Here is a 72,089-nt window from a genome sequence, read left to right as displayed (position 1 = left end):
GCGTCTGAGGCAGAGAGAACTGGTGGGAGGCAGCTGCCTAGGCCTGTGTTTAGAGCGAAATGTTTGTCTCTGAGCCCCTGTTCAGCGTTCTTCCCTCTACACGGTGTTGAATCTGCTCATCTAACATTGTAAAGTGAGTGACACAGAAAAGCAGCAATGAGGGAAAGAATTTTAAACAAGTAATATATTTAACACAACCTGGTTTACTTTAAATGTGCAGATATGATGTTCTGGTGGTTCTGAATGACAGTAAACTAACTTCTAAGTATCATTGCTTTCAAGAGTTCCAATATTTTTCTGCAAGGCATCCACAGCTTTGTTGAATTCAACCTTAACTCTTGACAGGAAATAAAATTAGGCTCGATTTCTAAGAAAAAGAAAACGCAGAACACATTAAAAATAGTGCGATCTAAACTCCAAGGGCAGGGTTTTTAGGTCCCCTAAAGGTCAACTTTTCTAAAAGAAATATTTTTGTTCTTCTCTCCATCCTGAACACTAACACTCTAGAGGGATAAACAAGAACTGAACTTTTGAGTTTAAAATTTTCCAGGAACCTAAATCTCACAAACACCGTGATGAGCAAAAGAAGCCAGACACTAATGCAGCACTTAGGATTTCATGTCTATAAAGTAGGGAAAACCAGGCAAAACTAAACAGTGCCATCAGAAGCCAGGCTTGTGGTTATCCTCGATGGAAAGGGGTGGCCAGAGAGCCCCTGGACGTGGTGATGTTCCATTTCTCCATCAGGGTGCCATGTACACAGGTCTATTCATTCTAGAAAAGCTCATCCTACTCCCACATACATAGCTTGTACCTTTTTCCTTACATCTATCATACCTTGATTTTTTAAAAGTACTTAAATATTTCCTGGATCCTTAAACAGGATAGAGGCAGAATTGCAATACTTTGAGAGACAAAGACTGTTTGATGCAGGAAACATACTCGATGATAAGAGAGTGAAGTATTAGAGGTCTGGCTCCAGCAGATGTTGAGGGTGGAGCCATCTTAGGAGGTGTGATGGGATGAAGGCCACGGACACAGGAACACTGGTCCAGTCCGGCCCTCCAGACGGGTGCCAGAGTAGAGCTTAGGGAAACTCAAGAGAATCAGATGCAGTAGGCAGCCCAGGAAGGCATATAATAGATACTCTTATAATACAGTACGTAATATCAGCATCTGGCTCACTCTTGGGTCCACTTTCTCATAATTCAGCTCATTGGGTGCCCTTCAAGATCTTAATTCAGAGGAAAACATTTTAGATAAAGATGGCAAAAGCCATGCTCATACAGACAAAGTGAAATGTTTGCCCTTTAGTCACTCAACAATTAAAGTGAAAGTGGGGACTTCCCTGGTGGTCCAGTGGCTAAGGCTCCATGCTCCCAGTGCAGGGGGCCTGGGTTCGATCCCTGGTCAGGGAACTAGATCCCACATGCCGTAACCAAGACTTGGCACAGCCAAATACATTTAAAAAAAAAAAAAGCAAAAGTGTTAGTTGCTCAGTCATGTTCTACTCTTTTCGATCCCATGGACTGTAGCCCACCAGGCTCCTCAGTCCATGGAATCCTCCAGGATACAATTTAAAAGGTGGGGCATAGGGCCTTGAATTTCACTCACTGTTTACTGTTCATAACCTTAGCAAATATTCAGAATCAAAGGATTTTTTAGCAGAAAGAGGTGTGTAATTTAAGTAACATGCTATCTTATCTTCCTTTTAGGTTTTCTAAAGCTTATACTTATATCAAGTTAGATCATCAGAAAACTCTGGGTCATGTTAGATTTGTCTCTTACCTCCTTGAGGCAGGAGTCGGATCTTTTACCATGCTTCAGAGCCCACTGGTGGTCTGAAGAAGCCCACAGGACACTTTTCAGAGTAACTACTTCAATGCATAAAGAAAATACAGGGACTTAAAAAAAAGCACTTATATTAAAATTCAGTTATCAAATATTTCAGTATAGCAACATACATGCTTCTTAACTAAAGCAGTACAAACAAGACCTGCCTGGGGTTTACTGCAACTGTAATTTCAAAGTAGCAAGGAGATGGGTTGAAATTTTGAGACATCTGCAACAACTCGATCATGATAACAAACATCTGTGATTTCTATCAATGACAGAGAGTTACAGCTAACGCTGTGCCAGCTTCATGCACAGTGAGAGAAAGTGCTGAAAAATCTCAGAAGTTGATGAAAGTAAGGATGTAGTTCTCTTCCTTCCAAGCCTGTGGGTCCCATGAATCCTCCACACAGACTTGGGATTAAATCCCAAGTTAGCAATCTCCAACTGTTGACCTATATTTGGGCTTACTTAAGCCATTTGACCGTAACATTCTTGATTTCTAAATCTTGATAAAATGGTTTAAATCCCTGTGTAATGGTGTAGTTCAAGGTCTCCTGAATAAAGGATTTAGATTTTAGCATTAAGAGAAACCACCTCTATACACTCAGAAGGGTATTTATATGTAACTGTCTCGCTTACATTTTTGCCTACATTAAGTTTTCCATTTATTGACAGTGACTATAGTAACCTTTTGGAGAAGGCAATGGCACCCCACTCCAGTACTCTTGCCTGGAAAATCCCATGGACGGAGGAGCCTGGTAGGCTGCAGTCCATGGGGTTGCTAAGAGTCGGACACGACTGAGCGACTTCACTTTCACTTTTCGCTTTCATGCATTGGAGAAGGAAATGGCATCCCACTCCAGTGTTCTTGCCTGGAGAATCCCAGGGACGGTGGAGCCTCGTGGGCTGCCATCTATGGGGTCGCACAGAGTTGGACACGACTGAAGCGACTTAGCAGCAGCAGCATACTAACCTTTGTGGCTTCCTTATCAGGCTTTCTGCCTTTTCACAAGTTTCATTTTCTATGGCTGTCGCGTGAACCCAGTTTTATGTGTGTTTGTATTCTAAGCCATCTTGTGTGTGTGTGTGTGTATGTGTGTGTGTGAAGCAGTGTGGTAGAAATACATAAGAGCCATCATCCCATCACACCTGGGACTGCAGAACCCCCAGCAGGACCTGGGGGTCCAGGTCTGCAGACTCTGAGATCTTTCTTAGAACCCAGTACTGGCTTCCTGTTTCATTGTTTGTTAGCAAAACTAATCAATCAATTTGATAGTTAAGCCTGGAAAAGCAAGTGTAAAAGGTCTTATTTCTGGAAACAAGTGAAAATGACATACTTTCCGGAAGTTCAGAGCTAAAAATCCATAGGAGCAGGCAGGTCGAAGGACGAGAATCTGCTAAGGATAACTTGTTCGCCAAACCTCATATCACTCAGGTGTGCATGTGGAGGGGGTATTTCATTTATGCCCTCCATGCTAAAGAGAGGGCAGAATGCTGAGAGACTATACCAGCTTGGCTTTTATGTCATCCGTCCATCACATGAAGGTTCCCAGGTGTCTGGTGAAAATTCTGAAGTATTAGAACAGCAGCTAGTCTAGAATAAACTATCTATCATGCTCAAGAGAGCATCAGTGAGTTTCTCTATTCTTTCTGGAACCTTCTTGAGATTGGAAATTACATGTGGATAATCCCATCCCTAACTGCGGTTCATTTTACTCCTCCAGTTTGACCCCCTTCGAATAAACACACAGGCACATAGTACAAGTTGGTTTATTCCAGGTCTGAACATTTTGAAAGAAATTCATGATCAGGAATAAGAGTTTACCTTGGGATTGGAGGAAGGAAAAAGAAACCAGGGTGAGCTCTTCATGAATGTCATATTTCCAAATACTTGAAAACTCTGGCAAGTATTAATAACAAGCATAAGATTTAGAACCAGCTTGTACTGGAATTGAGTATGGATTTATAGTCACGTGGGAGAGACTGGTCTCCAGCAGACAGGAATTGCCTTTGTAAAACAGTCAGATGCAGACTAACATTTGGTATGTGGAGTAATCCACGCCCATGACCTGTCACGGAAGGGCACTTTGGAGGGTCAGCCAGGACTCATCTCTAGGCACCAGCAAATTTCCTCTTATGTTCTAATCTTCCCATCCCCCACCATCACCCCCATTTAAATGTGATTCTTTTTCTTATATTGACTTCAATTTTAAAACTCTAAGGCTTAGGGAGAAAAATTAGAAGAGTAATACATTCATTATTTTTAAAGACATTGGAGGAACAGAAAAAATCTTATTCTGATTGATTAAATTCATTGTACTGCTGCAATAATGTATAACAAATCTATTTGCTGGATTGGAAAAGGGCCTCACATGGCAGCTGAGAGAGGAGATAGATGAATTGCGTGATAATTTTCTTTGCCCTTACTTAGCAAATGCTGTGGGTATGATTTTCTTCACTATTCAGCTTGAGAGTGACCGTGACAATAAATGATGCCAGTTTAGAGGCACAACGATCTTTAAATACATTCTTCATCCTTCTGCCTCTATGAAAGTGACAGTGGCAGTACCTGACTCCTCCTTAGAGGCAAAACCATCTCTAATTGTTCTCTCCATTCTTCTGCCTCTACATTTGATGCAGGAGCTACACGGATCATTTATAATAAGGGGTAATCGGGCTTCCATGGTGGCTCAGATAGTAAAGAATCTGCCTACAATGCAGGAGACCTGGGTTGGATCCCTGGGTTGGGAAGATCCCCTGGAGAAGGGAATGGCTACCCACTGCAATATTCTTACCTGGAGAATTTCATGGACAGAGGAGCCTGGCAGACTACTGTTCATGGAGTCACAAAGAATTGAAGACGACTGAGTGACTAACACTTTTTTCAGTACACTTTGGGGTAATCATCAAAGTCAGGTCCGTAGAACTTTTGGATCTGAATGGCTACCCTAGCCAGCCAAGAAAGGCACAAGAAGACCTTCACATTCTTTAAAATGGTCCCCCCTTGGGCCAAGGATTAAAAAACATTTTAGAGTTCCCTTGAGAAGTTCATGACTCCAGGGTGGGCGTTTAAACAGTTTTTTCAAAGAACGGAAGTTTTCTACCACTTTCCCCACCTGTTGTATTTAAGCCTACACTCCATATATTCTACAAACCTCTGGTATCTCATGAGACTTGTGCCCATATAATTGGCACATTTGAAACCAGAAGAGCTTTAATACTGAAACAAACTCACTCTGCTGTCCTTCATTTCTGTACAAGACACAGTTTTTAAAGAGTAGTAACTTTCTTCAAAATGTGTCTGTCATTGATGAATTCTTTAGAATATAACTCCAGGGAATAGCAAAAACTGCTTAATCCACATCTTTTCAAACCACCTCAGATCACTTTCAGAGAAGGAAGGGGACTTTCCTTCCAAAATAGCATTTTTTAAATGTGGTTCGATGTATCTTACTCATTTATCACAATCAAAAAATACACATAAAAATAAATAAAATTTGCAAGTTCCCTTCAGAATCAGTCATCATGTGCATTGGGGAAAAGGGTATAACCCAGTAGAGTCTCTGATCCATGCTGTTTGCTCAGTAATGGTGGCTGACATTATGGCTTCCTCTTCCTAGAAAGGCTGCCTTATTAACTCACCTCACACAAAGGTATTTGGAAATGACACTAGAAGAAGAAATAAGATGACTTTCCAAATGCTTCCTTTCATTAATGTACAGCCCATGAGATTTCCTGACCTCATTCATTATAAACAGAGAGGCGGTTGCAGCTTTAGAAATTCAATGGATAAACTCCCCATGACATAGGCCTAAAAAGACCCAGTTCCATTCCACCTTTTCTCATTCCTTTTGGTTACTGTTGTGTAAGGTCTGCTTTCCTAGACCCTTCTTTTTTTCCCTCAAAACACTGGCTCTGCATTTACCCAGAAAGCCTTCAGACTGTTCCAGGACTAGCCTGGTACTTCTTAGGTTTAATCACACAGCTTCACTCCCACACAGGCCCTTCTCTCCTCTGGCTTTTGATTGCCCCCTTACCCCGCCCCCACCCCCAGCTGAGTCATTCAGTCACAATCACATTCTTGCCTCCACCTGAGTGACTTTCTTTGGGCAGGGTGCCTTTGTCAAGCTTTAAGTGGCAACATTTATTTATGCCACAGCATTTCTTAGTATCCAAGATACAAATCAACCCTGCAGGCTTTGCAGGCATGAATTAAAGTGACAGTTCTCCATGTTAACAATGACAGCAAAATTTGAGTTAGCTGCAAGGCTCAATAAACAAGTGTGTTTTTATTTAATTTTTATCCAGCTCAGGATGAACTTTAAAAAATCATTCTGTTTTCATCCCTGGTTTCGAGCTTTAGTAAGTGCCATGCATTAATTCAATAAGGTTTTTCTTTTGACAATTAAGTCTTTTGTAGTGTGGGTTCATAATGATGACCATAATTTTTCACCAACTAGGCCTTCAGGAATTGATAAACGACACACAAAAGACCAGACCTTCTTGGCATAGACTAGCTAGTTGTTGAAAAACTGTCCTTTTTCTCTTGGGCACCCACATTTCCAAGCTGCCCTTGTGGTTAGGTATGGCCATGTGATTGCATCCTGGCCAGTGAAATGCAGACGGAAGTAACGTGGGTAAATTCCAGGCCTGGCCCATTAAAACTCTCCAAGCACCATCTTTCTCATCATCTCACGACCTTGGAGGTCATATGTTGAAAATGGCAGAGCCACATGGTGGAAAAAGCCTCAGTTCATTTCAGTCGCTGAGCTGGGTCCAACTCTTTGCGACCCCATGGACTGCAGCACGCCAGGCTTCCCTGCCCATCACCAACTCCCAGAGCTTGCTCAAACTTGTGTCCATTGAGTCAGTGATGCCATCCGGCCATCTCATCCTCTGTCATCCCCTTCTCCTCTCACCTTCGATCTTTCCCAGCATCAGAATCTTTTCAAATGAGTCAGTTCTTTGCATCAGGTGGCCAAAAGATTGGAGTTTCAGCTTTAGCATCAGTCCTTCCAATGAATATTCAGGACTGATTTCCTTTAGGATTGACTGGTTGGATCTCCTTGCAGTCCAAGGGACTCTCAAGAGTCTTCTCCAACACCACGGGTTCAAAAGCATAAATTCTTTGGTGCTCAGCTTTCTTTACAGTCCAACTGTCACATCCATACATGCTTACTGGAAAAATCATAGCTTTGACTAGACAGACCTTTGTTGGCAAAGTAACGTCTCTTCTTTTTAATATGCTGTCTAGATTGGTCATAGCTTTTCTTCTATACATGCTATACATTTGAAATAATTTCAACATAAAATCTTTTAAAATAGTTTTTTTAAATGTACAATCAGGTGTCATTAATATTCTGATGAGAAATATTTCCATGCAGTGGTTGATGCCAAAGCCAGTTTGGGTGGACTTATGGAGCAAGACTCTTAAGAGAAGACTCTTGAGAGTCCTTTGGACTGCAAGGAGATCCAATCAGTCCATCCTAAAGGAGATCAGTCCTGAATATTCGTTGGAAGGACTGATGGTAAAGCTGAAACTCTAATACTTTGGCCACCTGATGCGAAGAACTGACTCATTTAAAAAGACCCTGATGCTGGGAAAGATTGAAGGCAGGAGGAGAAGGGGACAACAGAGGATGAGATGGTTGGATGGCATCACCAACTCGATGGACATGAGTTTGAGCAAGCTCTGGGAGTTCGTGATGGACAGGGAAGCCTGGCATGCTGCAGTCCATGGGGTCGCAAAGAGTCAGCCATGACTGAGTGACTGAAATGACTAATGGCGCAAGAGATGGAAAAAGTAGAGAAAATAAGAGGTGACTCTTGACACTAAGATACAAATATTGGTACCTGTTTGAGTTTTGGATGTTCATAGTTTCAGTTTTCATAGAGAGAACCCATATTTAGGTGATTGATGTGCCAAAGCCTTTGACTGTGTGGATCACAGTAAAGTGTGGAAAATTCTTAAACAGATGGGAATACCAGACCACCTGACTTGCCTCTTAAGAAATCTGTATGCAGGTCAGGAAGCAACAGTTAGAACTGGACATGGAACAACAGACTGGTTCCAAATAGGAAAAGGAGTACGTCGAGGCTGTATATTGTCACCCTACTTATTTAACTTATATGCAGAGTACATCATTGCCGGAATCCAGCTCCAGCAGGTCCAGGGGTTCCCTCAGGATGGACGGCGTTGGCGATACGAATGAGAAGACACAGCGAGTCTCGGTGTTTCCAAGTGTCTCCCAAGTGTCTTCCAACTTTATTATTTTTAAGACAGCTTTTATATTTTTTGTGGTACATAGAAACAAATGTAAAGTATAGAGTCATACCAATTCAGCTTAGTGGGCATACCAATTTAACTTAATGGGCATATGAATTCAGCTTAATGGGCCTATCAATTCAGCTTAATAGGCCAGCAGTTTTGACCTTCATCGAAACCGTTTGCATGTTTTTAGTTACCAAAAGCCTCATTTTGTTTACATCATCTTCTGGCCTGGTGGCCTGCTAACACCTTGTGACTCTCTATTGATAAAGGTTGCTCAATCAGAATGCTTTTGTATAGGGCACATCAGGAAAGAATTCATCAACAGGAAGTTTCAAGGTAAAACCTGTTTTTGGTAATTTACTCTATGCCTTGAGCTTAACAGAAAAGAATGTAGTTCCATAAAGTCAAAGAACAGCAAGCTGAAGGTCAGCTCTAAGTAAGAATCATCAGTTAAATCTACAATTGTCTTATTATTTGTATTAAAGCTAAACTTTTATTTATATAAATTTTTAACTATTATGCTTTTATTATATAGGCTGTTAAGAGTAAAAACATAGTGAGCAAATATAGACTAAGTAACAGTTTCATAAAGCAATATTTCTTGTATTTCCTAACAAGCCTTTTTTCCTGAGAAGGGTTTTGTGCCCATAGGGGCTTTCTGTGTGGAGGCTCTCAATGCTGTTTTATTATTAAGGAGCAGTTATGCACATTAGCTCCAAAGGCACAGGTACATTTATTAAACAAACCAATATGTTAGCAAAAGGAATCTAGATCAGCATATTCTATATCCAAGATAATTTTATTTAGGGTGCTACCGGTCAGGGGCCTTGTTGATTTGAGGTTTCAGATTGATCTATTTTACAAGAGAATCAGGAAAGGCCTTTTGCCTAAGTCATAGAAAATAAGAAGAGGTTTATTATAGTAAACATCAGAAAGACAGATATCTTTAAGGTGAGCGCTGAGGCAGCCTTCCGAGAATCCCTGAGGTCTGAGAAGCCGTGCTCAATCATTCCTCTTTCTCATGACTCTGTCATGGGTGGGATCTCGTGAGCTGGCTCCCGGCACATCACGAGAAACGCTGGGCTGGAGGAAACACAAGCTGGAATCAGAATTGCCAGGAGAAACGTCAATAACCTCAGATATGCAGATGACACCACCCTTATGGCAGAAAGTGAAGAAGAACTAAAAAGCTTCTTGATGAAAGTGAAAGAGGAGAGTGGAAAAGTTGGCTTAAAGCTCAACATTCAGAAAACTAAGATCATGGCATCTGGTCCCATCACTTCATGGCAAATAGATGGGGAAACAGTGGAAACAGTGGCTGACTTTCCTTTTTTGGGCTCCAAAATCACTGCAGATGGTGATTGCAGCCATGAAATTAAAAGACGCTTACTCCTTGGAAGGAACGTTATGACCAACCTAGACAGCATATTAAAAAGCAGAGACATTACTTTGCCAACAAAGGTCCATCTAGTCAAGGCTATGGTTTTTCCAGTAGTCATGTATGGATGTGAGAGTTGGACTATAAAGAAACTTGAGCACCGAAGAATTGATGCTTTTGAACCGTGGTGTTGGAAAAGACTCTTGAGAGTCCCTTGGACTGCAAGGAGACCCAACCATTCCATCTTAAAGGAGATCAGTCCTGGGTGTTCATTGGAAGGACCAATGATGAAGCTGAAACTCCAATACTTTGGCCACCTGATGTGAAGAGCTGACTCATTTGAAAAGACCCTGATGCTGGGCAAGATTGAAGGTGGGAGGAGAAGGTGATGACAGAGGATGAGATGGTTGGATGGCATCACTGACTCAATGGACATGGGTTTGGGTGGACTTTGGGAGTTGGTGATGGACAGGGAGGCCTGGCGTGCTGCAATTCATGGGGTTGCAAAGAGTCGGACACGACTGAGCGACTGAACTGAACTGAACTGATGTACCCAGATATATTTATTTCATGCTATAATGTAACACGACATAAATTCTTCAGGGCTGTCATTATTGTAAACAGGAAATTCCAATTAATTCCCACGCAAAATTAGAATTTTGGCCAAGGTACGGTACCAGGCAAGGAAAGAGAAATACCAGCATCTCAGAGATGCTGAGGTTTGTTACCAGTGACCAGGTTGCCGCATTCTTACAAGCCCCTCTCTTCCTTGGAAAATCTTTAGTTCCTGCAAGTCTGGGCAAGATTCTTGAGTACAGACGAGTGATTGGTTTGTTAGCTCTGGCCCTCAGTGGCTACATAATTATACTCTTTACTCATGAAACAAAACGGAAGTGATTGTGTAAACACATTGTATGTCATTAGCAAAAATCACAGCATGGCTTCTTCTTGGCTGCCCAGCTAAATATCTAAATACCCACTCTGCCAAGGAGAGTAGAAAACTGGATTGCTTCTAAGTTCATCAAACTATACATATATATTATATATTTATAAGTTTTATACATTATGTAACATTATTTTAGAAACACTTTCCCTTGATTTTATACTTTGATCATAAATTTTTGATAACCATGTTACATTCCATTGCACTTATGCATAATATATATACTTATTTAGTCATTTCCTTATTATTGGATGAAAATCCTGTTTCTTTAATTATGAATAACTGCTGTAAATATCTTCATACATATGAATTTTTCTCCTTTTGAATTTTCATATTTCCTCAATTCCAGGAGACACAGTTTTCTTCCTTTATTATATATCAGGGTATATTTTGGTAAGGTGCTCAGGCTCTCAGTCGTGTCCGACTCTGTGCAACCCCATGGGCTGTAGCCCACCAGGTTCTCTGTCCATGGAATTTTCCAGGCAAGACTCCTGGAGTGGGTTGCCATTTCCTCCTCCAGGGGATCTTCCCAACCCAGGGATCCAACCTGCGTCTCCTGCGTCTCCTACATTACAGGCAGATGTTTTACCACTGAGCTACCAGGGAAGCAGCAGTACTAGTTCTTCCCAGGTAGCTTTTTCTCTTAAGAAGTTATTATTAAAGATGTTGCATCTTAAAATTGATAGTCTTAGAATTGGAGAAATATAGTAATTCTATAATATGAATTCAGAATGGGGTTTTACTGCGTCAGAACAGGTTTATGATACTTGATATGTGTGTTAAAATGTTCTTTACCAATAACAACATCAGGAATGTATAGGTGTTACTGTTCTCCTACATCTTGGCCAGCATATGAGATGGAACTTTTCTCTTGATTTTTAAATAATCTTAATAGATGCAAATTGTTTTTTTTTTAATTTTAGTATATTTAACTGTTCTACTTTTTGTATGTGAAGGAGCTATGGGTATAAAGAGAGCTAAAAGCAAAACTTGATGACATCTCAGAAACCATTCAGTAAAAAGGCCTTGATGTTTAGTTGGGAATTTAGAAAGGAAAATGTAAGAAGCACCATTCTTCTCCTTGGCTCTCCCCCTCCCATGCTGTCACATGTGTGCTGTGCTGCCATATGCAAAAGAGGGCAGCAATTTCCTTATAGATTCATAGGGTTTTTGAGTTAGATGAACCCTTAGGAATCATCTGGTCAGAGCCCTCATTTTACAAATGATAAAATGAAAACCCAACGAGATTCAGGTTGCTCAAGATTTCACAGCTAGGAAGTGGCAGGGCTGAAATTTGAGACCAGCTTCTGGACCTTTCCACCAGGCACACTGCCCCTCTGGTGCAAATTTCATTCAAAGGTTAATGACACGTCTACCAGTTCTTGACGTTTAAGCTGGGCAGCATAAAATTTAGGCTTAGGATATTACTAATTCTTACTAAATAAATTAGTCAAGAAGGAGAATTCTTATGATCTCAGATTTAAGATTACAGAGCCAGACATGAAAAAATGTGTCTATATTCAAATATGTTGCACACAACTAGAAGCACATATCACGCACTTCCTATAACTGGCTTATGTAATGAATTCTGAGTAAGGTGTCTTAAGCCTCCAAATTCAGATTTGTAGGTGATTAAGCCCTCTGGGAAACTGAATCACCATGCTGTTGAATTTTTCTCACAATAGAGTCAGTCTCATTGCTATTAAATATTGATGCTATGCTTACCTTTTCCAAACCAAATCAGCACTCAAATTTTATTTATCAATAATGGCATATTTTTATCCCCTCATCTTTATCATTTTTATTTCCAATCGTTCATGATTTTATAAAACATTCTAACAACAGTTAACCCAGGTCTCAGGCTTTATCGTCTGTGACAACAATATATCAAGTCACCCTTATTAGTATCTCTAACCTAGACTGCTCTGTCTGACCTACATTGGAATTCAAGTCCCATTGCCTCCCTCCCACCCCAATTTAGAGAAAGAAGAAATTCTCCAGACTTTCTCAAGCCCTAGCCTGGCTTTATTTTCCTGCCCTGGAATTGTCCTCTTCTGGACTTCATAGCTAAACAAGATAATTGCAATATTAATAGCAGGCAGTATACTTTCCAAAGCCTGGTTTATATAGTCTTAAAATTACCACATTGTGAGGAAATATTGTGCTTCAGTGGGAAACTGAATTTTCTAGAGTATAGGGCACCTCCCTGGGTCATCCAGTTCTAAGAGAACTATCTTACAACCCTGTAAATTGACAACTGATCGATGCAAAATACTTGTTTGTAGACGTCAAGTTATATCCTGTCTAGTAGTGGGTAGAGCATCAAATGACTTCTCTCCTACTGTGGAAGAAAACAATTTTGTCTCAGTTTGCATATTCATTTCACTTTTTTCTCATCTCTAACATCTTGCACTGATTCCACTTCTGATCACCAACTAATGACTGTGATTCCCTTTCTGAGATGCCTTTGGTGGTAGGAAGTAGAGGGAGAGGATTCCCCTACACAACCAAGCAATTTTCTGACACCAGCTAGGTGTCCTGCAATTCAACTCACTTCTGAAACTCTTTACTGAGAGATAGCATCAGATCCCCCAGGCTCAGGGCTGAGTTCTGTAAGATTGCCCCCACCCCATTTCAGACATCAAGTTCAGGGTATCACCTTTACTTCTGATGGACTGGCTATAAATCAGAGGTTTCACAGATCCCCCTCCTTGAATTCAAATAATTTTCTTTAGTGGCTCACAGACCTCAGAGAAACATCTTACTTATTAGACCACTGAAAGAGTGAAAGTGAAAGTCACTCAGTCATGTCCGACTCTTTGCGACCCTGTGGACTATACAGTCCATGGAATTCTCCAGGCCAGAATTCTGGAGTGTGTAGCCTTTCCCTTCTCCAGGGGATCTTCCCAACCCAGGGATTGAACCGGGGTCTCTTGCATTGCAGGCGGATTCTTTACCAACTGAGCTATGAGGGAAGCCCCATTAGATCACTCAGTTCAGTTCAGTTCAGTCGCTCAGTCATGTCCGACTCTTTGCGACCCCATGGATCGCAGCACGCCAGGTCTCCCTGTCCATCACCAACTCCCGGAGTTTACCCAAACCCATGTCCATCGAGTCGGTGATGCCATCCAACCATCTCATCCTCTGTCATCCCCTTCTCCTCCTGCCCCCAATCCTTCCCAGCATTAGGGTCTTTTCCAATGAGTCAACTCTTTGCATGAGGTGGCCAAAGTACTGGAGTTTCAGCTTCAACATCAGTCCTTCTAATGGACACTCGGGACTGATCTCCTTTAGGATGGACTGGTTGGATCTCCTTGCAGTCCAAGGGACTGTCAAGAGTCTTCTCCAACACCACAGTTCAAAAGCATCAATTCTTCGGGGCTCAGCTTTCTTTATAGTCCAACTCTCACATCCATGCATGACTACTGGAAAAACCATAGCCTTGACTAGATGGACCTTTGTTGGCAAAGTAATGTCTCTGCTTTTTAATATGCTGTCTAGGTTGGTCATAACCTTCCTTCCAAGGAGTAAGCGTCTTTTAATTTCATGGCTGCAATCACCATCTGCAGTGATTTTGGAGCCCAAAAAAAGAAAGTCAGCCACTGTTTCCACTGTTTCCCCATCTATTTGCCATGAAGTGATGGGACCAGATGCCATGATCTTAGTTTTCTGAATGTTGAGCTTTAAGCCAACTTTTTCACTCTCCTCTTTCAAGAGGCTCTTTAGTTCTTCTTCACTTTCTGCCATAAGGGTGGTGTCATCTGCATATCTGAGGTTATTGATATTTCACTGGTTCACTATAAAAAGATTTAAGTTAGTAATAGCCAGAGGTAAAGGGAAGGGCAAAGGGCATGGAGCTTCCATGCTTTCTCCAAGTGCAACATTCTCCCTGAGTTGCCCAGTGTTCACCAACCCAAAAGCTCTCTGAATCCTGTCCTCCTGGGTTTTTATGGAGGCTTCATTACAGTCATGATTGATGACATCATTGGCTATAAGCAATCATTCAGGCTCCAGCCCCTCTGCCCTCCCTAGAAGTCAGGAGGGATGGAACTAAAAGTTCCAGCCATCCAATCACATGGTTGGTTCCCCTGACAGCCAGCTCCCTTCTATAGGTGCTTTCCCAAACTGATCTCATTAATATAAACTTAGGTGTGGTTGAAAGAAGTTTGTTATGAATATCAAGGCACTTTTATAAGCTTTGATTGAGACTCTGTAACTCAGATTAGTATTTGAGTCCCCATGCTGTAATTCAAACCCAGCTGAAACCCAGACTGGGACTTGAACTCACAGTCTTTTAACTGAGATCACACACCTGATCTGAGGACTTAAAATGAAGCACAGGTTCTTACCTGTCTCATCATAGAAAGAATTCAGTGAGAGACAAAGTGATGGGTAAGAAGTGAATTTATTTAGAGAGAAACACACTCCACAGAGTGTGGGCCATCTCAGAAGGCAACTGTGTGGTAGTTTGAACATTCTTTGGCATTGCCCATCTTTGGGATAGGAATGAAAACTGACCTTTTTCAGTCCTGTGACCATTGCTGAGTTTTCCAAATTTGCTGGCATATTAAGTGCAACACCAAGACAGCATCATCATTTAGGATTTTAAATAACTCAGCCCCATCACATCCACTAGCTTTGTTCACAGTAATGCTTCCTAAGGTCCTCTTGACTTCACACTCTAGGATGATGTCTGACTCTAGGTGAGCAACCACACCATTGTGATTATCTGGATCATTAAGACCTTTTTAGTATTGTTCTTCTGTGTATTCTTACCACCTCTTCTCAATCACTTCTGCTTCTGTTAGGTCTTTACTGTTTCTATCCTTTATCATGCCCACCATTGCATGAAATGTTCCCTTGATATTTCCAATTAAAGAGACCTCTGTGTGCTGTGCTTAGTCACTCAGTCGTGTCCCACACTTTGCGACCCCATGGACTGTCAGGCTCCTCTGTCCATGGGAATTCTCCAGGCAAGAATACTGGAGTGCATTGCTATTCCCTCCTCCAGGGGATCTTCCCAACCCAGGGATCGAACCCAGAATCCACCGCATTGCAGGTGGATTCTTTACCATCTGAACCACCAGGGAAGAGATCTCTAGTCTTTCCCATTCTGTTGTTTTCCTTTAAGTAAGTGTACATGTATATTCATGAAGTCCTGGGTGTTCGTTGGTAGGACTGATGTTGAAGCTGAAACTCCAATACTTTGGCCACCTGATGCGAAGAGCTGACTCATTGGAAAAGACCCTGATGCTGGGAAAGATTGAGGGCAGGAGAAGGGGACGACAGAGGATGAGATGATTGGATGGCATCACCAACTCAATGGACATGGGTTTGGGTAAACTCCAGGAGTTGGTGATGGACAGGGAGGCCTGGCGTGCTACAGCTCATTGGGTTGCAAAGAGTCGGACACGACTAAGTGACTGAACTGACTGAACAGATATTCATGAAAAGATTTGAGCAGAGGATAATTCAGCATAGAGTTGGAGCAAAGGTTGACAGAGTCGATTTTAGTCTATTGAAGTCATGAGAGTCCGAAGAGTTCAACATCACCATTCCTTAGGTGATCTGGTGGTTGAGCACTTGAGGGGAATTTGAATTCTGCAGAAGAGCTCAAGGAAGTGCTTCAGTCTAATCTTTACCGTTGAAACAGAACTGGTAGTCTTTACAGCTAATTTATTATCTTTGCTGTTGTTACTTCTCTTGCTAAATAACAGTCCTTTGTTCCTGAATTCATTTTTCCCCAAGATCATTAATTACTGAGACCTGTTCAAGGGCAAGCATTGTGACCAAATGCTTGGTCACATTTGGTCCAAAATGGCTTAGGTCAAAAATGGCTTCTCTTATGTCAAGGAAGCCATGCTTGCTTCTCTTTCTCCAGGGACACTCTACCCTATCTGTTTACAATTAGTTTTCATTAAATCAAATATAATTCAGTTCCTTGTTATATTTTTCTATCAGCATGAGTGATAGAGATCAAATGTGTGGGCCTCACCACCCAGCATAGTGTACAGACACACACATAATACATAGGCATGTGCACACAACTCCCCAAAATAAGCAATAATTTTTAGCCATAAAGCAGTCTAAAATCCACACTCAAGAATAAAATACTTTAATGCAATAGAGACACAGTTCTGATGATCCAACAGGCAGAACATGTGCTGTCTCAGCCTGAAAGGTCAAAATTTGGATTTTTCTCCCATATCCAGAAATTCTTCAAGAATGTAGAACACTTGGCTGTCATCTGTATCAGGGTTTGTCAGCCTCAGCACTCTTGTCATTTTAGACCAGATAATTCTTTGCTTTGGGGACTCTCCTGTGCATTGCAGGAGGTTTAACAGCATCCCTGCTCTGTAACACCCCTACCTCCACTCATGACAACCTAAAGTATTTCCAGACATTGACAAATTTCACAGGGGTGGAAGTAGAGTGGCAAAATCATCCCTAATTGAGAACCACTGGTCTATTTTATTAAAAAGTATCCCACAGTGCTTCCTTCAGAGTAAAGGGAGGATGGTTCCAAAGATAAGTCAATGTAGTCAACGAATATGTATCAACATGGATGGGTCTCAGTAATAGTGTTGCATGAACACAGGAAGTTGCAGAATGCTTTGCATAGGGAGACACTATTTATGAATCTTAAAATCACAAAACCTTGTAATATGCATTGTTTATAGAAACAGGCTATGGAGTAAAAGTATAAAACCATTGTCACAAGAAAAAAACTTTACCCTTCTAGGTTCCTCTGGCAGATCTAATAATTAAATTGACATGAAACATATTAACAGGGGAAAAATCATTTAATAACACATATTTAATAATATTGTTTAAAATATGTGTTAATATATGACATAGTCTGGATGAAGCACAAGCTGGAATCAAGATTGCTGGGAGAAATATCAATAACCTCAGGTATGCAGATGACACCATCCTTATGGAGAAAGCGAAGAACTAAAGAGCCTCTTGAAAGTGAAAGAGGAGAGTGAAAAAGTTGGTTAAAGCTCAACATTCAGAAAACTAAGATCATGGCAACTGGTTCCATTGCTTCATGGCAAACAGTGGAAACAGTGGCAGATTTTATTTTTTGGGGCTCCAAAATCACTGCAGATGGTGACTGCAGCCATGAAATTAAAAGAAGCTTGCTCCTTGGAAGAAAAGCTATGACCAGCCTAGACAGCATATTAAAAAGCAGAGACATTACTTTGCCAACAAAGGCCCGTCTAGTCAAGGCTATGGTTTTTCCAGTGGTCATGTATGGATGTGAGAGTTGGACTATCAAGTGAGTGCCGGAGAATTGATGCTTTTGAACTGTGGTGTTGGAGAAGACTCTTGAGAGTCCCTTGGACTACAAGGAGATGCAGCCAGTCCATCCTAAAGGAAATTAGATCTGAATATTCATTGGAAGGACTGATGTTGAAGCTGAAACTCCAATACTTCGGCTACCTCGGGGCGAAGAACTGACTCATTTGAAAAGACCCTGATGCTGGGCAAGGTTGAAGGCGGGAGGAGAAGGGGACGACAGAGGATGAGATGGTTGGATGGCATCACTGACTCAATGGACCTGAGTTTGAGTAAACTCTGGGACTTGGTGATGGACAGGGAGGCCTGGCGTGCTGCAGTCCATGGGGTCGCAAAGAGTCGGACATGACTGAGTGACTGAAATGAACTGAGCTATTATTTAATAACACATATACATGGGAGTTCGGGAAGATGCCTAAGGAAATGACAACCCACTCCAATATTCTTATCTGGGAAATCCCATGGGCAGGCTGTAGTCCATGGGGTCTCAAAAGTCAGACACAACTACACATGCGCACACACACACACACACACACACACATACATGGAACGGACCCAGGAAAACTGAGTAACTTGCCAAATGGCCAGAGCCCTCACCCTAAATACCAGCTTCAGCTAAAGACCAAGGAGAATGTTGAGGGTGGAGAGTCAGTTGTGCGATGTTAGCAGGAAAAGCATAGTAAACAGAGGTGATTGTGATCGAGATTAATTCGTTGCCTTCTCCTTTGATAAGAGTTTCTTTTTTTTTTTTTTTTTAATAAATTTATTTATTTTAGTTGGGGGCTAATTACTTTACAATATTGTAATAGTTTTTGCCATACATTGACATGAATCAGCCATGGGTTTACATGTGTTCCCCTTCCCGGACCCCCCACCCACCTCCCTCCCCATCCCATCCTTCTGGATCATCCCATTGTCCCGGCCCTGAGCCCTTGTCACATGCATCGAACATGGAATGGTGCTCTGTTTCACATATGACAATACACATGTCTCAATGCCATTCTCCCAGAACGTCCCACCCTCACCTTCTCCCTCAGAGTCCATAAAATTGTTCCATGCGTCTGTGTCTCTTATTCTGTCTCGCATATAGGGTTATCGTTACCATCTTTCAAATTCCATATATATGCATTAGTATACTGTATTGTTGTTTTTCTTTCTGGCTTACTTCACTCTGTATAATGGGCTCCAGTTTCATCCATCTCAGTAGAACCGATTCAAATGTATTTTTTTTAATGGCTGAGTAATATTCCATTGTGTATATGTACTCCACTCACGCATATGGATAGATCAACTAAACAGAAAATTAACAAGGAAACACAAACTTTAAATGATACAATAGACAAATTAGATTTAATTGATATTTACAGGAGTTTCCACCCCAAAACAATCAATTTTACCTTTTTCTCAAGTGCACATGGAACTTTCTCCAGGATAGATCACATCCTGGGCCATAAATCTAGCCTTGGTAAATTCAAAAAAATTGAAATCATCCCAGCCATCTTCTCTGACCACAATGCAGTAAGATTAGACCTCAATTACAGGAAAAAAACTATTAAAAGTTCCAACATATGGAGGCTAAACAACACGCTTCTGAATAACCAACAAATCACAGAAGAAATCAATAAAGAAATAAAATTATGCATAGAAACGAATGAAAATGAAAACACAACAACCCAAAACCTATGGGACACTGTAAAAGCAATACTAAGGGGAAGGTTCATAGCAATACAGGCGTACCTCAAGAAACAAGAAAAAAATCAAATAAATCAACTAACTCTACACCTAAAGCAACTAGAGAAGGAAGAAATGAAAAACCCCAGGGTCAGTAGAAGGAAAGAAATCTTAAAAATTAGGGCAGAAATAAATGCAAAAGAAACAAAAGAGACCATAGCAAAAATCAACAAAACTAAAAGCTGGTTTTTCGAGAAGATAAACAAAATTGATAAGCCATTAGCCAGACTCATCAAGAAACAAAGGGAGAAGAATCAGATCAACAAAATTAGAAATGAAAATGGAGAGATCACAACAGACTCCACAGAAATACAAAGGATCATAAGAGACTACTACCAACAGCTATATGCCAATAAAATGGACAACTTGGAAGAAATGGACAAATTCTTAGAAAAGTATAACTTTCCAAAACTGAACCAGGAAGAAATAGAAGATCTTAACAGACCCATCACAAGCACGGAAATCGAAACTGTAATCAGAAATCTTCCAGCAAACAAAAGCCCAGGACCAGACGGCTTCACAGCGGAATTCTACCAAAAATTTAGAGAAGTGATAAGAGTTTCTAAAGGTTTGGTCATCTACCCCTTGCAGTTACAGAGAAAGAGACACCCTTACAAATGGAGATTTCCTTTACAAATGACGATGTTTCTACCAAATAACAGCTCTTAACTGGGCTTTCTGTACCCTTCCAGTGTATGCTGTTTCTCAGCAAATAAGCGGCTTACAACAATGAGTATACCAGAGACATATTTCAGGGTAGCAAATTCTGCTCCCCTATACCACAAACATGAAGAGTACACACCAATTTAATGAGTATGGTTGTCACTGGGAAAAGAAAGAGGCAATTGGGACAGCTAGGACTATAAAAGAAAATCCAACTGTATCTGTAATGTTTTGCTTATTTTTAGAAAGAGATCTAGAATGAATACTGCAAAATGTTATAATTTTTTCCATTCTACTAGTGCATTTTATGGTTATTATGTTACTCTACAAACATTATTTTTGGAAAAAATCATAGTAAAATATGAAAACTACTGCTTAAATTTCACATAATGTTCTTTGAAGCCATGCGTTATTAATTTTTCAGTCATCTACTGTTTTGTATTATTCATATTGCTGCTTACTTCCACCATCATAGGTGAGCTGGCAGTGTTTTATAGTGAGCTTTCCCAGTTCAGACTCTAATGACAACCAAAATACTAATGTTCTCACCTTGCATTTGTGGAGTGCTTTATCTTTTCGCAGTACTCTTACATGCATCTTTTCATTTCATATTCACAACTTCTATCACCATCAATCACAGTCTTGACTGTATTCACTATGGCGATGTGTTAAAAAGGCTTCCGTGAAAGTCTTTTCTTTGGCAACTACCTTAGCTTGGGTTACCCTAGAAACTAACTCTGAGACAAGGATCCTATTTGGGAGGTGACACCTGGAGGCTTGCATAGAAGTGACAGGGGAGAGCAGGAAGCTAATAAATGACACATCATAGAGCAGGTAACAGTCGAGGGCAATGAAGGCTGACTCCTGCTGGGGACCTTCGAGAGACAGCTCAGAGATCTCAGAGATCTCCCTACTGAGAAGCTAGACATAGGCGTCATTTTGCCTCTAACTCTCATCTCTTATTGCCTGAGGGCTGCTCCCAGAGATGAGATATTTCCCTCCCTTCCGGGGTCAAGCAGAAGCCCTCAGATGTAAATACCTGTAACAAGATACCTGTGACATATAGGTAGTGCTAGGAGGGTAAGGGCAGAGCCCCCAGAATATCTGCTGCAACCCTTTCTATAGATGTGTCCTTAAGACGTCTTACATTTACAGCCTTCATAGCATTTTCACAAATATTCATTTCCCACAACCCCTTCAGTTTTAATGATGATTTCACCTTGATGCGGGTGAAAGAGGAAAGTGAAAAAGCTGGTTTAAAACTCAACTTTCAAAAAATGAAGATCATGGCATCTGGTCCCATCACTTCATGGCAAATAGATGGGGAAACAATGGAAACAGTCAGAGACTTTATTTTGGGGGAGCTCCACAATCACTGCAGATGGTGACTGCAGTCATGAAATCAAAAGAAGCTTGCTCCTTAGAAGAAAAGCTTTGGCCAACCTAGACAGCATATCAAAACTCAGAGACATTACTTTGCCGACAAAGGTCTGTCTAGTCAAATGTATGGTTTTTCCAGTAGTCATGTGTGGATGTGAGAGTTGGACTATAAAGAAAGCTGAGCGCTGAGGAATTGATGCTTTTGAACTGTGGTGTTGGAGAAGACTTTTGAGAGTCCCTTGGACTGCAAGGAGATCAAACCAGTCAATCCTAAAAGAAATCAGTCCTGAATATTCATTGGAAGGACTGATGCTGAAGCTGAAACTCCAATAATTTGGCCACCTGATGCAAATAACTGACTCATTGGAAAAGACCCTGATTCTTGGAAAGGTTGAAGGCAGGAGGAGAAGGGGATGACAGAGGACGAGATGGCTGCATGGCATCACTGACTCTATGAATGTGAGTTTGAGCAAGCTCCAGGAGATAGTGAAGAACAGGGAACCCTGGCATACTGCAGTCCATGGGGTCACAGAGAGCAGGACATGACTTAGTGGCTTAACAACCTTCAGTTTTAATAACTTTTTAGAGTAACTCACTGAAATCCCTGAAACTGCTATACTTAGAAGTATGTTTTATTATACAAGACACACAAAAGACAAGATCCAGTAGGGCCCTGGATGAAGAGCTTACATGCTTTTCCCGTGTAGTCAGGATATTTCACTCTCCCGGTACATTCGTGTGTTCATCAACCAGCAAACTTTATGGAGCTTCAATGTTCAGAGTTTTTATGTAGAATACCATTATATGGGCATGATTGAATAAATGATGGTCACATGATTGAGCGCAATCTCCAGCTCCCTTCCTGTCTCCGGAGGTCAGACTGGTCTAGAGTTCCAGCCTTATAATCAAATGGTTGGTCTTTTCTGCTGACCAGTTCCCATCCTGAAGCTAACAAAGGGCGTACCACAGATGCCTCATTAAAGTAACAGACATTCCTATCACTCCAGAAATTCCAAGGATTTTTGAAGCTCTTTGCCAGAGACCAGGGAGGAAGACTAGATAAATTCTTTATTATACTACAGAGCCCTTGATATACTAATCATGATTGTTTTAAAATTTCTTATATGATAATTTCAAAATCTCTGTCATATCTGAGTCTGGTACTGATGGTTGCTTTGTGTTTTCAAGATGTATTTTTTTCTTGTCCTTTAACATACCTCACAATTTTTTGTTAAAATTGGTCATCGTGTATCTGATAATAGGAACTAAGGTAATCAGCCTTTCATTGTGAATCTTTACGTAAATCTGGATAGAGCTGAGCTATATTTAATGCTTATTAGGACTGTATATGCCATTGGATTTCTCTAGTTTCTTTTTTATTTTTCTGCTTGTGTATTATCTTTAGGTTTCCCTCAGAACACCTTCTTAAGTAGAGTCTGTATCTCAGTTGAAATCACTATTATTATCCTGGAGGGCTGCCAATGTGGTGCTAAAATAATAAGGTAGGGAAGCATTCTATTATAATTAAAATCTCAGGGTTTTTTTTGAGCAGGCCTAGATTATTGAGCTGTGACCTACAGAAGCACTTCTTTTCCCCTTTTCGGTTCAGTTCAGTTCAGTCTCTCAGTCATGTCCTACTCTTTGCGACCCCATGGACTGTAGCCCACCAGGCTCCTCCATCCATGGAATTTTCCAGGCAAGAATAGTGGAGTGGGTTGCCATTTCCTTCTCCATCACCAACTCCTGGAGTTTACCCAAACTCATCTCCATCGCGGCAGTGATGCCATCCAACCATCTCATTCTCTGTTGTCCTCTTCTCCTCCCACCTTCAATATTTCCCAGCATCAGGGTCTTTTCCAATGAGTCAGTTCTTCACATCAGGTGGCCAAAGTATTAGAGTTTCAGCTTCAGCATTAGTCCTTCCAATGAATATTCAGGACTGATCTCCTTTAGGATGGACTGGTTGGATCTCCTTGCAGTCCAAGGGACTCTCAAGAGTCTTCACCAACACCAGTTCAAAAGCATCAATTCTTTTTTACCCCTTTTACCCCTCTCATATTATATGAAGCAGAAAGGCTAAAGGGGACTTGCTGTTGTTGTTCAGTCGCCCAGTCATGTCTGACTCTTTGCAACCCCATGGACTGCAGCATGTCAGTTGACTACAGTTGTGTAATTGCCCTTCCCCTTGGTTGTGTAAGGTTCTAGTAGTGTTTATTTTTTTTTTTAAGAAAAATATTTATTTATTTATGGCTATCCCAGGTCTTAGTCGCAGTGCACAGGCTCTCAAGTTTTGGCACATGGGCTCAGTTGCCCTGCGGCATGCAAAATCTTAATTCCTGACCAAGAATGGAACCTGCATCCCCTACATTGGCAGACAGACTCCCAACCATTGGACCACCAGGGAACTCAATAGTAGTTTTTATTGAAGGCAACTCTTTGTTTCAGAGAACAGAAAGAACACTCTGGGCTTATTTTCAAATGATTACTTTCCCCTCCCACTGCCCAAAGCAGAGGAGATTTTTCTTCCATGTTGTTGCCGAAACTCAGCCTCTGTTCACCAGTGCCGAATAGAAACTCAGAGACAGAGTTTTGGGTGAAGTAGAAAAGAGTAGCTTTTATTGCTTTACCAGGCAAAGGGGCCACCGTGGGCTCATGCCCTGAAGACCATCTGACCCACCCAGAAGGGAGCAGTGAGGAATTTTATAGCATTCAGAGAGCAGGTTGTGATCATCTCAGTGACAATTCTTGGGTTGTTGGCATCAAGGTGAAGTTTTCAGCATCATCAACCTTCTGTTTTCAACCAGTCTAGATTCTATGTTCTTGTGGTCAACAGTTTTCATCTGAAGGAGGGTCAGTTTCCTGTAAAAACAACTTGGGAATGTGTATCAGGCCTTTATGTCTTTCAGGGAACTAGGAACTCAATAATTTTGTTATGTGGCAGAATTATCATCTACATTTTTACCAGCTCCTCAGCCCAATAGCTATTCTTTGTTTCTACATCTTTATATATCCAAATCATTAACACAAGTCAGCATTTTACTTCAAAAGACAAGGACACAGAGGCTTGTACACGATTTCAATACGATATTTACTCCTGGTTGCACTCCTGGAGGTAAAACCCACAAAAGTGCAGGACCTTCCCTAAAACTGGGCAACCAACTTTATGGCTAAAATTGCATTCTACAAACAGTATTTTTCTGATTAATTGGTCCAATTAAATGTACTTTTCAAAAGCTGGATCTTTTAGTGATATGTGGTTTTGTGGTTTGAGCCAGACTTCACTTTCACTGTATCAAATCCCAGTGGCCTCTTTAGTGACAGAATGGGTTTCTAGCAAATTCTGTGCATTGCAGTTGTTAATTCTTAAGTCAAGTTTGCTCCAGAATATACTTTTTCTGACTTATAAGCAGACCTTCACTCCGGCCTATAGGTTACCAGCTTGATTTTTCCTTGAATCTGAAACATGTTGGTAGGTTTCAGCCCAAGAGACCTACTGCTTGATAAGGCACTCTTATTGGGACAGACAGGCAGTGGACTAAAAGAAAAGAATTACACCTTTTTGTTCAGGTGGTTAAATCCACAACTGCATCTTTCTAAGTTAAGTCTGGTTTGTTATGACCTGTCTATAGACTTCCATTAGCAGTTTTGTGAGTCACAAGATTTAGAGGAAATAAAAGAACATCACATTTTTTATTTTTCTTCATCCTATAACCCAGTGGTTCTCAACTGGGGACAATTTCATCCCCAAAGGCACATTTGGTATTATCTGGAGACATTTCTAGCTGTCAAAACTGAGGAAAGGTGGTGCTACTGGTGTCTTGTGGGTCAAGGATGCTGTTAAACATCCTACAATGCACAGGAAACTTTCCCACAACAAAGAATTATCCACACATTCTCTGGTCCAAGGTATTAATAGTGCTGAGATGCAGAAACCCTGCTGTAACCTGAGAAATTAACCACCATGGCCTGTCTCCTCAGCTAAACCAGAGTCCTGATGATCTCATTTTTCTTACCTCTTTATTGATTTTTATAAGAATACTGCTTCTCTTTGAATTAGTTTTTCATAAGGTCCAGGAAGTAAGCCTGCAGGTCAATAATTTATAGTATCATTTTCTTACTGGAGGTCTGCTAAGTGCTGGAGTCCTAAGACTCCTAAGACCTAAGATCTAAGTCCTAAGACCTAAGTCCTTAGACCTAAGTCCTTAGTTCTAAGACCTAAGAATTAAATACTCTTGCAAAAGTTATGGTCTGATTAAGCATGCAAGTTATAGAAATTAAAATTTATAATAACACAAAGTAACTGCAAATTAGAGATACAGAAAAAAACTGTGGAAATAGTCTTGGTGAAGGGATGAGAACCAGAATCTTTGAGCTCCTGAGCTGCACATGCCGTTTAGACATGATCTCCTACTTAATCCTCATAACAGTCTTACCAGACAATCTTGTTCTCATCTAATAAAGCAGTCAAGAAGAGAACAGAGTGATTCCTTGAGGAGTTTTCCTCTTTCCTGTTAATAACTCAAATATATGCCTGGTATAAATTTAAAAGCTACAAAAATCACCCGTTACTCCACTCTCAGAGTTAACTGTTTAGTATATTACTTTGTACCTTATTTTTTGCATGTATAATGCCTTTTAAATATGACTGATTTTATAATATGTATATCATATCTTTCCCTTTTCATGCAATATTATTTCATGGACATTTTTGTAGGTCGGCCAACATTTTCTAAAGTATTATTACTATTTTTTTAGTGTGGTTGATGTTGTGCCAGTCTCTAAAGAATGTTTTTACTGGTTGTATAACTCTTCATCAAATGATTATTTCATGTTTAACCTTTCTCTTTGATGTGTGAAAATTCTGTATAAAACAAAACAAAAGCAGAAAAGAGTACTTTTATTCTTTTGAATAGCACCAAACACCAAACTTCAGCAACAAATGAAATTCTATCACTGAAACAGAAGATAAGCATTTCTTTGACTGCCTATTACATCTAATGGTAAGCTTAGTGTGTATATTGGGACCCACAAAATAGGGGCCACCCCAATAGCACAGCCCACATCACAATTTTAAACCTAAGTCAGACTGCACTAAGGAACACCTCAGCAGTCTACTGCTTGTGAGGCACTGTACCCTCACTCCATAGATTGTTTTCCCTTGAATAAAGGACATCAAATTCATTACTAAATTTAGTTTTGTCATTTGACACTAACAATGCTGAAAGTGAAAATGAAAGTTGCTCATTCGTGTCCAACTCTTGGCGACGCCATGGACTGTATAGTCCATGGAATTCTCCGGCCAGAATACTGGAATGGGTAGCCTTTCCCTTCTCCAGGGGATCTTCCCAACCCAGGGATCGAACCCAAGTCTCCCGCATTGCAGGCAGATTCTTTACCAGCTGAGCCACAAGGGAAGCCCAGGAAAAATATTAACATCATTGTAAATGGATCTGTTAGTTCCCCTAAACTGGTAGAAGCTTGATCAGATTCAGCTTCTCCTTGGAAGGAAAGGAGTGCTTTATAAACCCAGTGCTATCAACTGGGTTTTATGTTTAAAACTCCTGGGGTCAGATTCCTGTGGGGCTCTCCCTTTCTATTTTGATTCTAGGAGAGAAAATGCTTTAGAGTCCAATCTTATTAACGATGCAGTGGAAGAGCAACTGAAGAGCCTGCCTCTCTGTATTTAGGAGCATCTATTGGACAAAATGAGACAGCTGTGTCCTGCTTTAGGCAGAGCAGAGGGCAAAGTTTGGCATTTGGGCTTCCAGCTATGGTACTTCCTGTCTCATCAAGGACCCTTGACTTTCCAGCCCTGCCCCTTCTCAGAGCATGCCTGAGATGACCTCCGAAATTAATTCTGCATTTTATTTATCTCATCTTGACTATTATCTCTGAATATAATCACAATACTACAGTTATTATACTTATGATTTATATCATATATATTAGTATAAATCCTAATAATAACTTTATTTTATATAACAAGCTTGGAACTCCTGAGGTTGGTTCGAAAATTACTATTTTGGTTCTTAAGGTTCTAAGAACAATTACAACATGTGGGTGGGGATGTCCCCATACCAGCTGGGTGTCCCACAAATTTAATTCACTTCTGACACTACCTACCAGAAGAGATCATCGGATCCCATGCGTTAGGGGTTAAGTCTTACAAAACTATTCCTGCCACCCCACTACTTTAGATGCCAATTGCAAGCCTAGATTATTCTCTGTACTTCTGACCAACTGGCTATAAATCAGAGGTTCCTACAACCCCCTCCTTGTGTTTGATGAATTTGCTGGAGTGGCTCACAAAACTGAGAAAAACATTTTACTTAACAGCTCACTGACTGATTATAAAAGAACGTAACTCAGGAATAACCAAATTGGATGAGACGCAAGAGGCAAGGTGTGGAGAATGGGCACAGAACTCCAAAGCCCTCTCCAAGTTCCCTGCTCTCCCAGCACCTCTACGTGTTCACCCACCCAGAAACCCCCAAATCTCATCCTTTTCAGTTCTATAGAGGCTTCATTATATTAAAACAAACATAACTGATTAACCTGTTGGCCACTGATGATTGATTCACCCTCCATCTCCTCTCCTCTCCCTGAAAATCGGGGCGGGGGGGGGGTGCGGGGGAAGGACTGAAAGTTAACCCTCTAATCAAGGTTGGTTCCCCTGGCAACCAGTCCCCTTCCTTAGGAGCTTTCCAAAAGTCACCTCATTAACACAAAACCGGTTGTGATGAATAGGGCTTGTTCTGAATAACAATGCAACCACTTCACCTTTAGGGTTCTGAAGGAGTGTCAGAAATTGAGGACAAGTGACCAATTATTATAACAAAAGATGCTCCCACTGCTCTTATCTTCAGGAAATTCCAAGAGTTTTGGGAAGCTCTAAGCCGGAAACCATGATCAAATCTATATACATCTATAAAAATCTCATAAATCACAATACCAGAGTACATTTTAAAAAATCAAGAGAAACCACACAGACATACACAAAAACAAAATAGGTTGCCACTTTGAAGCATAATATTTATCTTAAAAATGAAACACTAGGAACTTACCTGGCGGTCCAGTGGTTAAGACTGCAACTCTCACTGCCAAGGGCCCAGATTTGATCTCTGTTCGGGTAACTAAAGTCCCATAAACTGCAAAGTGCGGCCAAAAAAAAGAAAATATGAATTCTGATTACTTAACTTCATTATCCTCTCGCTTTTTTTTTTTTTAAGTGGCTTCCCTGGTAACTCAGCTGGAAGAGAATCTGCCTGCAATCCGGGAGACCTGGGTTCGATCCCTAGGTTGGGAAGATGCCCTGAAGAAGGGAACAGCTACCCACTCCAGTATTCTGGCCTGGAGAATTCCATGGACTATAGTCCGATATGACTGAGCAACTTTCACTTTCTTTTTTAAAGCAGACACCAAACAATTAGATGTTCTGGACCCAGTGAAAAATACTAACATCATTGTACATGGATTTGTATATCATTTAATAAATGTTTATTTATAAATATCTATTAAATGATATACAAATCCATGTTCAGTTCAGTTCAGTCGCTCAGTCGTGTCCTACTCTTTGCTACCCCATGGACTGCAGCACACAACGCCTCCTGGAAGGAAATGTGCTTAAAGCACATTTAATTCCCTGCAAGGCAGGAAAATAATTCCATGTGAATTCAACCAATGCAGGTAACAAGATCATTGCAATACTAGCAAAGACTATCATCTTTTTCACTTAGAAAAAGGAAAGACTGAGGTAGGTAAGACAGAGGTTTAGGAAACAGAACAGTGTTCTCAGGGACTGGTCATACCCCAGTTGGTGCATTAATTTGTCACCAGTATTCTCACAGTTGATGGCTGATCTTGATGTGTAGAAATGGCTAGTAGCTAAGAAATAGAAAGTTTTCTTTATAAAAGGAAAATTGCCTGGTGGTCTATCAGTTTTACACTGTTTTCAGGTCTGTGGTCCATTTAACTTCTCAGTTTTCTATTATTGTGAAGGGTTGCAGAAAAGTGAGGGTGCTAGGAGAAATAAAGAAGTTTGAAGCTAAAAGCAATCCCAACATGAAAAGTACAGCCTTTACTAATTGCCTTCTGCTCCTGTTAGCCTCTGGGCAGTCTGAAGGACACAGCCATCAAAACTGTAGCCATCCTGTGGAGCTTTTTTTTTTTTTCTTCTCAAGAATCACCATAAAATTGACTCCCATACCGAGGACCTAAAAAGTGGAAATGTGACATGCTTCTTCTCTCTCTTGACATTTTACTTGATTTTCAAAGGAATGTTGACTGAGAACTTTATGAAATTTAAGTATGATTACTGATAGAAATTTAGATTATCACTAAAAACACAATAAGAAATTTCTGTGGTAAGGAAAATAAATGATTTGCTCTGGTGAATGGGGTGAGATATATGTGTGTATGTGTGTATATATATATATATATTATATGTATATAATTTTGGGGGTAGGTCTAATAGTATTTAGCTATTGAATTTTTTGTTTTTCTTTTTGGCAAATTTGTCAATTTTGGATATATGGAGATTATGTAAGTCCTTGGTCAGCATTAATATTATATTAAGTAATTTGTAATGTAAGTGTTTATCCATTTTTTCATTAAGTATACAAGTTTGGAAAAATGATAAATTTAAGGCATATGTAGCACTAACTGACACATTCCTTCATCCACAAAAGTCACATCATATTTATGAGAAAGCAAGTTTGAGTTGTTATATTCAGTAATGCCTCCCTCTGTTTATTTATTACTATATTCACCAGTACATCCTTAACTATAGTACTGAAACTGGGATTTCTCAGGTAGGCAGGTAGGAGCTGATGGTGTCTCTTACCACTTATTAGTGAATAGTATTCTGTGGTAGTCCAGGTATATTGGTGAACCTAACCACAAAAGAAAAGCCCTGATGTGCGACATTTGCCAATTTCTGTGGTGTAAATTCACCATCATGGCAAATTTCAAGGCCACTGAACATTGAGTTGCGAAGAAATGAGAATAATCAGCTCCTATTAGGTGGTAAGCGCTGGCTTGAGCATTCTACTGCCTGTAACCAGGAAAGAAAGGAATATTCAGGGAAATTCAGCTGCTTAAAATGTTCACGTATTGATAAGAGGGGATGAGAGGGGCTGAGGCTGGTGAGACAGACAGAGTCAGACATGAAGAGCCTCGAATGTCTAATCAAGAGATTCTGTGATAGGACCTGACAGATGTTCAAGTAAGAGATGACAGTGGCTCTAACCATTGTAGTGACCATATTATTTTGAAGGAATCCTGGGAAGAAATGATGGTGTCCTTAACAACGGTAGTGCCATGGGATTTTGTAAATATCCAGGTAAGAAATGAGGGTGTTCCTACCTAGGTAGTAGACATAGAATATTGAAGTTATACAGGTACAAAGTGATGATCAGTTTAATCATTGGAGTGACCATGGTATTCTGTAGATATCCAGCTAAAAGAGAAGAGTGCCCTGAAGTGCGGTACTGAAATTGGGATTTCTCAGGTAGGCAGGTAGGAACTGATGGTGCCTCTTACCACTTATTAGTGAATAGTATTTTGTGGTAGTCCAGGTATATTGGTGAACCTAACCACAAGAACAACCATGGGGTTTTTCAGGGGTTTAGTGAAGAGATAGTGGTGTCCTTAACAATGAAATTGATGATGGGATTTTGCAGGTATGCAGTCAAGAGATGATAGTAATCCTAATCCCAATAGTAAACAAGGCATTTTATAAGTAGCCAGATTAGAGATGTTAGTGTCCCTAAAAATGTGGTGACCATGGGTTGAAGGTGTCCAGGTAAGGTGTATAACTAACAATGGATGGTAGTATCATGATATTTTATAGTTACCCAGGCTAGAGATGATATGTCCCTAACAGTGGCATTTATCTGGATAATTTGTAGGTCTTTGTGTAAGATATGTTTTGCTAAACCTAGTAGAGACTACAGCCTTCTGGTAAAGATAATGTATCACAAACCACTGCCAAGATATTTTGCAAGTATTTAGTCAGGAACATCCACTGGATCATCGAAAAAGCAAGAGAGTTCCAGAAAAACATCTATTTCTTCTTTATAGACTATGCCAAAGCCTTTGACTAGGTGGATCACAACAAACTATGGAGAATTCTTCAAGAAATGGGAATACCAGACCACCTGATCTGCCTCTTGAGAAATCTGTATGCAGGTCAGGAAGCAACAGGTAGAACTTGACATGGAACAACAGACTGGTTCCAAATAGGAAAAGGAGTACGTCGAGGCTGTATATTGTCACTGTGCTCATCTAACTTATATGCAGAGTACATCACGAGAAACACTGGACTGGATGAAGCACAAGCTGGAATCAAGATTGCCAGGAGAAATATCAATAACCTCAGATATGCAGATGACACCACCCTCATGGCAGAAAGTGGAGAAGAACTAAAGAGACTCTTGATGAAAGTGAAAGAGGAGAGTGAAAAAGTTGGCTTAAAGCTCAACATTCAGAAAACTAAGATCATGGCATCCAGTCCCATCACTTCATGGCAAATAGATGGGGAAACAGTGGAAACAGTGGCAGACTTTATTTTGGGGGCTCCAAAATCACTGCAGATGGTGACTGCAGCCATGAAATTAAAAGAAGCTTGCTCCTTGGAAGAAAAGCTATGACCAACCTAGACAGCATATTAAAAAGCAGAGACATTACTTTGTCAACAAAGGTCCATCTCGTCAAGGCTATGGTTTTCCAGTAGTCATGTATGGATGTGAGAGTTGGGCTATAAAGTTGAGCGCCAAAGAATTGATGCTTTTGAACTGTGATGTTGGAGAAGACTCTTGAGAGTCCCTTGGACTGCAAGGAGATCCAACCAGTCCATCCTAAAAGGAGATCAGTCCTGAGTGTTCATTGTAAGGACTGATACTGAAACTGAAACTCCAATATTTTGGCCACCTGATGCGAAGAGCTGACTCATTTGAAAAGACCCTGATGCTGGGAAGGATTGAAGGCAGGAGGAGAAGGGGATGACAGAGGATGAGATGGTTGGATGGCATCACCGACTCAATGGAGATGAGTTTGGGTAAACTCTGGGAATTGGTGATGGACAAGGAGGCCTGGCGTGCTGCGGTTCATGGGGTCACAAATAGTCAGACACGACTGAGCAACTGAACTGAACTGAGCTGAGTCAAGAACTTATGGTAAACCTAGAGTGAATATGGGACTATGAACATAGTATAGGGGAAGCAAACAAATTTTCCCTCTACCATTTTACATTCTTGGCTGAAACCTGTGATAAAAGGCAGATAAACAGGAGGAAAAGAAATGATTTTTTTTTGTATGCATATAATAGAGCAGGGCAAGCATAACCCTTAGCCGGCAGCCATTGCTGTGGATCATTACCCTGTTACTAGGCAACGGGTCCTGCTCAGCCATTGGTTGGCACTGCAGTGGGTCCCGCCCACTGACAACTGTCATTGAGCGACCGTTAGTGGTTCTGCTCACTAATTGGTCAATGCCTAGTTTGCCCTGTCCATAAGGAACCAACGATTAAGAAACGGCATTTAGTGGAGGGATTCAGACAACTGTAGAGTGGTGGTCCTGAGGCGGAGCCTGAGGTAAGAGGTGGATCCTGACTTTCTCCCCGAGGCCCTCCAGCCACCTGGGCCAATAGGTGAGCTGGGGGCCCAGAGAACAGACTGGGGCTGTGTCCTGCCGGGCTCCAGAGCCCTCACCAAAGCCACCCACTAGCCTCGACCCAAGCCTTTGAGGCAGCGATGAACATATTCCCAATCCTGGTCTCTGCAACCTAATAGCTGTGGCAGTCTGCCTGAGTTGTAGTCTGTGGGACATGGTTTCCCTCTCACATGCCCCAGTTTGGGTGGCCTGAGAAGCCTGAGGGCCTCTTGGGTCCTGAGCACCTGGCTTCCTCAGCCATGACAGCGGGGCAGGGTCTGGGGACCTGGCCTTGAGGGAGCTGCCAACTGAGATCTGCCTCCTCTTAGCCAGGACCTGGACCTCAGTGGGTGAAAGTTACCCCTTGGGACGTTGCTCTTTCTTATCAGTACAGAGAATAAACATTTGTTTGGTAGAGATTTACAGGAACATTGTTATCTGACCATGACCTGACTTCAAGGACAAAGGATTTGACTGCATGAAGTTTGCAATAACTACCATGCCCCTCCCTCACCTTTCCTATAAAAGGGCTTTGCTGAAAGCTTTCAGTACCTTTGGGATTCTTAGGGCATGATCCCCCCGTCTCCTTGCATGGCCCTGTAATAAACCTATCTCTGTTCCAAACTCCAATGTTTTAGTATTGTTTGGCCTCACTGTGCGTTGGCCACACAAACTTGCGTTTTTTTGATAACATGCACATATGTATGTATTGGAGCCCCACAAAGATATGAGACACAAAAAGGCAGCCAAGCAATTGAGACTTATATACCATCCTGAGCTAAGGGAAGAGACAGGGGTCTGGGGCTTCCAAAGGGAGGAAGACAATTTATAGGAAGGTGAGAAGAGGAAACAAATGGTTAAAGAAGTTTGCCTTGCTAGGCAGATAAATCTTTCAGGTGAAAAGGTGTGGGTTTTAACCAAGTGGACTTCAAAGTATTTTGTAACTGTCCAGTAAGTTATCATGGCATCACTCACCACAGAACAGATCATGGGATTTTTCAGTTTCCAGTCAGTAGATGATGGTAAACTTAATAATAGGAATAAATGTGGGACTTTGCTAATACCCAAGTAAAAGATGATGTGGACTTTAAACACATTAGAAAACGTAAGGTTTTCAGATATCTAGAAAAGTAATGATGTTGTCCCCAACTCTTAACATAACCATGTTTCTGTAGGTATTCCAGTAAGAAATTAATGTCCCTAACAAAAGTAGCAAGCATCAGAATTTACTGTTTCCTAGTTCAGGGATGATTTTGTCTTAAAACTTAGTAGTGACAAAGATATTTGCAAGGATCCAAATAAGATATCTCAGAGTCCTAACTATAGTAGCGACCATGGGATTTTTGCAGGTATTCTTTGAATAGAAGATGGTGTCTGAAACTACAGTGTTGACCTTAGACTTCTCCAGGTATCCAGGTGGAGTGGGTGGTTGCCATAATGCAATGGACTGATGGAATTAGCAGGGTCCAGATGGAAGAACAGGTATTCCTAACCAGGGTTGCCACCATATGTTTTTACAGGTCCCAGTCAAGAGATGATGGTGTCTCTAACTACAGTGTTGACCTCAGAACTACAGGATCCAGGTTGAGTTCATGAGTCCCATAACGGTAGTAGTGGTCATAGGATTTTTTGAAGTCCATGTGGAAGATACATCCCTAATCACAGTTGCCACCATGTGTTTTTGCAGGCTCCAAATCAGGAGATAAAGGTGAAGATCATGGAATCCAGGCAAGTGATGATGTGGACCTTAAACACTGTATAGGCTATATGATTTTCAGAATTCTAGGTAAGCGTTGATGTTGTCCCCAACACGTATTGGTATCATATTTTTTTTGCAAATATTCAGATAAAAAGTGATACTGGGCCTACAAATACCAATAACTATGAGACCTAGTTTAACTAGTTTTCAAGTTTAGAGATAATGTGTGTTTAACCTTAGGAATGAATGAGAGATTTGCAAATATCCAGATAAGTGAGCTTAACGTTCTCCATCACAGTATTGACCATGAGATTTTTATTGGTGCAAGGTCAGGAAATGATGGTGCCTGTAACCACAGTGTTAACCTGGAAGTTCTGCTAGTGTTCAGGTAGCATGGATGGGCCCATAAAGATGGAATTGACTAAAGTTCTTTGTCAGTGTCCTAGTAGGAAAAGTTATGCTGTTAAATGTATATGTCACAATGGTTTTTTTTTTTTTTGGTTCCAGTCAGGGAAGCACAGTGACCCTAATAATGGTCGTTAAGACTTTGCTTGATCCAGTAAGTGAGTATATAAGTCTGAAAACACTATAGCCCTTCTGACCTTGAGAAATCTAGGTAAATGATGATGGTATCCCTGACATTTGTGTTACCATGTTTTGTTTTGATTTTGCAGATATTCAGGTAAGAAATGTTAGTGTTCTCATAAATACTACAAAGAATTAGCCCTAAAAAAAAAGAGAGAAAGAATTAGCCCTTACTTTTCACTAGAATTTTTGCAAGTATCTAGTCAAAAGAGAATATTGTTACTAACAAAGATGTAAACTGTGGAATATAGCAAGTATCCAAGTAGAGATGATAGATCCTACAATAAAGAAAGCCATCAGCTTTATTTATAGGCACCCAGAAGAAAAAAGATACATATGTGGGAACATTTGTGACAATATATTTGTCAAGTTTCAGTCAAAAGAGTATGATGAACTTTACCATGGCTGTTGACATAGATTTTGCCAGTGTCTAGGTAAATGATGATGTGGGTCTAAATCAGCACAGATCTTCAGATATCTAAATAAGTGACAGTAGTGTCCCTAACACTTAAAAATTTTTTTAATAGCTATTTAGGTAAGAAATGATAAGAGTCCTTACCAATTCTAGAATCCATGAGTCTTCACATTTTTATTTGAGAGAAACTTTGTTTTGCCCTCCAAGTGTCCAGAAATTGCAGATACACAGATAATTATGGTGTTCCTCTCCACAGTAGTAACCATGGGATTTTTGCAGGTATTTACTTAGGAAATGATGGTCTTACCCCAAAATGATGTTGACCTTGGAATGTTGCTAATAAACAGGTAAAGTTGATGTGACCCATAATGATAGACGTAAACAGGGTTATTTGCAGGTATCTTGGTAGAATATATTGTTTCCTTTGATGCATATTTCATAATATGTTTTTCAGGTTCCTGTCAAGATGTTGCTCATGGGGACACTGCTGTTGTCCAGGTAAGTGATGATGTGGGTCTAAACCACAGCACAGGCCATCTGACCTTCAGAAATGTAGGGAAGTGGTGATAGTGTCCCTAACATTGTCGCAGGGAGGAAGCCAATTCTGACTCCCATGTTGGAACTGTTTCTTTGACTTGCTTTTTGTTGCTTTTGTTATTATAATCATGCAGAATGGTTTGCTTCAGAGAATCCTGCCCCTCTGCCTGACTGTTAAACTAAAGTGCCTTTGTTCAGAACCGTGTCCACCTGTGGATGGCAAGAAGGAAGAAATTAATACATCCCCTGCCTGAGGCTTGCATTCTAGGATATGTTTACAAGATTAATGGCCTTTTTACTTTGCTTCCTTACCTCCCCTCATCATCTCTGATCTATAAAAGAACCTGGCATCCAGACCCCATAAAGTGGTTATTTTGACAGAGGATGAGATGGTTAGATGGCATCACCGACTCAATGGACATGAGTTTGAGCAAGCTCAGGAGTTGGTGATGGACAGGGAAGCCTGGCGTGCTACAGTCCATGGGGTCGCCAAGAGTCGGACACAAATGAGCGACTGAACTGAACCGAGCCTGCCATCTTCTCGGTCTGCCGGCTCTCCAATTAAAGTCTCTTCCTTTCCTCAACACCTCATCTCATGGATTCATTGGCTTATTGTGCAGTGAGCAGAGCGAGCTTGGACTCGATAACAATTTGATTTAGCCAGCTAGAAGCCTTGCTGCTCGTGGCTAGCTGGCCCTGAACAGGGAATACTGGGGCAAGATCCTAGCAGCTGCTGGGACCATTTGTTGTCCTGAGGTTCTTTCCTTCAAGATTGCCTGAAGTGGCACCAACTGCCCCTAGCGCTTGGCAGTTGAGACAAGGAACTGACAAACTTCTGGAGTCGACAGACTGAATTTCATTTGTAGGGTAAATCTACCCAGTTTGATAGCTGGTTCAGCCAGTTCGCTTGTTTTGTGTGTCCTTTTGTGTTAAGAACCGACAGGCTCAATTTTGAAGGGTAAGTCGCTTCGGTGTGCACACCAGAAACATTTTTTCCCCTCAATCTGGGCTTTTGCTTTACAGGATTAGCCAACTTGATTTGGTACCCATTTGCAGAGGGGAGGTGTTGTTGGACTCTACCCTGAATTGGTTCATTGGGAACTAGTCCTCATGGGGCAAGCCCACCCTAGTTAAAATTAGCTCATTTGTAGGGTAAATTTACCTCATTTGGGAACTGGTCCAGTTGGAACCGGTTCATTTGGAAGCTAGTTCTTACGGGGGTGGGTAGCCTAGTTGGTATTAGTTCATTTGTTTTATAGAGTAAATTTATTTACCCTATCTGGAAATCGGTTTGTCTGGATACATCGATGCTGGAATCTGTGCCTTTTTTGTTGGAATTTGTCTGTCTGTGTGTTTGGTGCTATACAGCTTATAAAAGTGGGAAATATTTCATCTATCCTGAAGGAAAGATCTTTCGGGTGCACATTAGACCTGTTAAGATCAGAAGAACAATCGTCCCTGAAATGGCTCACAACTAAACGATCAGGCAGTTACAAAGCGCTGATAATAAACATGCCCAGGGGACTCCCTTGGACTTGAGGCATCCAATTCTAATTTCCCCTACTGGAGCCCCAGGTAATTTTGGCAGTGGGGAACAAGTTGACTATTTCTCTAATAGATACTACTCTCCTTTTAAATTAAATGCTTAAATAACCTTTTCCCAGAACAGCTTGATATCAGGGTCCCACAGTGGCCTTTTTTGACCTTGTACAATCTGGGGAGCTCCGGCTCCCATCTTGGGTGCTATGGCTCCAATTTGGAGTGTTTTCCCTATGAAGGGAAGCTCTGTTTATAATGCACTTTGGAGAAAGGTTGCTGGTCTAATGGGACTGGGAAGTCATGTTAATGTGACTTTCTGGATGGTTAGGTTTCGGTTTATTCTGGCTACTTTGGTGATGTGCAGACATCTGGAACTGCTTCCTCTATGGCTTCCTCTACCGTTTTCTCCTCTTTTCTTTCTCCTCACACCCTCTGCGAACAGGCCAGTAGCTGTTGAAGCAACTGAATAACTCTGGCCGGGATTACCCTCTGGCGTGTTCCAAAGGCCCCACTGCTCACTGGGCCCCAGTAGCTGCTGCCAAATGGGTGAGGGTCTCTCCTTTTGACTCCTTTCTGAGGACCAGCCCAGTGGATCACAGGGTGGATTTCTCAGTCTTCCCTATCTTTCCTGTTACATTTGCCTCTTTCTTGTGGGAGCCTGGGTGTTGCTCCTGGGCCTTCCAGAGAGGCCTTCTCTCTTCTTCTCTTCCAGAGAGGAGGAAAGGTGAAGCTTTCCAACGCAGATGGATAAATGTGTCAGTCCCTGTTGGGGAGGCCACCCAATTCTTTTGGAAAAGGAGGGAAAAACAAAACTGTCCTTGGTTTACAAATGTAGTCTTTATAGGACCAGAAGGGTGGTTCCAAAAATCTTTTCACCCCCAAAACCTTCCCTGTTCATCTTGTGAAGCTCCTAAATACTAAACATGGGGAAACAAAATTATCCTAGGAAAAACTTGCCTGTATCTTTGAGACGCAAATATCCTCTCTGGTCTTCCTTGGAAACTTATGTCTGTCTTTTTGAGGTGCAAATTTTAAAGAGGGTAAAGTAATTTAGAAATTGACTTGTCCAAGGTAATTAGAAATTGCTTTTTCTGCAAATATAATATTTAACCATCTAGCCAAGTAAGCTTGACTTGTTTTATCTGTGAAAACCCCAATTTTAATCTAGCCTCTTTTGTAAACAGATGGGTTTTACTTTGCTGTACCTGACTCAGAACTGAAATCTTGAAGAACTGAGGCTTCACTATTTGTGTATTATGTAGATATATATTGTCAACTAAAAAAAGATGTACAACTTGAGAGTTGTGAGTTAAGTTTTATTTGGGGGCAAAATGAGGGCTGCAGCCTGGAAGGCAACATCTCAGAAAACTGCTCCAAACAACCCAGAAACTGCTCCAAAGCAGCAGTGGGGGAAGGTCAATATATAAGGCTTTGGTGAAGGGGGAGTTCAATACCATTAAGCACTCATTTTACAAAAGATGTTTTGTTAGTCGTGAGGATCTGATGTCACCATGAAGGAATTTAGTGCTTCCCTAGATATGAGGAGATGCAAGGATTGAGATCATAAAATCTGTTCCTAAAAACATCCAACTATCTTAAGACCTGTCCCACCAGGTTCCCTGGAGCACAGAGTGCCTCACTCCACCCTGAACTCCCTCAGGGGTTGTTGAAGGTCAATAGCTATAACAGCACAGAGTTCAGTCTCTATAGAGGCAGATGGGAAATGCCTTTGTTGTTCAGTCATTGGCATCGCTCTTAGTCAGTGCCAATTTGTAGTTGACATGGCCACCTTGTGGTCATTAATCCGGCCACACTTTGGGGGGCATTTCATGACCGTTTTGTCTTGCGTTGCTCGGAAGGCTCTTTCCCAGTTCTGAAGGTTTTGCTGATAGGCCACTCAATGTGACTAGGTCTTAATAGTCAAAGATCTCTGGACACCTGTCTTCTAGTTATGGTCCAGGAAAGTATTCCCTTTCACTGCATCTTCCCATATCTAAAGTTACACTATTACAATCATTGATCACATATCAAGCTATACATTTGATCAACTGCTTCAAGTCTAGTCATCATTATTTTCACTGGAGGCTCAGTCATACACTTGGTAATACAAGAAACAATAATCTTGTGAAACAGACAAAATACAAATAGTATAGTTAATAACATTAGTGAAATTAAAAGTAGATATTTTAGTAATGAGCCTCCCATGCCAAACCAGTAAAAGATCATCATGACTAGGGAATGGATCACTTAAAGCAGAAATCTGATTTTTCATATGGCTCATAAAATGTGTTACATTAAAGGATTTATCAGATATGAAAACATAGCATTCAGTTTGAATTATAGCACAGATATCTCCCTGAGACGCTATAAGGTGTCAAGGGGCTTGCAGTTGTGCAGCACTGCCTTTCTCATCATAGAGATCAGAATTCAATAGGCTAATAGCCCAATTACTATCATTTAAAGTTTATGAAAGTTGTTAAGGCTTCAATATGGCCAATTACATCCTCCAATCCCATTGAAGGCACAAAAAAAATAGCTGCTAAGTGGTCATACCAATAGAATACAGATCTTTTGACCTATTGGGATCATACCAATGGTAGATTGGTTGGGGTTACCTCTAATTTGTTAACATGTATGGCCTTAAATTCATGGGAATCCCAGGCTATACCTTTGTATCCAACCTTATAGATGTCAAGGCCATAAATTAGTGTCACAGATCCACTGAGTTCCATACCAATCACTCTCTCTAAGGGTAATAATAGGCATAGTTCATAAAGCACCTAGCCTTGTCTCATAATATTACCAGGTTGATCATTTTTAGTATGATATAATTGTTCCCAACATAGAGCTTTTAAACTTAAATGACCATAGCCTGGTGTTAACCATATAGATCCATCCCATAGTTGTGGGAGTTTTCCTTTTAATAGATGAGAAGTTGATATTTTGACTGAGACTTAGCTCATCACTCTGATTTTGAATGATCCTAAGAGAAATTTGAGTTTGAATGACCCTAAGAGAAAACTTAAATCTATGGCCAACATCGGAGCAGGTATTATTAACTGGCCAGGTGAGAGGATCCCATTTAGTAATATCATGAATAGACAGAACACAACTGAACTCTCATCTAAAATAAATTTCCTAGAGGATATCCAATCAGAGTCCTGGAGGACAGAAATCCACCCAGATAACCAGACACAGGTAATTGGCCACAACCCAAAAATTGGATTGAGTTTTAAACTAGCACAGAATCATGTCCATGATAGAAAACATTTGATTGATAGGCACAGGTCCAAGGATTCAAGAAAACATTATAATCATACGAATCAGATCAGCATCTTGGGCAAGCTCTCTATGTCTGACGTAGGGTAGTGCAGTTTCCTCTGTTTGAGCATCATTTAAAGGTGAGTTTGAGGACAACAGGCCTCTCTATACACCAGTCAAGTGTAGGGGCCTTTAGAAGTGGGAGTTAATCCAAGCGTCAATTTCCCTTCAATTTCACTGTGCAGTTGAGAGTCAGTTAAGAGTATCTGACTTTTTGCATGCAGGTATTCAGATAAGAAATGACAGAGTTTTACCAAACCTCAGAAACAATGTCACAATATCACTATATCACAATATAGACCAAGGTCTTCAGACTTCTTGGTAAGTGAGGATGATGTATAATACCACAAGCACAGTCTTCCCATATGTTTTCCTACACAGAATCCTGATACACTGTTTGCTAGTAAAGGTAGGACATGTCACAGTAATTTATTAGACATTCACATTTTCACATAAGTATGTAATTAATGGGATTATGAAGACTATATAATTTAAAATCTAACAAATTGTATTAACTATATTTTGGGCTTGAATATAGTCAAAGTATCAACCTATCCCTAGAAACACTAGTAAGAATAACGCACTCTACTCTCGTTCTGATATACTGTTTTACACACTCCTGCTGACAACAGGATATCCAGGTAATTTATCTTGTTCATGACCACAAATATGATGGTGAAATTTTGAGATATCTCTTCAAGGTAATGGAGTATCACTTACTAGGGTTTAATGGTGCAGTTTTGCAAGCATCAAGACAGTAAAGAAACTGTTGGGGTGCAGGTATGTGGATGATGTGTACTGAATACGTATGGCCTGATATGTTTTTCAGATTAATATCAAGCTCTCTAGGTGAACATGTCGAAAGTGGTTCCCATGTGACCTGGCTGGTATCCAGGTAAGCAGTGGTTAGGGCCTCACCCACGGTACAGGTCCCCGGGCCTTCATCAATCTAGGTAAGTTAGGATGGGTTCTCACATTCATGTTGCCAAGACTTTTTTCATGCAGGTGCTCAGGTAAGAAATGATAGGATTTTGCTAAATCCTCCAACACATGGTTTTCACTCTTTACCTTAGAAAAAGCTGACACAGATGTAAAGAACAGACTTTTGGACTCTCTGGGAAAAGGCGAGGGTGGGATGATTTGACAGAATAGCATTGAAACATGTATATTATCATATGTGAAACAGATCGCCTGTCCAGATTCGATGCATGAGGCAGGGTGCTCAGGGCTGGTGCACTGGGATGACCCTGAGGGATGGGATGGGGAGGGAGGGGGGACGGGGGTTCAGGATGGGGAACACATGTACACCCATGGCTGATTCATGTCAATGTATGGAAAAACCACTACAATATTGTAAAGTAATTAGCCTCCAATTAAAATTAATTAAAAAAAAAAAGCTTCTGTCTGACCCTGTGAGAGTTGAGGGATTTTACACATATCTAGGTACTGATCATCCCCGAACCCAGTAGTACTCATACATTTTTCCCAGGTGTCTAGTAAAGTCCGGGTGATTTTATCTGACGTCAGTATGGATCTCTGATTCCTGACAACATACAGGTAGAGTTGTAGCGTTCCATACTGATGAAGAGACCAGGTGAGAAGGTATCTCTTAGTAGGGTTGAGTCCTGGACTTGGGCAAGCATCCAGATAGTGGTTAGGATTCTCCAAATGGTACAATTGACCAAGGGAATCTGCAGGTGTCCATACCTAGAATAATCTGGCTATGACAACAAGTTATCTCAATGTGTTTTCAATGCCATGTCAGGACAGGATGCTGAGGTCTGCGTGATGGTTCTCCTGGGACACTGTTGGTGCTTAGGTAAGTGAGGATGTGGGCCTGAGGCACAACAGAGACCATCTGTTCTCCGTGTCAGGCCCCAGGGGATAATGGCATTCCTAATGCTTCCTGTTACAGCCTGATATGGTTTCAGATATTCAGGGAAGAAATGCTAAGAGTCCTTACTAATTGTATTAACCGTAAGTTTACCCTGGTTCCAGTTTAGTGAAACCAGCTGTTTCATCCTATAGGTAATGAGGACTCTGTCCAGGTAGTTGTCCTGAAGTCTCTGCCATGTAGTAACTCTAGCATTTTTGCACATATCCAGAGAAGTACAACTGGTCTCTCCTGACCACAGTGGTGACCATGAATGGCTGCAAAGATGCAGGTAGAGTGGCTGTGATGTGTAATAAAGGAGGTGAAAAAGGTCAGGGGCAGGCGTCCTAGTAGAACAAGATTCATGCTAAACATGTCAGTTGCCTGTGTTTCTTCAGGATCCTGATAGGAGAATGGGGTGAGCCGATTCACCCAGAAGAGACTGCTTAACCAGGTAAGTGTTAAAGTGGATCTCACCAGACTGCAGACCCTCTGAACTTTCCTATCGAGATAAATAAGGATGCTGTCCCTACAATCTCTGATTATGTCTTCTTTTTCTTTCTTTTTTTTTTTCTGCAGGCCTCACGTTCCCATCCTTGTTCTCCCAGTATGAGTTCACACGATATGAACTGATGAGAGATGTTTTGATCATGAGATATCTCTCTACATCACGATTCCAGTGTTTTGTGTTGACTTTGTTTCTGGCATGTCGTCAATGAGGAATTTCACGTTTCCCTAATGATACCAGTAGAAATGACATTTTGCTTTGTTCCTCTTTAGTGTTCAGTATGTATTCAACATAGCAGTGAAGGAAGGAAAGATTTGCAGGTGGAACCTGGTTGGTGTCCAGGTAAGGGACGCAGTGGGCCTAAGCCCCAGCGCAGGCCATCTGATGTCCAGATGTCTGTGTAGGTTATGGTGTGTCTTAACCCTTCTCATTACCCTGACTTTTTCTTTTAGGGATCAGGGTAAGAAAGAAGAATATCTTTGAAAGTGAAAGTGAAAGTGACTCAGTCATGTCCGACTCTTTGTGACCCCACGGATGATCCAGTCCATGGAATTCTCCAGGCCAGGATACTGGAGTGGGGAGCCTTTTCCTTCTCCAAGGTATCTTCTCAAGCCAGGGATTGAACCCAGGGCTCGCATATTGCAGGCAGATTCTTTACCAGCTGAGCCACAAGGGAAGCCCAGGAATACTAGTGTAGGTAGCCTGTCCCTTCTCCAAGGTATCTTCCCCACCCAGGAATCGACCCAGGGTCTCCTGCATTGCAGGTGGATTCTTTACCAACTGAGCTATCAGGGAAGCCCAAGCGTGTCTTTCGTAATATTAAAATGCAACACTTTGCCCTGTTTTCTCTTTTGGAAGAAGTTGGATACTCTTAAGCATTGAACGTTTGCACACACGCAGATATTGATCATGGTTTTGTCATCACGGTGCTGCCCATAGGCTTTGAATAGGTGTCCAGTGAGCCAACTATGGCTTTCCAACCTGGGCCATGACCTTGGAAAATCTCCAGGTAGAGTGGATGTGTCCCCTAATGATGACATGACCCAAGTGTCCTGGTTGAAAATGTACATCAGGTTTTTCCAGCTTCCCATCTAGACATCACTCTGAACCCCCCGCCTTGATAGTAACGGGCAGACTCTGTTGGGGTGCAGGTACGTGGATGATGTGGGCTAACCCTAAGCACGGGTCCCCTGAACTGTACATGCATAGCTGAGCAAACATTGTGACCCTCCCACTGTGACCATGACTTCTTTGCTGGTCCTCAGGTAACAAGGGATACTTTACTCATTCTTAAAACCTTTAGGCCTCCATTTTCCTTTCTTAGAGAAAAATGTTTAACTCTGAGAGTTGTGAGGGATGACATAGGTCAGGTATTTCTTACGATATGCCAAGCACTGTAGTGACCATGGACATTCTGCAGGTACCCTGTAAAGAAGTGTAATTAACCTGACAGGGGTCTGGACCTCGAAGTCCTACAAGCAGTGAGGTAATGTTGATTTCCTAAGGACGGAAATGACCAGGGTGGTTTTCAGGTGTCCTGGTCATGCAAATCATGACCCTTTACACAGATCTCTTCATGTGTTTTGCAGGCTCCTTTCAAGAGAGGAACCTTCCAATGGTCGTTCTCTGGGGACCTTGCTGGTGTCCAGGTCAGTCATGATGTGGGCCTTTAGCTGCCTGCAAACAAACTGATCTTCAGCAATGTAGGCAAGTGTGGATGGCATTCCTACCTATTTGATTTTAGGTGTTTTATTTTTGGGGGGAGCAGGTTTTCAGTCAAGACGTGACATTGTCCACCACCAATGCTAAGTACGTTTTCCCCGCTCCTTTTTTTTTTTCCCCTTAGAATTTCACTATAAATTGTGTTTCAGCTTAGGAGTGACAGAGGGTAATGCACGTCCAGGCAATTGATTCTGCTGTTGAAATACTCACCAGGAGATTTCTCCCGGTATGCCTCCAAGAGATGACTCTGTGCCTAACAATGGTGTTGACCTTCAATTCGTCCAAGTCCAGGTCGTGTTTCTGCTTGCCCTCTTGATGGAAGTGACCGATGTTATTGGCAAGGGTAAGCTTATTTCACAGGTAAGCTACTGTGTCCTTTAAGACACAGTGGAATGCATTTCTCAAGGTTCTAGCCATCATGTCATCACAATGAACCAAATGATAGCTGTCCTCGGGACCTTGCTAGCAACCAGGAGTGGGATAAAGTGGGTCCTTGCCCAGCCATATCATTCCATTTTCTGATGTCTAGGTGAATGGGGATGATGTCTTTCCACCCAGCGTGTGAACATTCTTTGTTACAGGTTTCCCATTCAGTTCTTTGCATAGTGTAGCGGCGTGAGATTATATGACATGAATTCATTAGGGACTTTCTTATTTTCAGATTGATAGGAAATTCATGATCTTTCGAAGACTCTTAAATGGACCTTGATTTGGCATGGAGCATTTCAGAAATTCATTGGTCCCTCACAGTGTTCATCAACATGAGAAACTGACTATGAATATATTCTTGTTCAGAGATGCTTCTTTTTCCCCACTCTTGTGATGGTATGGATGCAACTCATTGGATTTCCCATACCTGTGACATTGACCAGGTGAGTTTTGCAGGTAAACACTCAAAAGAGGAAGGTTCTCTGACTAGGCCTTGACCTCACATTCCTGCAGTTACCCAGGTAAGGTTGATGCATCCATCATTGATGTACTTCATCAAGTTAGCAGTCGCACAGGTTGACCGTGATGCGTACTGAGCGCGTTTTTCCCAGTGCGTTTTTCAGATTCACGTCAAGCACTCTAGATGAACTTGTCGAAGGTGGTTCACAGATGACCTGGCTGGTATCCAGGTAAGCGGTGGTTGTGGCCTCACCCACAGCACTGGTCCTCAGGCCTTCATCAATCTAGGTAAGTTAGGATGGGTTGTCACACTGATGTTGCCAAGACTTTTTTCATGCAGGCACTCAGGTAAGAAATGACAGGGATTTACCAAATCCTCCAACACATGCTTTCCACTCTTTATCTTAGAAAAAGCTTCTGTCTCATCCTGTGAGAGCTGAGGGGTTACACCTCCCTAGGTACTGATCATGGTGTTCCCGACCCCAGGAGTACCCATACGTTTTTCCCAGGTGTCCAGTGAAGTCCTGGTGATTTTATCTGACGTCAGTATGGATCCCTTATTCCTGACAAGATGCAGGTTGAGTTGGTGTGTTCCATACTGATGAAGAGGCCAGGTGAGACAGTGTCTCTTTGTTAAATTGAGTCCTGGACTTGTGCAAGCATCAAATGGTAAAACTGACCAAGGGAATATTCAGGTGTCCACACCTAGAATATTATGTTTATTGCATTCATTCTCTTAATGTGTTTTCAGGTTCATGTCATGTCCTGATGGCGAGCTTTCATTAGTAATTTGCTTGGGATATTGCTCGTGTCTACCTAAATTGGGATGTTTGCCTTTTCCTCATCACAGACCATCTCTTCTCCATGCATGTTGGTAAGTGATGACAGTATTCTGAACAGTTCTTTTTAGCATGATTTTTGTTTTAGATCTTCAGGTGAGAAATTCTAAGTTTTCCTATTAATTCTGTTACTTATGAGTTTACATTTTTTATGTTTTAGGTATAACTAATATTTAACCCTTCAAGTGTTGTGTGATCATATCTTTTAATTTTCATGTAATGCCCACTGGAGTACTAACCATATGATTTTTCACATATCCAGTTAAGAAGTCAACGTTTCTCCCAAGAATGATATTGACTTGAATTAATTCAAATACCTTTACGGGTTGTTATTTCCACTGTCCGGGTGGAAGACAATTTTTGGTGTAGGTGTCCTGATGGAATCGATTGTATCTTTAAATACATTTGTTAGACGTATTTTGTCATGTTCCTGTGAAGAGAACAGTGTGAACCTAGCAATGGTTGCTAATGGAACCTTGTTCTCAGCCATTTAAGTGATAAAGTGGGCCCTACCACAACGAGACCATCTGAACTTCAATATGAAGATAAGTGAGGTTGGTGTCCCAGACACTTGTGTTACCATGTGCGTTTTTAGGTATCCTCATGAGACCTTTACTCATATACAGGTATGATATTATATGACATTACCCTATTAAAGACAGTTTCCTTTTCAGATATCTCTGTAATCTCTGTATCTTATATTTACCTTGTTTTTAGCGTGTGTGTAGTTAAATCTATTTGACCCTATATAGATTATTACCAATGAGATGTTTTTTCTATTCCTGCTTAGAGATAATATATACTTAATACTTGTACTGATTAACAGATATGCAGCGATGCAGATATTCTGTCACATTGCCATCATCATATTACTGACCATGGAAATTTTTCCAGGTGTCCCTTCAAGTGAAAATGGTGTCTCTTCCTAGGAATTGACCTTCAACTTCTGCAACTAGCCCTATAGTGTCAATGGGTACCAAAATGATCAAGTGACCAAGGAAATTTACATCTTTAGAGGTCGAATGATTTATATTCTGCAAACTTTCCCAGGTGGCGCAGTGGTAAATAATCCATCTGCCAATGCAGGAGATTCAGGAGACTTGAATTTGATCCCTGGGTCAGGAAAATCCCTGTAGTAGGAAATGGCAACCCATTCCAGTAATACTTGCCTGGAAAATTCCATGGACACAGGAACCTTGCAGGCAGGCTATGGTCCATGTGGTCACAAAAGAGTCAGACACAATTGAGCAACCAAGTGCGCACACATGCACAAACATTGTCCACAATGTGTTTCTCAGATTCATGTGAAGACATCATGGTGAGCCTGTTAATGGTAGTCATTGGGGATCATTGCTGGTATGGAGGTTAAGTACAGACGTGGGCCTATACCATAGCAAATCCCATCTGACCTTCATATACCCAGTTAAGTGATGATGTGTCCTCATACTTCCTGTTACTCTGATTTTTTAAAATATTGAGTTAGGAAGTGATAGTCTTTACCACTTCTAGATATCCTGAGTTTTCACTTGTTATATTTCTGGAAATGTTCATTTTTACCTCTGTGAATGCTGAGGTTTTATGTGAGTACAGGTAGTTATCATGGTGTTCCCCATCTCAGTACCAGTCATAGGATTTTTACAGGTCTCCAGTCAAAGAGGGATATTTTATCTTATACCGGTGTTCACCTTGGCTTGCTACAAGTATCCAGGCAGGTTGATGTGTCTCCTAATGATGAAGTGACCAAAATTATTTGCAACTGTCATGGTAGAAAAAGTTATGTCCTTTCACAAACATTTCATATTATCTTCTAGGTTCATGTCAAGAGACCATGGTTAAACTAACAGTGCTAATTAGTGGTGACCATGGCTTGTTTGCAGGTAAGTCAGGATGTAGACCTAAACCACAGCACAGGTCATTTGATCTTCATGAAACTGGGCAAGTTCTGATAGTTTCTCTGACAGTTGATGTTACCATTTTTTCTTTACAGGTATTCAGGTGATAGTAGTAGTGCTCAGACACTCAGTTGTGTCTGACCCTTTGCGACCCCACGGACTATAGCCCTCCAGGCTCCTCTGTCCGTGGGATTCTCCCAGCAATAATACTGGAGTGGGTTGCCATTTCCTCCTCCAGGGTTCAAACCTGCATCTCTTAGGTCTTCTGCATTGGCAGGAAGATTCTCTACCACTGTGCCACCTGGAAAGCCCTAGGTATTCAGGTATTCAGGTAGAAAAGGACTGTTCTTATCAATTCTAGAAACCATGAGTTTTCCATTCTTATATTTTAGAGAGAATTTTGGTTGACACTGTGAGTGAGGTGTGTTTGTCATTTTCAGATGATTCTCATGATGCTCTTAACCATGATAGTAACCATGAAATACTGCAGGTGTCCCAGAATGAAATGTTGTCATATCTGCGAATGCCGACAACCTTTCTATACTGCAGGTATTCAGGTAGAGTTGATATTCTCAAAATGAAGGAAATGTCTGAGTTCATTTGAAGGTGTCCTGCTACAAGTGCTGTCCTTTTGAACTGTAGAATGTGTTTTTCAGATTCCCGTCAGGAGATCGAGATGAACTTGCTGCTGCTGCTGCTGCTAAGTCGCTTCAGTCGTGTCCGACTCTGTGCGACCCCATAGACAGCAGCCCACCAGGCTCTGCCGTCCCTGGGATTCTCCAGGCAAGAATACTGGAGTGGGTTGCCATTTCCTTCTCCAGTGCATGAAAGTGAAAAGTGAAAGTGAAGTTGCTCAGTCGTGTCCGACTCTCAGCGACCCCATGGACTGTAGCCTACCAGGCTCCTCTATCCATGGGATTTTCCAGGCAAGAGTACTGGAGTGGGGTGCCATTGCCTTCTCCACGAGATGAACTTAATGGCTGTTAAAGGGGTCCTTTCTGATGTCCAGGTAAGTGACAATGTGCACCTTCCCCATAGCACAGCATCCTGCATTCACATCTCTAGGTAAGTGGTATTGATTGGCTTAACTTGTACCATGTGTTTAATTTCAGGTCTTCAGGTAAGAAATGATAGTGTTTTTATTAATCTTAACAATTATGATTGTCTACTGTTTTATATTTTTGAGAGTTTATTTTTAACCCTGTGAGTGATGAGCAATTCCTGGGTGTGCAGGAAGTAATGACTAAGTGTGTGGCACAATTGTGAACATGGCGTTTCTGCAGGGGAGCAGGGAAGAGAGGATGGTATTTATAACAATTCTAACAATAGCATAGACCTTGGAGAACTGCATGCCCCCAGGGAGAGCGGAGGATGGGTTCTTTGGTGAAGGCAGTGTATGAGGTTATCTGCAGTGTCCAGACAATTAATCATGTCCGTAGACACATTTGTCACAATATTTTTTCCCAGGTTCCTGTCTAGAGATCATGGTGCACTTCTTCATGACCATGAAAAGAACATGGCTTTTATCCAAATGAGTGACACTGTGGGCCTTTTGCAGAAGCCAGGCCATCTAGTCTTCAGATATCTGACTACATGGATGTGATTTCCCTAACAGAGTGTTACCCTGTTGCTTTGCAAGTGATCCATTAAGTCCTTTCCTAATGTGCATGTATGAGGTTATATGACTTTCCCTCATTACAGAGCTTCTTATTTTCATATGTGTGAATGATGATGCTTTCAAGTCTCTGTGTTAAGTATGGCTTTGGCATGTTTGCCATTCAGAATTTAAATTGACCCCAACAATACCAATAAGTTGGATATTTGACTGTGTTCTTATTCACAGGTTATGTGTTTTATGTACTCATAGTGATAGATGGATCAGTGGATGATTTGGCATATTGTCCATCAGTGGTTATCGTTCACTTTGAGGTTTTTCCAGGCATCCCTGCAAGAGAGGAAAGAATCTCTTTTTATTAATCTCAGATTTCCATAGTTATCCATGGAACAGCAATGTGTCTTGAAATGGTAGAATTGAACAAGGAATTTTCAGGTGGCGCAGTGGAGTAAGATGCATACCAAACACATTTTACACAATTGTTTTCAGCTTCCTGTGAAAGCATCACAGTGAACTTATTCACAGTAGTTACCAAGGCACATTGCAGATGTGGAGGTAAGTGGTGACGTGCGCCGAAGCCACAACCTAAATCATGTGATCTTCACGCATAAAAGTTACTGTTGATGGTGTCCCTAACACTTGTGCTTCCCTAATTATTTTTGCAGGTGTGCAGTTCAGGTCTTAAGTAGTACACAGGTATGAGATGATGTGATGTAAACACATCAGTGAAAATCACTCAGTCATATCTGACTCTTTGCGACCCTATGGACTATACAATCCACGAAACTCTCTAGGCCAGGATACTGGAGTGGGTAGCCGTTCCCTTCTCTAGGGGATCTTCCCAGCCCAGGGATCGAACCCAGGTCTCCCTCATTGCAGGTAGATTCTTTACCAGCAAAGCCACCAGGAAAGCCCGTTAGAGGGCTGCTTATTTTCAGGTATCTATGTAATCATCTGATATTTACCTTGTTTGACACGAGTGTAAGCTAAATTAATTTGTCCCTAGTAATACTAGCAAGTGATAGTTTTTTATTGTAATCTTGTACAGATATAATGTGTGTTTCTCACTTGAGCTGGTAGACAGATTGCAAGCATCCAGGCAGTTTGTTATATTGTTCTAATGGCTTTATTAACCACAGGATATTTGCAAGTAGCTCTTCAGGGGAGGAAGGTGTGTGTGTTACTCGGGTTTATCCTCAGAGTTCTCCAAGTATCCAAGTAATACTGATGGATCTCAAAATGATATAGGTGACAGAGCGGCTTGCGGGTACACAGGTAACATGCAGCATTATACCAAGCATGTTTTTCACAGTGTGTTTTTCAGGGCTTGCCAAGAGATCAGGCAGCGAGCCAGTCAGTGGCAGTTGATAGGGGGACACAGCTGGTGTTGAGGTAAGTGATGGCATGGCCTAAACCACATCACAGATGATCCACTCTTCCTGTATGGAGGTAAGTGATGGCAGGTGTCAAGAATGCTTGTTAGTATGACTTAGATACCGATATTCAGGTATGAAATGATAAAGTCATTACCAAATCTAGAGACTGTGAGTTTTCACTTTTTATGTTTCAGGTGAAATTTATGTTTAACATAGGGGTGCTCAAGGGTTGCAGGTATACAGGTACTTATGGTGGTTTTCCCCACCACAGTACAACCCATAGAATTTGTACAGGTGTCCAGTCAAGAAATGATAGTTTTCCAACCTTGGTGTTAACCTTGGATTCCTGCAGGTACCCAGGTAAAGTTGATGTCTCTCCTCATGAGGAAGTGACCGAAGTTATTTGCAGGTGTCCTGGTAGAAAAAAAAAGTTGCGCCCTTTAACGTATGCTTCATAATATTTCTTTCATGTTTTCTTCTAGAAATCTCAGTGAACCTAACATTGGTTGTTGATGGGGAGACATGATTGGTGTGCAGGTAAGTGATGGCATGGGCCTAAATCACTGCATAGGCCTTCCGGTCTCCAGGTAGCTAGGTAGGTGATGGTGGTGTTCCTCACACTTGTTACCATGATTTCCTTGCAGCCTTTCAGATAGGAAACAGTGGATCTCCTACCAGTTCTAGAAACCAGGAGTTTTCATTTATTATTTTTTTTAAATTTTGTCTTTCTCTGAGTATTGAGTAATTTCACATAACCAGAGGTAATTAGCACAATGAACCTAGCTAGCCATGATAGCAACTGTGGAAATTTTGCACATGTGCCCTTAAGATATGTCTGCTTACCTGGGAATATTCCTAACTTGGATTCCTGCCAGTATTCAATGAGAGCTGATGTTCTTATAATGATGAAAGCAGTGTCTTCAGGTGTCTTGGTAGAACAAATTGTATCCTTTTTACATGCATCCTAATGTTTGTTTCACCTTTGTGTCAAGAGATCGTGGTGAACCTGACAATGGTTGTTCTCAGAGGCATATCTGGTATCTGGTAAGTGATTACAGGCACCTCCATCACATCGGAGACCATCCAGTCTTCAAACGCTTAGGTAAGTGATATTTGTTACTGTTTTGCCATGGCATTTGAGGGCTAGGTTTTCAGCTAAGAATTGATAGTATTTCACCAGTTCTAGCAACCATGTCACCCTCCTGTTTTATATTTTTGAAAAGATTTCTATTTTACCATGTAATTGTTGAGAAACTTTTTGCTTATCACGGCTTTTTGCAGTTTTCTTGTCAAAGACAGGATTGTGTCTAACTAAGGTGTTGATCTTGGACTTTTGCAAGTTTTCAGGTAGATTTGATTGGCCACATAAATTTAATGGCATTTTCCCAAGTGTTCAGATAATACATGTATTCCTAATTCATTATTTATCATTTGTCTTTATAATACCAAATAAAGAGTATTGTATAATACCAAAAGAAGGCCTCACATCATCTCTTAATTGGACCACCAGCAAAATGCAAAATTGAATCTTATTATTAGTTGGGCCATCATCTCTTGATTGATATTTTTGTAGATGTTTACTGAAGAGGAGATATTATCTCTATTCAAAGTCTTGACCCTGCTTTTTTTTTTTTTTTTGCAAATAAAATATCCAGGTAGACTTAATGGTTCCCATTAAGTTTGTAGTGCTCATAGGATTTTCCAGCATCCAGATTGTAGAATTATCCTTAAACACTAGTGTCTCTTCAGTTGTTGCAGATTCCAATTAAGAGACTGTTGAGAAGCTCTGTACATTATTGGAGGCAGAATTTTGCTTGCCTCTAACTATAAGGTGATGATGTTCATACCAAAGTTAGAGCTCTTGAGATTGTGCAGATATCCAGACAGACACTTGTAGGGATGTGTGATATCTTACCTGGATATCTGTAAACTCCAAAGGTCATTATCTTGATTAGGAACACCATCTACTCTTGCCTGAAAATTTCAAGAAAACACATTAGTTAGAGACACCTTCATAGTGTGACAGGATATCTGAAATTTCCTTGATCACTGTGATGGTTGGTCAACACAACTTAAAGGACACTTGCAAATAAACTTGGTCACTAGGTTGGCTTAAGGACCTTGGGAGTTTACAGATATCCAGGTAAGATATGACATGTCCCTATTATCATCTTGATGCTGAGCCTTTATAAGTATTCAGGCAAGAGATGGTATTTGTCTGATTACATTTGTAACCCAAAGATTTTGCAGGTGTACAGGCAAAAAGTGACTGTGTCTGCATTTACGGTGCTGCCCTTTGAATTTTGCTTGTATCCAGGTAAGATGACCTGTCTTTACCCTGCTAGAGGCCTTGGGATATTTTACTTGTCCAGGTAAGGAGTGATGTGTTCTCAACCATGTTAGTTACCCTGATATTTTGCAGACACCCAGGTAAGAAATCACGTGTCTACAACAATATTACTTATCCTCACATTTTTTAGATATTCTGGGAAGAAATGGTGGTATTTGTAACAACATTACTGACTACAGGATTTTGCAGATACCCAGTCAAGAGATGATGGCATCTCTATCAACTCTAATGTCTGTGGAAATGAAATACATTTTTTGTGTTATCTCTATGTTTTATTAAAAGAATTGTAACTCTGATCAATCTTGGGTGTTCATTGGAAGGACTGATGTTGAAGCTGAAACTCCAATATTTTGGCCACCTCATGTGAAGAGTTGACTCATTGGAAAACACCCTAATGCTGGGTAGGATTGGAGGCAGGAGGAGAAGGGGACGACAGAGGATGAGATGGTTGGATGGCATCACTGACTCGATGGACATGGGTTTGGGTAGACTCTGGGAGTTGGTGATGGACAGGGAGGCCTGGCGTGCTGCAGTTCATGGGGTCGCAAAGAGTCAGACACGACTGAGCGACTGAACTGAACTGAACTGAATGACAAATAGTATTCACAATCACATTTTCTTATGTCCATTTCTTGATTTGTTCAATTTCTCCATAATGACATTTGTACCAACAACCTTAGGCTTACATTTATGAAAGATTTTAATATCTAGGAGCAGTCAATGCAGATATACTTCATGCAAAATGTGGATATTCCTAAAGGAAATTAGGCTCTAGATCACTTCTTAGTTAAAGGGTTAGGCAACTTCCAAGGCCTAAAACAAACAGAAGCATTTCATTGTTCACTCACATAAATAATTGGTTGCTTGAGGCTGCTTGGTTAGCAGGACTGTATATAGCACGCCAGCTACCAAACCTGTCATTATCTCAAGCATCACCTTCCCTGGCACCTGGAGTCCTATTAGGACCTTCATCATTTCTTCTATCACTCTTTGGTTCTTCTAGTCTTTTCTCTTTCCCTCAGGACTAGTTAAGACAGATGCTAATGTGTCAGTGAGGTTTTGAAAATAACACTTTTCATAGCAGTGGTTTGAGCTAATAGTGATTTTCATCTCAAATGTCTTACAAACACTAATTAAGCTTCTAGCTCCCTAATAGTCTTAGGCCAGTCTGGAGTGAGTTCCCACTTTCCCCTCAAGCTACTGAAAGTCCTCTAGGAAAAAGAAGGCCAGGGGGCTAGAGCCTGACAGCCTTTTTCTTGAAAGAGGGTTAAATAAACTTTTAGAACTTTTGTGATGCTTAGAGAGTGAAGTCTTGGGGTGCTTTATCAAATGAAACCCCTTGGAATGTTTTATTAAATGAAATCTAGCTAGTTTAAGCCATCTGTCAGAAAGATATTTATTTTTTAAATTGTTACAGAAAAGTATACACCTATTGAGTTAGTGCAGTAGGGAAATAGATTAAATCACAAACCTAAATCAGTTCATTAACACAATAGTTATTTCTCAATAGGAAGAGGAAAAAAATACCGCTGGTAGATGTGACTGAAAAGAAAGATGTGAGAGAATAGGAGGTCCTTGAGAGTATTCTTTCCATTTCCTTGTTCTGATGCATAAATTCAGACAAAAGCTTTAGAAGAAGCACCTGAAAAAACGGTACCTCCAGATTCAAAATGCAGAAGCACAGGCGTAATGCAATGGTGAAATTCATTCATGGACATTTTCATCAGAATCAATGATTCTCAACCAGGTGTGTGATGTTGCCCCCCAGGGGACATTTGACAATGTCTGGAGACTTTTGAGGTGGTCATGACTCCCAGGGCAGGTGAAGTGACGCTGGCATCTAGTATGTAGAGATGAGGGATGCTGCTATGAATGTCCTACAATGCACGTGGCAGCTCCCATCACAAATAATGATCCAGCCCCCAAAATTAGCAGTGCTAAGGTTGAAGAACTCTGCTCTAAATCCCTCCCTTGTTGGAGCAGTAGCTCCGCTCTCCCATTACAGGTACATGAGTGATATGCCATTGGTATGGTTGACCTCAACCTCCCCCAGGGCTTTCCAGATGGCTCAGCATAAAGAATCCACCTGCCAGTACAAGACACATGGGTTTGATCCCTGGGTAGGGAAGATCCCCTGGAGAAGGGAATGGCACCCACTCCAGTATTCTGGCCTGGAGAATCCATGGACAGAGGAGCCTGGTGGGCTACAGTCCGTGGGGTCAGAGAGTTGGACACAACTTAAAGATTAAACCACCACCAACCTCCCCCTCCTCAACTCCAGCAGGCCCAGCCTGATGATCTTCCCACTGCTTGCTCTAGGATGACTTCATCAGGCCTGGCAGCCCAGTCTGTGCAGTGTCTGAACTGGAACATGTTCCTAACCATAACACTGTGGATTTTCTCAGAAGGTAATGACAATGCTTTTATTTTGAAGTGATCTGAGCTTCTTTTAATTAGGAAGACATATGCACATTTCTTTTGAAATCTATCAGCTAGTTCATGTGATTTGAGTAGAAAGTCAAATGCAGATCAAAGAAAGACCCCTCAGATAAAACATCCATAGCACATCATGTTAACTTTTCCGGGCTAACTAACATTGAACAAGGGGTGGTTTCTATTCTTCTTTTGCTCCTTGGTCCCAATCATCTGTTGACCTACTTCTGGCCTTCTGCTTAAACAGTCATGTGCTGAAGTTTGTAGAACATGCAGTCCAGGCGAGAAAGGGGACACAATGGGGAAAGACAAGAGACATCTTTAACTTCAAGTGCAGGAGCATAGAACCACCCCTTTCTTATTTACAAATTTTACTGTGAAGCAAAAATATAGAGATGATAACGCCCTCCAAAATTATATCCAAGTTAAAAAAGATCTGGGAACCATCCCTGTTTCTAGTTCTTTTTCCATTACTGTCAAGACTTTGTATACTCCCTAAAATACAAAAAGGACTAGAACAAAATTCCAGTCTTTGAGTTCAGTTAAGCAGGGTAGTAGGTAACAGTATAGCTCTCTGAGACAGCAAGTAGAACAGAGATTCTCAGGAACTAGGGGAGAAGGAAGAGAAGTGATCCTGCTGAGTCTCTGTTTGAGGTGATAAAAACATTTTGGAGACAGATAGTGGTGATGGCTGTACAAGTTTGTGAGTGTAATGAATGCCACTGAGTTTTATACTCAAACATGGTCGAATTGCAGATTTTATGTTTTACATATTTTGCCACAATAAATAACTACCTTTGAAGTGTAGCAAAAGCTATAGATGCAATATGTGTCAAAGATCTTAAGAGTAAAGAGAAGAAATCATCATTTAGAAACAAAATGTGTTGAGTTTACACTTTTTCTTAGACCCTTTTCTAGGCACTTGATAGTCTGTGTCAGTCCAGGTCCTCCAGGAAGCAGACGCTAAGGGGACATGAGGAATTAAATGTGCTAGAGACCCTGGGAAACACGTATGCAGGGCAGAGCTGAGGAAGAAGGAAAGGGCAAGGGGAGGCTCCTGGCTCAGTGCAGGTCTGACACAGGGGAGAGGATGAAAGGAAGGGAGCCCTCAGACAGTGCGGTCTAAGAAGGCCTGGGCCAGATCAATGGGAAGTCTTCATCTCCCACTAGTGCAAACCCCTCTGAGGATCCAGAGCCGAGGCTGTGAAACACTTGAGCTCCCCACAGCAGGTTCTCTAGAAGGAGCTCCATCTGGCGCACTTCCCTGGTCACCACACACCCATCTTGTTCAGAGCTCACAACCCCTCTTCCAAGCATTTTATAATCTCCAGTCAACAAAAGAAGAAACGGGGCTTAAATAAAATTCCCCAAAGCACATGGCCCTTAAGTGGTCAAGTGTGAAAGTGTTAGCCACTCAGTTGTGTCCAACTCTTTGTGACCCCATGGACTGTAGCCCACCAGCCTCCTTTGTCTTTGGGATTTCCCAGGCAAGAATACTGGAGTGGGTGCCATTCCCTTCTCCAGGGAATCTTTCTGACCCAGGGATCAAACCCAGGTCACCTTCATTGCAGGCAGATTCCTTACCATCTGAGCCACCTGGGAAGCTCTTAAATGGTGGAGCCAGCTTCCAAAGCTGAGTTTGAAGATCTGCCCCCTCCCAAACCAGGGTTTTGTCTTCTGCCATGTGGTAGATTAAATTATTGTTCAGCAAGTATTTAGTCTCCCACTTCCACCTGTCTCCATGGAAGGAATCATTCTCTGCCGTATTGACATGAACTTGGTGTGTCTTGTTTGAGCCATGGAATGTGAGTATGAAGGACTCTGAGGCAGTTCAGAGCCTCAGCTTTGAGAGGCATCATGTGTTTGCACTCATGTCTTCTAGAAGAAGGCCATATCTGGAGAAGATCTGAGGCTAAGAATGAGAGCAACCCAGGTAAACTCTGCCTGAAGGAAAGTACCATACCCCCTACCTAGCGAACCTGCAGACCCCAAAGTGAGCAATAAAGGCTTGTATTTGTAAGTCATCAAGATTTGGAGTGATTTGTTGGGCAGTATTACTTTGGCAAGAGCTGACTGATACATGCCATTTTGCCTTTACAGAAGGAGAAATTGATGCTGCTGGAGGGAGATGGTAAAGACTTTGTGGAGGAAGTAACATGTAAGCAGATTATTCTTAAAATAATAAAAATTCTTAATTCCATTTTTGAAAAAAATTGTTTATCTCTTGTCATTGTCAAAATTTTGGAAAATATAGCAAATACTGAAATGAAAGTCAGAGATGACATCTATTGATATTTTTTGTATTAGTCCTCCATGCATACTATGCCATTATACATTCTAGGCTTTGCCTTTTATGCCCCAACATCTATCTGCATTCTTATATATGATCAAATATTCTTTGAAAACATAGTTTATAATGGCTGCATAGTATTCATAGCAGCACTAACTTGAGCTTTAAAGACAAGTTGAAGGACATCAGAAAGATATGTTTCTATTTATTCATTTAAAATTATTTATCGAGTATTCAGTATGTTCCAGGCAGTGTTCAAGGCACTAGGAAAACAACTGTTACAAAGAGACAAAGCCCCAGTACCTGTCAACAGGTGTCAATAAATAAATCATAGTCTATTCATATAATGCAAAACTACTCAGCAATAAAAAAGAACTACTACTGATATGGGGCTACAATATGGATGAACTTCAGAAACATACTGAATGAAAGAAGCCAGACACCAAAGGCTCTATGTTATGATTGCATTGTTATAAAACTCTAGACGATTCAAACCAATCTATAGTGACAGGAAGCAGACTAGCAGGTGTGGGGAAAGAGGAGACAGGGAGGGCAGAAGGGAGTTACAGGGGGCATGAGAAACCTTTTGGAGATGGGGATATGTTTATTATCTTGCCTGTAGTCCTGAGGCCATGAATGTATACATATGTCAAAACTTTTAAAAAAGTTTGTATTTTATATTATAGCTGATTACAATGCTGTATTGCTTTCAAGTGTACAGCAAAGTGGTTCAGTTATACATAATACTGTTCTTTTTCAAATTTTTTTGCCATGTAGGTTATTATAGAATATTGGGTAGAATTCCCAGTGCTATACAGTAAGTCCTTGTTGGTTATCTGTTAATATTTGAAATATAGTAGTGTGTATATGTCAATCCCAAACTCTCAATTTATTCCCACCCCCACCTTTCCCTTTGGAAAGTTTGTGTATGTCAAAACTTTAAATATGTGTGGTTTATTGCATATCAGTCACACCTTCATAAAGCTGTTTAAAAAGTCATAGGCATGGGGTAGGGGCTGAAAAAGTGGAGGATAAGCATCTGAGCAGAAGGAAAAGCACATACAAACACACAGAGGCATTTTATTTAATAAACGCATAAAATTTACCTTCTCAGGCAATGGTGCAGACGTTTTACAAGTATTAACTCATTTTCTCCTCACAGACTTCCTAGGAGGTAAGTACTATTAATGTCATCCCTATGTTGGAGAAAAGGAAATTAAGGCACAATGATATTAAATAACTTGCCTAAAATCATGGAGTAATGGTCATAACTGGACTTTGTATCCTCAAACCAAGATTTACAATCATGCTTTAAATAAGACAACAAGCTAACTTCTAGGAATGTATCTGGTAGTATTTGCAGGTATATTTGAAGAGCCAGGTGACTGTAACCAAAAGTGAAGGGAGAAGAGAGGAAACAGAAGACCTTGAAAATGTAGGTTGGGGTTCATTCATTTCAGTCTGAAAAGTCCAGTCATATAACGCGAAGGTGTATTGGAAGCCTTCTGAACGGTATCTGTATTTTGCATGAACTAATTTTCATTTATCATCATATACTAATTATTAATATATTTTCAGTGGAACTCATCTGAAAGCAATTTTTCCATCACTTCCTCTGGGATCCCAGGCTTGAAATAGAAGGCTCTTCCCAAGTCTTTTTCTCTCCTTTTCATTTCCTGCTAAAACATGTCTCTGCTGCCACTGCTGCTGCTAAGTCACTTCAGTTGTGTCTAACTCTGTGCGACCCCATGGACTGCAGCCTACCAGGCTCCTCCGTCCATGGGATTTTCCAGGCAAGAGTACTGGAGTGGGTTGCCATTGCCTTCTCCAAAACATGTCTCTAAAATCCTACAAAGGTGAATGCACTGTTGGTAGAGTTTCCTTGAGGGGCTCAGGAGTTCATCCCTCACAGGGGCTAGGAAGGTGGACCAAGTTCTGGGGGTTACTCTACCCTGGCTTCTGTAATGAGATACTGTAGGCTGCCTGGCTCAAAAGTGAGAACTTGATTTCCTCAATTCTGGAAGCTGGCAGTCCTAGACCAGAAGGCCAGCAGGGCCAGGTTCTGGTGAGCGCATTCTTCCAGCTTGTAGACAGTGTCCTCCCAGGGCTTTTCTTTGGTGTGTATACAGGGAGAGAGACGGCCTCCCTCTTATAAGGCCACCAATCCTATTGGATTAAGACTCAAAAAAAAAAAACAAAACTCCACCCTTATGACCTCCTCTGACCTAAGTGAAAGGGTTAAGTTGCTCAGTCATGTCCGACTCTTTTGAGACCCTATGGACTGTAGGCTCCTCTGTCCATGGAATTCTCTAGGCAAGAATACTGGAGTGGGTTGCCATTCTCTTCAGGGATCTTCCCAACCTAGAGATCAAACCTGGGTCTCCTGCATTACAGGCAGATTCTTTACTATCTGAGCCATCAGGGAAGCCCTAAATTACCTCCTAAAGCCCCATCTCCAAATACAATCGCATTTGAGATTGGGACTTCAGTGTATGGATTTGAGAGGGACACAGTTCAGTTCATAGCACTCCCCCTCCCCCCAGTTTTGTGTTGCATCCATTTGATAAGAGTGGGCCCCAGCCTCTCCTCTGTGAAAGCTACCCTCTCCCAGCACAGACATTTGAGATTACAAACTTGAGACCCATGTGCTAGATTCAGTTTTCACAAATATTTTGTTTAGCGCACAGTTTTTAAACAAATTTAAATTAGCTGTCAGCGTTTAAAACTTGGAATATAGCAAATCATCATTTGCATTCCCAGCTTTCCTCGAAGGAAATCTGCAATGAACTGTGTGTTAGTCTTTCTATTGGCCTTGAAAACTCCAAGGTAAGCTTGTATCCAGTGCCCAAAACAGCAGGACAGCACCCTATGGGATATATGGGTGGTGGGGGGAGCCGAATTGCTTCTGTACTCATTTTATTTCTTCCACCCCTAACTACGTTTTTCTCTCATTTCATCAAATTATCAAATTATTTATCTTTTATTTTATTGTACCTCATGGATATTTATAATCCACTTAAAGTTTAAGAGGACATAAAACCAGGTGTATCTGTCTGTGTGTATGCACATATGTATGTGTGTGTGTATATATACATATACTCTCAGTATGTGCTTGCTGTAAGAATGAATGAATGGAAATGTGCATGTATGTGTTTGTGTATTCTCAAATTGTCCAAAGAGAACTCCTTATTGAATTCAGAGATAAATATAGCATTTGAAGGGCAACTTATGGTTATAACAAAACTTGAAAAGAACTAATACATAATAAGGGAAAAACGTCACAGTTTATAAATTGTGAAATTTGTATGATACTTCACAGTTTACAAGGCACGTTCCCAGATACTATAGTATATATGGTTTGTATCTGGGAACCATTAGGGAGAGGAGGGCTCGCTGCTTACAGCCCAGCTATAAAAATGAGCAGATGAACTGCGGCTCACATCAAGCCCTTTAGATGGTTTATCCCCATTCTGACACAGGCTCAGAGAAGGGACTCACAGGCAGTGCAGAGAGATTTAGGACTCCGATAAAGACAGATCTTCTTGAAATGTTTGTCTAAGGCTGGTTCCTGGCATATGTAAAACACTCTATCATTCAAGGAGTATTCACATTAATGATCTCACTAGAGGCTCACGGGCTAACATATTTCCATTTAACAAATGTAGAAATTAAAACAGAATTATGAATGACGTGCCAAGTTCACATGGCTATTTGGTGAAAGAGGTGGAACTAAGACCCTGGACTTGACCCCAAGCCCAGTTTCACTACAACAGTCTAGCCCAAAGTGTAGCCAGGGAACATAGTGCTGTGAGATGCCAAAAGCTATTATGCAAAACAAACCAAGTTATGGAAAATAACTAAAAGCTCCATGATGAAATAGATTTGGAAAGTTTGAAATTAAATTCTAGCATTTTGTAAGACTTCTCAGAGATTTGCACATACTACCATCTGTTTCCAAGTTACAAGGGAGAATCTAGTATACAGTATTTTCCCAAATCATAAGACCATGCAGGCCATTCTTTACCAATGTCTTACACAACTAGGATGCATTTTGAGAAACATTGTCCTCATCAATCATCAGTTACATCCAAGCGTGAATGACGTCATAGCCCTGTGAACTGTTCATTTTATTTTAGGTTTTTTTTTTTTCTATTTTGTTTTTTCGGCCATGCCTTCGTACATGCAGAACCCTAGTTCCCCAACCAGGGACGGAATCTGTGCCCCATGCAGTGGAAGTACGGAGTCTCAGCAACTGGACCATCAGGGAAGTCCCTGAACTGTTCATTCTTAAGCTTGTGTTTTATTGGCTATAGGGACACAGAATTAGAATGGAAATTCATTGGAAATATGGCAAGTTTTTTGTGTTCATTGTCACTAGCACTCTATAGGGAAGGATCATCCTTCCCCACCCTATTAACATCATACTTGGTCATATTAAGTTGCTTTGGCCAATGCAATTAGAGTGAATCTGCCTCATTTGACTTCCATGCAGAGGTTCTAGAGCTGGCAGGTGATTTGCTATGCACTTTTGCCTCTGCCATGATGACCAGCCACGATTCAGATAGAAGTAGTTCCATCAGCCTGGAGCTTGGAGTGAGGACAATATGCAGTGGAGGTGCTGGCCAACCCAACTGTTCCCACTAGCTAGAAATAATCCTTTGCTGTTGTAAGCGACTGAGATTTGGGGGCATTTATTACTGCAGCATAACCTATCCCATCCTGACCATTATAATTTCCAAAACACTTACCACATACTTAAGTATTGATGGAGATTTTTTTCTGCAAAGACTTGTGCATATGCAATATTTGAAGAGTCATTAAGACTCACCAGAATATTCAGTGGTCCTAAATTTAGAGGTTTCTAACTTGTTTGCCTTTGATAATGTCACTGAACTCCCTTGAACTTCTGCTTTTTTAAAAAAGTGCCTATACAACTCTCTTCACACAGTTGATGAGGTGATCATATATATGGGGGTATTTTAAAAACTGTACAAGTGCTAAACAAATGTAAGACCTCTAAATCAGTGTGCTCTCCTAGACTGGGTTTCAGGGCTCCTGCCTTATCAATGAATGACAATGAACACAGTGGCCTCCAAGGGGTGAAACAGGGAGTCAAATGCTCTTGATCCAGGTCTATGGTTCCTTTTCTTTGTACAGTTGACCTTTGAACAGCATGGATTTGAACCCCACAGGTCCACTTACACACAGAGTTTTTTCAGTAGTAAATACTACAGTCCTGCACCATCTGTGTGTGGTTGGTTGACTCTGTGGACATAGAATGGCAAATACAGAGGAATTGTTCATATGGAGGGCAGACTGTAAGTTATGTGGATTTTCAACTGCACAGAGGCTTGGTGCCTTTAACCCCTGCTTTGTTCAAGGATCAACTGTGTTTCATGAATTTTATAGCAAGGGACTTCTAAATTAATGAATATTAAAGATTCTCCATCTTTTAGCAGGGTGCTTTGGGCTCTAAGGAAAAGAAATCCTGACTCACAGGCTTGAACAACAAAATATTTTGTCTGACAAACACCATGCCCAGAGGTTGGGCAGTTCATAGGTAATCAACAGTTTGATAAGGTTAAAGACTCACACTTTCTCTGAGTCTCCTTTCCACCGTCCTCACACTAGTTTCATCCTAAAGCTGAGGTTTTCTCAAGGTCACTAAGTGGCTTCTGGAAGAAATCACATCTATTATCTCCTTTGGTTGCATCAGATGAGAAATCGAGACACAGACACTTCACTTGCACAAGCTTTAAGTCCATCTTCAAGTTACCAAAAACATGCACCAAAGGCTTGCTGAACTAATGGTGGAGGAGTCAGCTCAGGAGCTCAGATGGGGATATCAAAACAAAATCGGGGACTGTTAAGAAGGAGGAAAGGAGAAAGAGGCAAAAAATTAATATTTTGCAAGTCTGTGAGCACAACAGGAGAAAATGTAGCACCTCATGCATTTCCACAGACCTGCAAACTGTTTAATGTTCAGATTTGCAAACCTGATAGTTGGGCATAAGTAAGATCTCCTAACACTTAGCTCTACCATCTGTTGCTGACATAACAATTTTACATAATATGAAAAATGCCAGATGGAAGCTACGCATTAACTGTGTCCAAGATGTTTTTTGTTCACAACATACACGGAATAGAAGGAATTAGCTTTGTTCCATACACTCTTGAGCTCATAATTCTCCAGTTATATTTCTGGCCATTAATGGGGAGGGACAACTACAGAATTTCCTAATCATTTAGTTGCCATGGTGTTTGGAGGGTGCATGAAGTGGTAGCCCTGGAATTTCTATGCAGGACAGACTTAGAAGCTATCATTTATAGAGCTGAGACCTAGAAAGGGGAAAGTGTGCATATCTAAAATTATGTTTGCACAGCAAAGACACAGTTTTTAGCTTAGAATTTATATCATGGTAAATAAGACTAGTGAAGTTTTCTAAAGATGTTTTTATTTTTACTGTATATAAGATTGAGAAACTATTAGTTGTCCTGGTTGTAGAAGAAGTCAAGTGATCACTGTTGTTTGGGAGCAAAGGTGATGGCAAATGATGTTTTAGGGGAAATAAGATTCCTACCATAAATCTTCTACAAGCAGGAAGAAATTTTTAAAGTATAGGCAACAATTTCCCCATTTTTGTTATAAAATGCTTCAAACATATATTAATCTAGAGAGTATATAACTGACACTCAGCCACACCCTCAACACTCAGATCCATCAGATACTAACATTAGGATGTTCTCCGTATCCACCTTTTGATGTATTCCCTTTCTTCCTATAACTGTTACCCCATCTGGTATCGATCTTTTGCATATTTTATCCTATTACCATATATGCATGTATCCATAATAAGATCATAGTTTTGCAAATGGCATCATATGGGATACCTTTCAACAGCTTGTCTGTTCTTTCACTGTTTTGATGAGTCTTACCCTTGTTGATCTAGTTCCCTCTTTTTTATCTGCTCTATAATATTCTGTTACTGAATAAAATACAATCGACTCACCTGTTCTTTTGCTAATGAACATGTGAGTTGTTTCCAGTTTTCACTATCATAAACAATGCTGCAAAGGAAAATCTGGTGCGTGCTTCCTTGTGCACAGGTCAGAGACCTTCTCTAGGTTCAGTTCAATTCAGTTCAGTCACTCAGTTGTGTCTGACTCTTTGTGACCCCATGAATCGCAGCACGCCAGGCCTCCCTGCCCATCACCAACTCCCGGAGTTTACCCAAACTCATGTCCATCCAGTCAGTGATGCCATCCAGCCATCTCATCCTCTGTCGTCCCCTTCTCCTCCTGCCCCCAATCCTTCCCAGCATCAGGGTCTTTTCCAATGAGTCAGCTCTTCGCATCAGGTGGCCAAAGTATTGGAGTTTCAGCTTCAACATCTGTTCTTCCAATGAACACCCAGGACTGATCTCCTTTAGGATGGACTGGTTGGATCTCCTTGCAGTCCAAAGGACTCTCAAGAGTCTTCTCCAACACCACAGTTCAAAAGCATCAATTCTTCAGCACTCAGCTTTCTTCACCGTCCAACTCTCACATCCATACATGACTGCTGGAAAAACCATAGCCTTGACTAGACGGACCTTTGTTGGCAAAGTAATGTGTCTGCTTTTTAATATGCTATCTAGGTTATAGACCCACAAAGGTAGAGTGAGAAATTCTTCTCAATCCTGATTTATCAAGTAACATTTACACCCACAGTGTATGAAACCTCCCTTTTCTTCATTTTCCCAGTCTCTTGGTTACAAGTTAGCATTTTCTACAAGTCTAAAGAAATAGAGCAACTTTTCATGCAACTTTTCATTTATTTGACATTCATATTTCCTCCTCTCTTCACATTCAAATGTGTTCCTTGGTATATTTTGCCCATTGGGGGATATTTGTCTTTTTCTTGACAAATTATTAAAATACTTCTACATATTTTAGATATTAACACTTGCTAGGGACATGAATTTGAGCAAACTCTGAGAGACAGTGAAGGACAGAGAAGCCTGACATGCAGCAGTCCATGGGGTTGCAAAGAGTTGGACGTGACTGAGCAACTGAACAACAACATTTGCTGATTATATGCATTCAGTATCTTCTTCCTGGCTATGGCTTATCTTTTAAATCTTGTTAAAGATGTTTTTTTGGTTGTATTTAAGTTTATCATTTTGTTGTAGTTATATTTGTCTACCTTTTCTTTAATTAAGGGTTTTTTTTTTCTTGTGCTTATTATCTATGAAATCCACAAGATTTATTCAGGGTATAAAGAGGTCTTCCTTTATTCACTTCCAGATGTTTTTATGGATTCTTTTGTACATTTGGATAGTCTGGAATTTGTCTTTGCAAGGTGTAAGATAGTGACTTAATTTTCTTTCCAGAAGGATAACTAATTTTCCCAGATTCATTTCTTCACTAGTTCATGCATTCCACCCTGATTTGTGGGGTCCTCTCTGTCCAGCATCAAGTCTCTATAAGTGCCTGGCACCTATTTTGTCCAACTCAAATAGCATTGCTGTCTACATTACTATTAGTAAGTAATTAATAAGTAAATAATTTATAAGTCTAAGTATCTGGGAGAGCAAGCCCTCTGGCTGTGTCTTGGCTATTGTGATGGTTAATTTTATGTGTCAACTTGACTGGGCCACAGGGTGGCCAGATTAAACATTGTTCCTGGGTGTGTCTGTGAGGGTATATTGGTGAACTCAGTAGATTACCATCCCCAGTGGGGGTGGGCATCGTCTTGTCCCTTGAGGGCCTAAATAGAACAAAAAAGTAAATGAAGGGAGGATTTGTTCCCTATCTGCCTGCGTGTTTTAGTTAGGACCTAGTTCTTGGGACTGGAATTAAACCATCAGCTCTTCTCAGCCTCAAGCTTGCAGACAGCAGATCGTGTGACTTCTCAGCTTCCATAACTGCATGAGCCAGTTCCCAATTCCATATAATACATCTCTTTTTGTATCCCATTGCTTCTGTTTCTCTGGAGAGTCCTGACTATTGTGGGCTCTTTTCTCTCCTATGCAAGTGTTAGGGTCAGCTTGTCATCTTTCCTAGGAAACTCAGTTGGGATTTTAATCTTAATTCCATGGCATTTATAGATTAATATGGGGACAGGTGTCATCCTCATGATCTTGTCTTTTCTTCCATGAACCTGTTATATCTTTGCATATATTATCATCTTTTATATTCTTTGGTGCTGTTTTTTTGTAATTTTCTCTATAAAAGGCTTTGCACATCTTGTATAAATTTATTCTTAGGTATGATAGCTATGAGACATACTTCTTGTAGCTATGAAAAATGAGAACGTTATTCGAAAACATTTTCTAATTGGTTATTACTATGTGTAAGAATGCAAAAAATGTTCATATTGTTGGTTTTGTATCCAGCACATTGCCAAACTTTGTTATCAGTCTAAAAGTTTGTTTTAAAATCTCTTGAATTTTCTATGGAGATAATCATACTGTTTACTAATAAGGATTGTTTTATCACCTTTTAAAATATTCTTAGACCTCTTATTTCTTTGCTTATCTGGAATCGCCAATGCAGAATTGACCAATGACTTTATTCTTTCAATCCTGTTGTAAATGGGAATGATTCCACACTTTCTGATGCAGTGTGATATCTGCTCAAAAGGTTAATAACATATATAACTTATCAGATAAAGGAAATTCTCTTCTATTCCTGGTTTGTTAGAAGCTTTTATCACAATTACTTTTGTTGAATTCTGTTATTAATTGCAAAGAATATAGTTTTTATGCTCTAATCTTAAAACATGATATGAAACATTAATTGAATTCTAAAAGTTAAAATATTCATTCAGTGCTGGGAGAAACCCTACTTTGAAATTATAGATATATATCTTCCTATAAATCTATAATCTTTTTGACAAAAATGAATTATATCTTTAATAGTCAAATATAATAATTTAATTTATTTTCTTAAGGAAATAATCCTATTTCCTTATTCTGTAATAGTCTTATTCCTTTTATCCTTTCTCTCTGACTTATGCTTAAAAGGTCCTTCCCCGATTCAGTCAATCATCAACATTTCCCACTGTTTTTTGTAATTCTTAAAAACATTTGCATTTTGTTCTTTGTAGGATATGAAACCTAGATATAACCCTTTTTCTCCAGTCAATTATTTTTAACTCTTTGATGAATTCTCTCTTGACCACTGGGTTATAATGCTTCTTTTATTATATATTATCTTATCTTATATACTAGGATTCTTTCTTTATAATTGCTTTGTTTCCATAGATGAATATATCCATTTTCATGCCAGTGTCATGATGTTCCTGTCTTTTTTTTTTTAATATGTGTGGCTATGTGCACATACACACAAAAAGTAGAACAATAAAATAATGCATCTTCTTCTAAAGGCACTGTTGAACCAGGATCCACTGACATAATTTTTTAAAATTTATATTGTGCTTTAATAGCTAGCAGTGCAGCTCAAGTAATTACTCTTGGAGTTGTGCTAAATCAATATGCTTTCTTGGAAAAAACATATTTCTGTAATAGTCATTCTTCTCACCCTGTTATGTGGGATATATATTCATTTATTTTTATGATTTTATATATATGTTTTCTTTGAACTCTCAGTAAATTTTGTTACATTCCTCATATACTCAATTTTTAATTTATTTTTCATATATTCATTTTTAACATTAAGGGTATATCTGAATGTTTTGAAATGGAGCAAAACCTCATGTATTTTTCTGTTAGCTACTTTGAGGAGGACAGGAAAGCCTGCTACTTTAGTACACTTATCTTTAACCAGCCATTTTACTAAACATCAATAAAGATAACCAGTTTTTAATTATCCTGGGATTTCTTGATAGACAATTACACCATCTCCAAATAATGCTTTTTGTTTTCTCTTTGTCAGTAATAATGTTCCTATATCTGTACTAGAATTATATTAACTCATATAATGGTGGAGAGATCCTTGTTCTGTTTCTGATTTTGATGCGATCCTGCCACTTAGTTTAGTTATTTGTCCAGTAATACTGGTGCTTATTAAATGACATCATTCATGTTTTGGGTGGATTCTCTAGGCAGCTGTTAAGTTCCTGTGAATTAGGCCAACCTCTGCCAATACAGCTAACCCTCTGGGTCTTGTTTCAGCATCCCCTGCCACTGAGTGAGGAACTTGGTCAGGGCCAGGAAAAAAGCTGTCTTATGTGGATTCTGTGAAGACTATAACAGACTGGGGCTGCTTCTCTCTGGATATGGCCAGGTGTCTAGAAACTTCTGCCCTCCCACAAACCACAAAAGAACCTTGACTAAGCAAAGAACAGAAAGTGGGTCTTCTAAAAAATTTTGTGCAAAGATACTAATGGTACCTATTACCCACTGCAGTATACTTTTCTCCTACTCCTATTACAGTTCAGTTCCTCACTCATGTCAGACTTAGTCATTAAAAAATGCCCAGTCCAATTCTAGGCCTACACAAGCCACTCAAGTTGGGAATCCAAAGGACTCAATAGCAGTGCCAAGGGCAAGGGTGTGAGTGGAACATTCACAAGTCGGGCAGCTTTATTTCCCTCCCCAATCTCCATCAGATTCCCTCCACCTTTTTTTGTGTGTGCACCAATAATATTTTGTCAAGACAATATCAATTCATTTGCCAACATATCTCTGAGGCCCTGCCAAGCCACCAAATAGGTCACTGTTCTTAAGTTCCTTCTGGAGCTGCCATGGAAAGAACTGAAAATTTGGAGAGGATCACCTTGAGTCATTGCGTCATGAGAAATTTTCCAGAAAGCCTTTTGAGATGTCAAAATACTTTCAACTTGCCCTCTTTTCTGCAAGGATCCTTAGCCGTCCTTGAGCCTGCATTAATAAACTCATATAACCTTTTTGGAGTCAACCCACTGGGGCCTGGGAGGGCATGTGCCATGAGCTAATTGCATGTGAGACCATGAGTGGGCTTTGCAGAGACTCAACCCAAAGTCTCCAAGTCAACACATGTTCCATGAACCAAGAGGAGAGGGAAAGGGACATGCACAGGTGTTTATTCTCCCCCTGGATCCTCATAATAGCTCTATATTGGACAACGTGTTTTTGCTAGCTCTGAAATCTGAGGGAAGTACCTTCTTGCTAGGTCAGTGTTTCTAAGACATGGAGAGCTCATGACAGCCAAGGACAGGGAGAGCAGCTGACTCATCTCACGGGTAACGGCTACTTGCAAGGCTTTCTTTGGTGATAGCAGGGAAGCGGCACCTCAGGTACCCTGGAGTACTCTCCATGGAGAGTTGGGTCTCTAGAAAGCATTGTACTTCAAGTGAAATGGTTATGAGCAAGTGGACCTCAGAATGACTTAAACAACATTTTAATCTACTTGAACCTGGTTCTAATGAAAACAGCGAAGTATGAATCTAACCCAGTCCTCCACTGGGGCCAACTCAGATGTGCCCTGGAAGATTTGAAAAGAAGCACAGCTGTGGACCCAGGAGTGAATTTCTGATTTACTTGCAGGAAATAACCACGTTCTTTTTCATCTCACTCGAGAGAGACATTCCTGTTAAAATCACAGCTTTAAATGTAGCCTGTAGAAGCAAGAAGTGTCAGTGGAATGCATTGATATTTCTCAGTTTAGAAGAGAGTGAATAGTTAAATTTAGCCTTATCAAAAAAAAAATGCTCCACTTATTCCTGTTCAAGGAATTTTAGTAACTCTAACATAGGATCAAGCAGTAGAGCCGTTCACAGGAGACCCCCGTGGCCATTGTGAAACGGGGAGGATTAATATCTATGCACACGTGCAGCCCACTCCGGACCAGGGGAATCTCGATGCTTCAGCTTTGGTTACAGCAGGAGTCCCCAATCTTTTTGGAACCAGGGACTGGTTTCATGCAAGACAACTTTTCCACGGGCTGCGGTTGGGGGTCATGGTTTCAGGATGATTCAAGCACATTAAACTTACGGTGCACTGTATTTCTATGAGTATTACACCAGCTCCACGTCAGATCATCAGATATTAGATCCCGGAGCTTGGGGACTCCTGTTGTGGCAGGACCGCCGAGCAGTTTTACAGCAGGTGTTTTCAACTTTGGCTGCACA

At 40.8% G+C, this 72,089-nt stretch overlaps 1 long non-coding RNA gene across 1 annotated transcript; it reads left to right on the top strand.

The window, feature by feature from the left end:
- Positions 1-33,008: 33,008 nt before the first annotated feature.
- LOC145535251 (uncharacterized) lies at positions 33,009-54,608 on the top strand. Its single transcript, XR_014075339.1, has 20 exons — positions 33,009-33,095; positions 34,841-34,939; positions 35,360-35,411; positions 36,307-36,350; positions 42,079-42,144; positions 43,015-43,068; positions 43,278-43,414; positions 43,903-43,972; positions 44,083-44,229; positions 45,051-45,116; positions 45,220-45,279; positions 45,502-45,695; positions 46,014-46,224; positions 46,405-46,854; positions 46,992-47,114; positions 49,412-49,528; positions 49,628-52,499; positions 52,955-53,064; positions 54,204-54,279; positions 54,443-54,608. It is a non-coding gene; the product is annotated as an uncharacterized LOC145535251 (long non-coding RNA).
- The last annotated feature ends 17,481 nt before the right edge of the window (positions 54,609-72,089 follow it).

Source organism: Giraffa tippelskirchi, chromosome X, assembly GCF_054371585.1.
Source record: "Giraffa tippelskirchi isolate mGirTip1 chromosome X, T2T-mGirTip1v1.2.pri, whole genome shotgun sequence".
Classification (NCBI taxonomy): domain Eukaryota; kingdom Metazoa; phylum Chordata; class Mammalia; order Artiodactyla; family Giraffidae; genus Giraffa; species Giraffa tippelskirchi.
Note: the sequence above shows the minus strand (reverse complement) of the source record. Positions and strands in the feature narration are given on the sequence as shown.